General features: G+C 41.1%; 1 protein-coding gene across 13 annotated transcripts; it reads right to left on the reverse strand.

Annotated features, from left to right (window-relative positions):
- Nucleotides 1-22,112: 22,112 nt before the first annotated feature.
- LOC120555746 (transducin-like enhancer protein 3-B) lies at nt 22,113-55,670 on the reverse strand. 13 transcript variants are annotated; one of them, XM_039794776.1, is made up of 22 exons: nt 55,222-55,670; nt 54,441-54,661; nt 53,731-53,831; nt 53,416-53,479; nt 49,784-49,828; nt 43,165-43,227; nt 42,303-42,377; nt 38,577-38,612; nt 36,014-36,218; nt 35,640-35,698; nt 32,342-32,464; nt 31,406-31,456; nt 30,859-31,014; nt 29,845-29,980; nt 28,728-28,903; nt 28,027-28,103; nt 27,675-27,924; nt 26,486-26,733; nt 26,116-26,263; nt 25,837-25,987; nt 23,502-23,578; nt 22,113-22,405 (listed from the first exon to the last, which is right to left on the reverse strand). In XM_039794776.1, exons 2-22 carry the CDS (start codon nt 54,462-54,464, stop codon nt 22,298-22,300), a joined length of 2,373 nt encoding a protein of 790 aa, XP_039650710.1. In that variant the 5' UTR covers nt 54,465-54,661; nt 55,222-55,670; the 3' UTR covers nt 22,113-22,297. The 13 variants fall into 13 exon arrangements, with proteins under 13 accessions (XP_039650710.1, XP_039650711.1, XP_039650709.1 ...); XM_039794777.1 differs by having other exon boundaries at nt 36,014-36,215; nt 38,577-38,615; XM_039794775.1 differs by having other exon boundaries at nt 38,577-38,615.
- Nucleotides 55,671-72,089: the final 16,419 nt, after the last annotated feature.

A 72,089-nucleotide genomic window follows, 5' to 3' on the forward strand; every position in this document is an offset into this window, starting at 1 on the left:
ACACATTTTCACTCTTCCTGAGGACAATAGTTGTGCAGTGAGGTGAGACTGCAAGAGGAAAAGCATTTATCCTAGCAGAGTAGTGCTGATGACCCTCCCTGCTGGCTCTCTCTTGCTCTCTTTCTCCCTCAGGGATAACACAGGAAGCTTTTGTGTCGGCTGGACGGATTCGAGGGTGGGGTGGTGATGGGGGTTTGCAGGGTTAGCGGCAGGCGGACTGCTGTCACACCACACACAGCTTTTTCAGGACACAGGCTGTACTTTTGACATGTGTCTACTGACATTACCCATGATGCCGCCCCTCCTCCCCCTCTCCCCTGGCTAGGGTTGTCTCCTGGCCTCACAAGGGTAATGGTGTGTGAGACAGGTCGAGAGAGGGAATGTGTGTGTGTGTGTGTGTGTGTGTGTGTGTGTGTGTGTGTGTGTGTGTGTGTGTGTGTGTGTGTGTGTGTGTGTGTGTGTGTGTGAGAGACAGAGAGACAAACTGACAGAGAAACAGGGTAGATACAGAGAGAAGAAGAGCTTCTACAGATGTAGATACAGCCTGTTTGCTATAGCAGTTTTTCTCACAAGCAGATCCTACTATAGTGTGTTTTAGTTTTTAACTATAACTATCTTTTCACGTGAAAGGCTTATTTCCCCTCACATCTCTTTGATTTCTTAAAATAAACAAAAAGAAATCACTACTAGCTAGCTTACTTGCTGGGGTTCTTGCTATGAGCCTTTCGGTCCTAACTGGATATAATATTTACATCACATGGAATGGATGGTAGAAATGGGAAAGATTCACGGTATTGGAATACCCAACATGGTTTTATTTTTGCAGAATTAGTGGTGTAAGGGTTAAACCTATTGGTCAATATAACACTACATTCAAATTTCGGTTTAATTACCTTGAACACGGACTGGAGGCATTCACTTTTTGCTTTTTCTGACACTTCCATACTACTTTGCACCAAGAACGATTAATCTGATATTTCCGAAACATCAGAGCCTTCCAGCTTGGGAACTGGTAATTAGAGTAAAGGCTGGGCGATATGACCAAAATCTTCTGTCCTGATATAGGTCATTTCATATCTTAATAACAATATATATCACAATATAGCATGTTTTCTGGTAATTCAATAATAAATTGTCTATAGTCTTTTTGTATTAAAATACTCAACAAGTACGAACGCTGTTCGGTTGCTGGTTTTTGACATTGCAACAGAAACGATATAGAAAAACAAATACGATTGACATTTTTATAGCGTTTTGACGATATACAGTACATCATCATATCGCCAAGCCCTATAGTAACTTTGATACAACATGGATGCAACATCACTCAAGCAGTTTCTTGGTTTGTGTTGGTCTCTGCTTTGGTTGTGCCTTTTCATTGATTCTGTATATCACAGGCAGTAACTTGAGGCATAGCGGAGTAGTGCAGGGTGTCCAGTTTGTGTTCAGGATTGTATCTCTCCTTTTTGACAATATGTCTGCTGCCTAATTGGACTGTAATCGCAGCATGAGCTTTGGTGGTTTACAGCAAATGGGATGAAGGTCAGCAACTCCAGTGGCAGAGTATGGCTCTCTGCTGGAAAACAGCTAATTGGTCAGATTTTGTTGGGTGCGAGTTGCTGCCCCAAGGTATTCAAATATGGACGGAGGCTGATCGACAGGTGCACTGGTGTGGTGAAGCAGTATCTGAGCTTGAAGGCAATAGTCTCGATTTACTAGTTGACCCTCACCTATGGCCAAGAGCTCTGCATGGTCAGTAAAAAAAGGAGATCTCTGGACTTTCATTCAAGCTCAGACATCCGTAAGATAACTGTTTCTTCTATGTGTCAAAAGCATCCAGCTGAGGTTGTTCATGCATCTGATCAGGGTGTCTCCTGGTTGTCTCCCTGTGGAGGTATTGGGGGCACGTCCAACATGTCTGTCTGAGCTTACATGTGTTTTTGTGTGTATGTGTACATGCACACACCTTCCAGTCAAGAGAGCTTTCCAAGAGAATGCTACGTTGAAGCTCAGAGTGAAAACCTCGACAGAAATGAGATCTTGATAGTTTATAGCTTATAATCATAATAAGGTTTATTCATAACAAAGCTCATCGCTCCTGAGTAGCTACAATGTCCGTGTGTCTGAAGATATTTCTAATGATGCATGCCTTGTATTCCTGGAAATCTTATGCATAGACGTTTTTATTACTATAACTAATAGAAAATAAATATTAAAATAGATGCCACCCCATCCATCCTTTACAAAGCATACCAGCGTTAATCATCAGTGACAGAGTTGGCTGATTATTTGATTAACCTTACTGACTAAATCCAGTCTTCAAAGCAGTATTATATTCAGTGTGGTGTTTTGACCGCTGCTTTGAATTCCTGTTGGTCGGAGTCTCCCTCCTCCACTCTCCTGCCACACTGACTGCCACACTGAATGGGCAGTTTCCCCTTTCGCCTCTCACTTTGCATAAAGCCCATAGAAATCCCAGGAACAGGCTCACACTCATTTGCCTGTCACATTAACTTGGCACCTCACTTTCCTCTGGCTCTTTTAACCACTGTGACCCAGACAAACAAATGACCTGTTCATACAGCACAAAGCCCTGTCAGGCTTCCAGCTTCATTTCACTTCTCTCTCTCTCTCTAAAATGGCCTCCTCTAACCTTCCCTTCCTCTTCGTTTTTCCAGTGTTTTCTTTTAGAGGTTACTTTATTTCATTACTTAACTTAAATATAACTATATATGTTGTAAGTTTTATTGAAAGGAACTGGCTTCAAAAATAAGGACTGTGTCTGGTTTTGAAACAGTAAACAAATCTCATTCATATCTAGAACAATTATGTTATATATTTTTTTTTAAAAGAATATCTGAAATAAATCCAACTTTTTCTTAATTATTCTACATTCCCAGAAATATGATGACATGGCTAAATAAATAGAAAACTAATGTGTGCTATTGTAGTTTAAAAAAAAACAGGTCTTTATGTGTATTTGCACAAAGTATAGGTGCAAAGTAAAGACGCATACATTTAGCACGTACATATTATTCTTAGAGATGAGTCTGTCAACTTAATTCAGTTGGTGTTTTTTATGTAACAGATCCTGGATCAGGTTACAGTTGAACTGCAGGATACGTAATGACTACAAGGAAGTACATATTTACCAACATTCAGGTGTGACTGAGATGTTACACACACACATGTTCTCCAAAGTAGATCCACACTTAAACTCACAATCACATCCACCATCTGATGTCATCAAGACAAACGCCAGAAAACTGACAAATGTTCAATACATTTTTATTTATTGGCTTTATTTATTTATTAGCTATCAAAAAATAGAAAACAGAAGTTTAACCTGAGAGTAGCAGAATTTAATAGTGATTTGTATTGTAGACATTAGACTATGATGGATTTAAATAAGTTGACAAATTAACTTGTCTTGTTGCAACTAGTACAATTTATTAAATGTAATAGCTATGCAACACGTGTAAATGTAGCTGACAGTATTAGAGTTTAGATTCTCTGCCCGAGCCCAAACTTGACCGATATTTCCCGACACTGTCCTTGGGCTGGGCCTTTGATCAAGCATTTGTGTTTTTTGAATCATTACTTTATTAGCCTAATTGGGTGGGGAGAAAGCTATGCCATAATCAGAAATATTATATAGCCTATATTTTTAGGCCTAAGTAACAAATGTGTACAAAGTTGCACAAGTTAGGCTACAAAGTTACAAAATGCAACATGTGTCAGGCGCAGCGTCTCCACCACTCGCACGCATCACACCGGGCATGCTGTGCTGTATTGTGTAGCTTAAAGCTGCTCTAAGCGATGTTAGGTGACGGCACTTCTTGTTGACTTTCAAAGTATCTTCAAACAAAACAAGGCTAGCTCGCCCCTCCCTCCTCCTCATCCGGTCCCCTCTCCCTCCCTTCCGTGCTTCTGCGCACTAACCCCCCAACCCCCACCCCCAAATCCTTCTTGTCTGTTATTGGCTGGAACACTGGAACACTGTTTGTTTCTTGGTGCAGGTTGGCGCAGTTTTTTTTTTGTTGCCGTTTGTGGAGCCTTGGCTGTCTACAGAGACCGCGTTTTTTTACAGTGTGTTCAGGGGACGGGGTTGTATGTGACAAAAAATTTTGTAGCCTAAAAAACATATGACATCGCTTAGAGCACCTTTAAGTGCAACATGGAGCTTGAAGATGTAGGCTAAATAAAAAAATAAAAAGGAGAAATAACTTTGAGCAAGTTTGGAGGGAAGTCGGGGGTATGGAACCATTTTAAACAACTTGTGGGTAGTGACAACATATGTGTTGACTTTGTCGAGAGCATTAAGTGCGGCACGCAAAAAAATGGGGACTGCAATGAACAGACACATGAAGCAGGCTTGCCATGGCAGAAAAGATGATAGTCAGCCTTCAATGTCCTCTTTTGTTACTTTTCCAAGAATACCCAGGAGGGTGAGGCAGGCCCTCACAGAGAAATGCGTCGGGTTTTTTTAACGTTTTTTCATTCGGATCCATAGTTGAGAACGTCAGTTATAATGGCCCACGTACGGGTTTAAATCGGGCTCGGGCTCATAATTCCAGTTAATGTGTCGGGCCGGGCTCGGACACAATGTGCACACCAATCTAAGCTTTAGACCATATACAGCACTATTTTAATAATCAATTAATAATCAAAAATGCCGAAAACATTGGCTGCTTCTTTCCCTTAAAATTTCAATATTTGCTTGTTTTCCCAGCCTTCTTTGGGTGTTTGGACTGCTGGTTGGACAAAAGAAGCAACTGAAGATGTAAAGTCTCTAGAAAACTTTGACATATATTTATTCTACTATTTTCTGACATTTAATAACCCAAACGATTAATCACTGCAGATTAAGCATATCTCATCATAATGAAAATAATCTTTAGTTGCAGTCCTAATGTAGACCAACTTCTAAAGATGTATTCCATTTTTCTTCTGAACATGGTTCTTTCTATAATTTTATACATTTTTGATGACGAATTTAGATATTTTTTGAGCAGTCTGCCCAAAAATGTGTGTTAGCAAAGAAGTTAAGTTGCATGGGGATGATATGGAAAGCATCACATGATTATGTGAAAAATAACTGTATTTTTGGTAAACTCTTCATGTTTGACTGTACTGAATATCTGAGTTTCTCTTAAGTGGCACTTTTGATCTGTGATCCTAATTATCTCTGAGGACCTCCTCATTACAGCTCCAATTGATGGAGGAGGAAGGAAGTTTATAATCATGTTCAATTAGTGCTCCTTCACATTTTATCTGAGTCTTTCCACTGTGCTAATGACTTATTTGTACCAATTATTTGCTTTGCTGAGCTTGTTAACCCTCGTGTTCACCTTGGCAGTTTAAGCGATTTCCCGGTTTCTCTTTTTACAGCTCCTTTGAAATGAACAAGTGGTATTTCTGTTGTTACTTTGTGTCTGTTCTGCTATGACCGTTTATCACTTACTGTATATCACAAGATGCATTTTTAACTTTAACTGTGTACTCATTACTCAACATGTCTGTTGAGACACCAGTTTGTAAATTTTCAGATTGACTGATATCTTCATCAAAGATTAACCCATTCGTCTTGATATAAATCTGATATATCTTCCTAATGAGCAGAGCTGTATAGTAACGAAGTATAACTACTTCACTACTCTACTTAAGTACTAAAAGTCTGTATCTGTACTCTACTGGAGTATTATTTTTTTCTCCTACTTCCACTTTTACTTCAGTACATATTTTCGATGAATTAAATACTTTTACTCCGATACATTTTTTTATGTGCTGCATCGTTACTCATTACTGTTCTGAATTCCTCACGCTACAGAGACTGTGTAGGTTAGTGTGTGCACGTTAGTTATGTACGCTAATTACGTAAAAAATCCCCGAGATCGCGTCGTGTTTCTTTTCATTACGGTTTCCCATTCAGAAGTCAGAGACGATGTAAGTTTGTACTTTTTCTATTTAGCTATTGTTGCAGCAGATGAAGCTATTCCTGAGTTGTTTGAGTCTGCAGTGAGTCCTGAATGTTAACCGGTTGACCCTGTGATGTGAAGCTGCTAGTTTTATCTGTATGTTGCTAGCTTGCTAACTTTCCTGTAGCTACATCACACATGTTACTAGCTAGTGTGTGATAGGTTTTTATTGGGGCTTTAATTGTTACTGTGCTGGAGAGGATGTTCATTTTACTTGCACAGTGTGATAATTGTACATTTTATTTCAGTATTTGTTAATATTTGTTATTTTTAATATAATTAATATTTGTTAATTCCTTTGGCTACAGCCTTGGCTAAACATTTGACATAATATAAACAATATGATATTCAAACTTTTGACTGCTTTCTTTAATAAATAAATAACACAATACTTGTACTTTTACTTTCAGTACTTGAGTAGTACATTTTAAAATAAACTACTTGCAATACTTAAGTACAAAACATTTTGAATACTTTAGTACTTCTACTTAAGTGTTGTGCTTAAAGAGCACTTCTACTTCTACTCAAGTCACTTTTTTGATAGAGCACTTGTACTTTTACTCAAGTATGGGTCTCTAGTACTTCTACTACTTTATACACCTCTGCTAATGAGACATCCTGGGGATGTGAGTGCAGATTACAAAAAAAACACCAAGATCATTTTTATTTGTCTTAGTTGTAACAGCCAAACAAACATGTTTGTTTTGTGCATCAATGTTTGAACTCATTTGCGATATTTAGGGAATAGGTCAACATTTTGGAAAAAGGGACTTGTACAGATTAAACAAAAAAGGTTTGACATGTTAACTTGTGAGCTTGGATTTTGTTAACTTTGGAAAGAATCAGGCTAGCTGTTTCCCCTTGTTTACTAGTCTCACATTGCCAGACCTATCTCCACAGTGCACAGAGCAAGGTCTGGCTACACCACACATACCTTCTAGGATAGGAGAAAAAATGCTCTAGGTTGTTAGCATTTTTTTAAACCAATCACAATCGTCTTGGGCGGAGCTAAGCTCCTGATGCAGCGACAGTGGCTCTGTAAATAGCCTCGGGAAGGAACTTGCTTTGGTTCAACACTTGCACCCCGCAAAAGAAAACGCCACATACAATATTAAATTAAGTTAACTGTTCACACAGTACAGTAACATGAGCTATAAAATTAGCTGGATAAATGGTAACTTAAACGTAATTTGCTTTTACCAGTGTATCACCGTGTGCACTTTATCCATAGCAAATCCCCGCCAATTGGTCCCAAAACTTCCCAGTTAGATAGTAAATGCAATAAACATATTCTTTGTAAATCTTTACAATCATTCCCTGAAAGAATCAATGAGGCCTGCTTGTTGAACAATCCAAATTTTCTTCAAAACTTTTCAGCGTGTAGCCTGCTAGCTTGATGTTCGTTGTTGTTTCCCGAAGCAAAGGAATTTTAAGAACATGCCTGATGTCAGGCAGTTATCCTGGAAATGTACTTCCGTTGATCCAGACTACCTGTTTAAAGTCTCTAGGCTAAGCTAGGCTTAGCTAACCTCTATCACCTATCACGCCCTTAGGTTTATATCAATTATGCATTTGCAATTATGCTACGACAGAATCTTTATCTGCAACTGTGCAGAAAAAAACAGGTTTAAACAGAATGAATAGACATGCAAAAAAGCTGCACAGAATTTGAATGTCGAATTAAGAATTCAAATGTCAAGGTTATGAATGAAGCTTTGAACTATTCGGTACAGCCCTAATAGAGTTGCATCAACACTTCCCAAAAAATTAAGGATTGTATTCATCAGAGATCCACTGGATTGCATTATACTGTCTATTCGGTTTTTCTGGCCACCCCTGTATAAATACAGTCATTGACTACATACTTGATATTCAGTATACAGTCAGGGTGCTGTTAGCTTGCTACAGGAAGCCTCCTCCACTGTTTTGTTTTTGTTTTTTTACCTGAATCCTTTCAAATCCCCCTCCATCCTCCCGGACAAATAATGTAGAGTTTAGGCATTGTTCTCACCAGTCTGTGTGATCAAAGACCAAGGGGAAGGCTTTTATGACAGTAAAAGCGTTGCATTATACATAACTATGAAAACACACACAAAGCCCTTCTCTAATTTGAGCCCCTGATCCTGAGTGGGCTCTTGTGTCCGGCAGAGACTGATGAAAGCGTCTCATCTTGAGGACAGGTCAGAAGATGGAGGGAAGCCTGAATGCTATCAAAGGGACCAAAATGACCTCTGGGAGCTGAAGCACCAGTGCTCTCTGCCTCTACGCAAGTTCCCTTTAATCTCACACTGCTCTCCGCAAGCACTTGGTTACCCAGTGAGTGAGGGAAAAAGGAAAAGAGCTTCTCATTTTTTTAAATCTCATTTCAAAAAAGTACTGCACCCTCATACACTCCTCTCCGTTTTTCTTCAGGCTACTTGGTTCAGCCCAATCGATGTGGATACACAGAGAAGACAGATGTGGAGGGGTGTAACTGACGAAAATGGGATGGAAGTGGAAGATGAAAACATAAAAGGCCTGTCTCGGTGAGAAAGGGGAGAGAAAAGGCTCATCATGTTGCCCTCCATTTCTTCTCACAGTGCTATAAAAGAGAGATGAAATTGGAAGGCTGTCAGGTAAAAGGAGCGTAAAACCTTTGCCTCCCTGCTGAAATGGGCCGAGTAGAGAAATGGAGAGGAGAGAGGCAGAGCACCCTGCTTCACTTCTCCTTCACAGTAAAAGCTCTTAACTGTCAAGAGAAAAAAAATATCTTGTATCAGGATTTTACAGGCCAAGTCTTTCAAAATGGTTAGACGCTTTTTACAGTAAAAGTCAGCTTTTAGTAGATGTCAAGAGAAAATGTTTTTTATGAATTGGGTGAAATGTTCTTTTGTAATGGAAAATGAGACATGCTTAGATATGTTTTATTTAAACTAGTTTCATTTGTATTCTTTGGTAAAACGTCTACATTTAGGAAAATATCAAAACACATAAGAAACATATCTTGACGTTCAATGCATGTCATGGTAAAACAATTTTGTTAAGGTGTTATGATACTTACATACCCCATATGTGCACTGAAACATCCTGCTCATACTGGCTGCGAGATTCCCTCCAATGTTATTTCAATGTACGTAATGCTGGACAAATTCCTCTTTTTATGCAAAAAATTGCATCCCAAAGTTTAACCAAAAGTAATTTGAGGCTTCAGCAGTTGCCATTAGTCAGATTAAGTGAGTCTCTTCCAAAGTCTTCACACTTTTTGTTACTGTGTCAACTTGCAGCTTAGAGAGAAGACACTGTCTGGGGAAACAAGCAGACATAAAAAGGAATTTTGCAGTAAAATGACCAATCTCTGGAAGATACCCACTTAATTTGACTAAATCTGACTGTCGAAGCTTGCCATTTTCTTCAGTTGAGCTTAAAAATGATATTTTTACACAAAATGAGGACTGTGAATTTTGTCCCCCATTTCTTACATTATGACTGAACCACATGTAAAGATACCTTTTCGACAGCCAAACAAACGCAATTAGCCTGGGAAAACCCTGACGAATTTCCGGCAAATTTGAGATTTGCTCTGCAAGTCAGTCTGGCCAAGAGCTCATTCAAGCCCATTTCCAATTTTTCCAAATCGAGGCACCAATCACAACTGTTGAGGTGGGCTTTACACAATGACGATAGCGCTGCGACGGCAAGCAGCTTTTTGTTTACATTCAACATAGCAGCCACCGAAGCGCAGCAACCCATTGATGCCGCTGTAGCTGCTACGTCACCCGGATCTTTGGTCTGATTGGTTGAAGGACTATCCAATTGCGCCCAGAGGCATTTGAGCGGCGTCCGTTGGTGACGCCCCTTTGGAAATGGGCTGTGAATGAAGCTTGCCCAGACCCACTCTCAGTTACAACTGAGAAGGGTCTGTTTTGTTTTTTGTTTTTCTGGTATCAACCAGGCTAAAACACAACCTCTTGCTGGTCTAGAACTAAGAACCTCTTACGTTAGGGGCTGTCTAGAGTCTAGACTTGAAATCGAAGCATTAGTGGTCTGTGTATGCCGTTTATTAATCTCAAATCCCATGAACACAAAAACCAGGCGTGTGCACGTGATATGAGTGAACAGCATTAATGAGCAGAAAAGCATCGCGCAAAGGAGCATTTCTGTTCTGCATGAACAAATGTGGTCCTGTTAGCATGGATCTATGACGAGCGTGAGCTCAACTCTCGCTCGCTGTCAAGTTGACTTTTGAGGAAGGAAAGCGGAAACGTATACAGATGTTTACAGTGACGTCATGACGTGGCTCTCTAGTCCGTAGAAAAGCAAAACAGTTCTTAGAAGGTTCGTAACTTGATCCAACGGTAAAGGGCACTAGCATCAGCCCAGAACTAGAACTAGGTTAGCATTGGTGGAAAGGGGGTAACACAGAATCCAAACCTTGATCCACTTGTATGTACAAAATATATACATGTATGCATGCATCGCTTAGCCATATGTACAGAGCACTTCAGCCCACACAGTTAGATGAAATGCATGGCAGAGAAATCTTCCCATATTGCATCCCTCACCACCCTGTCTCCCCTCTCTCTCTCTCACACACAGTCAGAAATCACAGCCTTACAGCCAGCCCCCCCATAGTTGTGAAAATTAATGCACTCACCACCTGTGGTGGGAGCAGAACAAGAGAGTGGGAAAGGACGTAGGAGAGGAAGACGGAAAAGACACAGCAACTGTTCAGGGCGGTGAGTCAGATTCACAGACACTCACATTAATAGTATATACCATGAGTAATCTATGGCTTACTTGACACGCTTGTGCTTGACAAAATACATGACAGAAAAAGCCAAAAGTTGCCATTTCATAATCATGTGCTGGCCGTTATTGCCATGTTTTTATTTTATTCTCAAATCCTGTTTCACAATCATCACTGGTATCAGCACAAAGCCACGAATTCCCAAAGTAGTTTGTCATTTTCTGAGGTGTGTGTGTGGGAGTGTGTGAAATGTGAGTGTGACTGCTGAATGTGTCTCTGCTGGTTCTGTGATTCAAATGAGGCAACAGAGGTGTGTTTGTGTGTGTGTGTGTGTGTGTGTGTGTGTGTGTGTGTGTGTGTGTGTGTGTGTGTGTGTGTGTGTGTGTGTGTGTGTGTGTGTGTGTGTGTGTGTGTGTGTGTGTGTGTGTGTGCGTGCGCACTGTGGCAAGCCACACAGGTCCTGAGCTGTGTGTGTCTCATCCATTCCACCACTACTCCTGTCAGCAGGCCTGAAACCACAAACCATCCCGTCTGGAAACAAAGCCATTAACTCTCAACAACCGTCTCGTTCTCTCTCACACATTTTTACTTCAGTTTAGATCTCCTCTCTCTGTCACACTTCACTTGTTTCATATCAGTGTGTGCGTTACAAGTATATTACAAGCTTTTGTGTCACAACTGTGACATTTGACAGTTCCCATTACCAAAAATTACAGCTACAATAGCTACTTGATTTCCCTGTCAGCAGTGGCATTTGGTCCCTGTTTATGTTTTTCATAACCATCCCATTTTATTGTGCGAGTTTACAGTCTGAACACCAAACTAGACTGGTAATATATGCAGTAAAGTGCCAGGCTGGTGTTTAGACTGGCGTTTGATCAAATATTTACACTGGTGGATAAATTGAGTCTTTTGAGCGGACTCATGACCGACTTTTTGGTAGCACCTATAAGATGGTTATCAAAAAGGAAACGCACAACAATCGCTGAAAAATGTGTTAAAACTCTCTGCAGCAAAGTTGTTAATCAATTCACAGTCAGTGTGGTGTTTTAGCTAACATTGTAACAAAGGCCATTATAGTAAAACACTTGACATTTTACTGCGCATTGAGTACTTCTATTTTGATTCTTCAAGTAAATGTTGCTGATAATACTTATATACAGTACATTTACATTTACTTGAGTTAAGGGTTAAATGCATTATTTTTATTTGGAGTATTTCCACAGTGTGGTATTATTACTGATTGCTTCCACCACTTAGATGCTAGCTGATTAGCCTACTAGCGGTAGTGCTAACTTGTTGCGTTAGGGGCCATTACATGAACTAAATACAACTTTCTTAGCCTGCAACATGTATTTGTTTTGACTCATAAACTCACGTTTCAATTCATCTTCCATCTAAACTTAACAAATTATATCTTTCATGCTGTGTTTTGCTTTTTAAACAGAGATTAAAATGGAATTCCAGAACTTGCCCAACAAGATTTGGCCTCAGACACTGCATTGTGAACTTCACACAGAGACAAGGCAAGAGGACTAAATGAGTCCCTGGTCACACTGAGGTGAGCCTCACTCAGACAACTGCTAAAGTATTTTACAATCCTCAAATATTGGTTTACTGTACGTACACATTGTCGCTGACTTGAGTTTCTAAGGTTAACGGAAGTCATTCATTTTCAATGGAAGCTGGCTTCTCTCAGCTGCAAGGAGCGGCAAATATGTCTGCATCGCATTTGAGCTACCAGAGCGTCAATCAGAAAGTTGAAAGTATGTCAACTTTATGGTAATGAGCTATGACGCGACAAACGCCAGCAACCAATCGGAATATAGACGTCCTTCGCGCTGGCTGATTCCAGAGAAACATACGACACGATGTAAACTTTCGTATACTTCTGAGAAAATGGAGGAAAAGCTCATAATCGCCGTTGCTGGGTTCCCTATCATTTATGATATGAAGTTGTTTGCGTATAGGGACCAGTTAACGTTACCTGCCGGTCACCTTGTCTCTAAACAGTCCGCTCACAGTGAAGTCCTGCACGGGTCAACAGCTGGCGGCTGCTCGCTCTGCCTGCATTCTGCTGCGGTTCAAGCGGCTAACGAGCGAGTTAACTGCTAACAGACACTGCTGCGACCAACAAACAATACAAATTCTGTCGTTATATATGTAATTTATAAAAGGTTTCTAGTGTCAATGTATTGGCCGTGCAGTGGCTGCTTGTGCTTCAATCATGTGTTGAACATGATCGAAGAATGCTGCCACGTCAGAGTGGCCAAAGCATCAAAAAGCTTCCCCGTACTTTTTGACAAGCGTCCTTGACAGGGTGGCCAGAGCTTCTTTGCAGCTCAAGTGTGTACGTACAGTTACTTTTTAACTCCTGAACTTTTATGAGATTGGAGAGCGTTATTATGAAAATCAAGGTTCAAGGTTCTTTATTGATCATGTGCACAACAATCGTTGGCAATAAAAATAACAGACCTCAGGCACCTCCAACAGTGCTCATTAAATAACTAATGAGAAAATCACACAAGAAAAAGCCCAATCTGAATCTAAGATTAAAGAAAAAGTGCAAGTTAAATATAGGGCAAAAATATACACAATTAAATATAAATTAAGTAATATATTTAGTGTTGACAGTATATTACAAGTGAATGTAAAAAGGAATATCAGCCCCTTCTTTAAGTTTGACCAGAGATGGTTTAGAACCGAGATGCCCCAACTCAGAGTAATTTCCTGTATCTGTGTCGTGGGTTTCACCACTGCCATGCCTCTTTAGGAGATCAGTGGCAGGTCCTGAGTGTATTGATTCCAATGGGAGAAGTGAACATGAACACAGATTATGACTGATTATTTCGCCCCATAGTTACCAAAGTAAATATTGAACCCATTTATTCCATTTATAGTATGTCGAAAAAAGCCATTCTATAGTATGTCAGAAAAAGTAATAAAAAAGTCATACTATATGTCGAAAAAAAAGTGAAAAAAGTCATATTGTAAATATAGTATGTTGAAAAAAGTTATAAAAAAGCCATAGTATAGTATGTCGAAAAAAGTGAGAAAAAGCCATAGTATAGTACATCAAAAAAGGGATTAAAATGCCATATTATAATATGTCGAAAAAATTGATAAAAAAGCCATAGTATGTTGATAAAGTTATAAAATAGCCATAGTATAGTATGTCGAAAAACACCATAGTATAGTATGTCGAAAAAAGTGATTAAGTCACGGTGTAGTATGTCAAAAAAGTGATAAAAAAGCCATAGTATGTTGAATAAAGCCACAATATAGTATGTCGGGGGAAAAAAGCCATTCTACAGGATGTCGGAAAAAGTTATAATATAAGCCATAATATGGTATGTTGAAAAAAGTGATAAAAAGCCATACTATAGTATGTTGAATAAAGTGATAAAAAGTCATAATTTCACGATCTGAAACGCAAGTATGAAACGCAAAACGCAAGTAGCTTTGTGGGCGGATCTCGGGCGCGGTTGCTATTATACCGGCGGGATAAATGACTCTTGAGCCCGAAGCAAATCTAAAATGGGTTGGTCTGAAGTAGCTAGGTGTGGTTTGGACGTAACGTGCCAATCAGAGCGTCATCTCACATTCCCTTTAAGAGCAGGCGCGCTTGTTCCATGGCAGAATGCTATTTAGACGGCGGATTTGCCTCCCAGCGGGAGCTGCCGATGCGAGATGCGGCAAAGTAATAAATGCCCGTCTTGGCCGGGTAGCGATGTTGCTGCGGCCCCTCGGGCACATCTCCTCAAGTCTGGAGAGGATTGCTGCAGCCATGGAGCGTGGGTCTCCAAACGCACCACCTGCACCTGTTGTGCCCCTTTCTCCTCCCCTCACTCCATCTCCGTCCACCCGCTCCATCAGGAGCACATCGCGCATTACTCCCGGACCAGATCCCGCCGTAGTTCAACATCACGTCTCCTTAAGTCCTCTAATATTTCCTCATTTATGTCATCAACACATCCATGATTCATGGAAATGTTGTATAAATCACAATAAGCCACAAAGAATGCTGCTGCTTTTTGAGGATTGTACTGTACTGTAGTGCCTCCTGACCTATCCAAACACCTGAAGCGCTTTTTCAGTAATATTTTCCTTTGTAATTATGTACGGTTTGCAAAAATGGGAACTGCTGCATCCGTTTAGATTACATTATGGCCAAGCATGCGCCCCTAAAATAGCATCTGAATAACACGCTACTAGCGCCAATGACTTTAGACCAGGTTTTTCCTGGTCAGTGGCGGAATTGTTTTCTGAAACTGCAAAATAGTACCAGGTAACGTTTGCGCCGGAACACGCCTTCTCTTTTCGCTGAACCGCCCCCGGGAGCGCAAATACATTCCCTAATTTACTGACGTGCGTCTGTGGAGGGAAAAGTCCGCTGTGCTTCGGGTGCAAAATAGGAATGATACATGCGTCGGTGTACTAAGGCAATTGCGCTGAGTGCAAGATAGGGCCCTTAGTATTGTATGTCACAAAAAGTGATGAAAAGCCATAGTATAGTATGTCAAAAACGCCATAGTATAGTAGGTTTAAAAAAAAGCCATAGTATAGTATGTCGAAAAAAGTGATAAAAAAGTCATAGTATAGTATGTCGAAAAAGTCTGAAAAGTTATAGTATAGTATGTTGCAAATAGTCATAATATAGTATGTCGAAAAAAAGTAATAAAAAAGATTGAACTGTCAACCTTGTGGTTAAAGGAAAACTTACTTCCTAAGCTACTCAGCCCAATGTTTAACCACTGTACTAACAACATAACATGTAAAGCTATAATAATATCATTGTATTGTATGTGGAAAATAGTCATCTTATAGTAAGTCACAAATAAGTAATAGTATAGTATGTCGAAAAAAGTGATGAAAAAGCCATAGTATAGAATGTTGAAAAACACCATTGTATAGTATGTCTAAAAAAAGCCATAGTATAGTATGTCGAAGAAAGTGATAAAAAAGCCATAGTATAGTATGTTGAAAACGCCATAGTATAGTATGTTTAAAAAAGCCATAGTATAGTATGTTGAAAAAAGTGATTAAAAAACCATAGTATAGTATGTTGAAAAAAAGTGATAAAAAAGCTATAGTATAGTATGTCGAAGAAATTGATAAAAAAGCCATAGTATAGAATGTCGTAAAAAAGTTATAAAAAAGCCATAGTATAGTATGCCAAAAAGTCATAGTATAGTAAAGGAAAACATGCTCTGCTTCCTGAGCCACATCAGCCCAATACTAATAGCATAACATGTATAGGCGTTATGATTTCATAGTATTATATGTAGAAAATAGTCATACAAGTAATAGTCAGAAACAAGTATAGTATAGTATAGTATGTAGAAAAAAGTAATAAAAAAGTCCGAGTATAGTATGTCAAAAAAGTCTGAAAAGTTATAGTATAGTATGTTGCAAATATTCATAATATAGTATGTCGAAAAAAAGTAATAAAAAAAGTCATAGTATGTCGAAAAAGTCCGAAAATATATAGTTTGTGCAAAAAGGCATATAAAAGCCATAATATGACAAAAAAATTGGATATATATGTTTATAATTGGTGCTTTTACGTTTCTCAGAAGTGTTCAGTGTCTTTATCACTTTATCATGCACACAGGAGCGGACGGAGTGGCTGTGGCTAAGTGGTAGAGAGGTTGCCTGCCAATTGGAAGGTTGGTGGTTCGATCCCTGGCCCTGAAGTTCCATGCCGAAGTGTCCTTGGGCAAGACACTGATGCTGCGCCATCGGAGTGTAAATGTGAGTGAGTGTTTATCTGATGAGCAGCTCGGCCACAGTGTATGAATCTGTGTGAATGGTGAATAGTTCCTGTACTATGTTAAAGCGCTCTGAGTAGTCGTTAAGACTAGAAAAGCGCTATATAAAAACAGTCCATTTACATTTACAGGAGGAGGTGGGGATTGAACTGTCAACCTTGTGGTTAAAGGAAAACTTGCTTCCTAAGCTACTCAGCCCAATGTCTAACCACTGTACTAAAAACATGTAAAGGCATAATAATATCATAGTATTGGATGTAGAAAATAGTCATATTATAGTAAGTCAGAAATAAGTAATAGTATAGTATGTTGAAAAAAATCATAAAAATGTCATTGTATAGTATGTCGAAAAAGTGATTAAAAAAAGCCGTAGTATAGTATGTTGAAAAAAGCCATAGTATAGTATATTGACAAAAGTGATAAAAAAGCCATAGTATAGTATGTTGAAAAGTGATAAAAAGGTCATAGTATAGTATGTTGAAGAAAGTGATAAGAAGCCATAGTATAGTATGTAGAAAAAAGGCAAAGTATGGTATGTCGAAAAAATTTATAAAAAAGCCATAGTATAGTACATCGAAAAAAGGGATTAAAATGCCATATTATAGTATGTCGAAAAAATTTATAAAAAAGCCATAGTATAGTACATCGAAAAAAGGGATTAAAATGCCATATTATAGTATGTCGAAAAAATTTATAAAAAAGCCATAGTATAGTATGTTGAAAAAAGTGATAAAAAAGCCATAGTATGTTGATAAAGTGATAAAATAGCCATAGTATAGTATGTCAAAAAACACCATAGTATAGTATGTCGAAAAAAGTGATAAAAAAAGCCATAGTATAATATGTTTAAAAAAAAGCCATAGTATAATATGTTTAAAAAAAAAGCCATAGTATAGTATGTCGAAAAAAAGTGATAAAAAAGCAATATTATAGTATGTCGAAAAACACCATAGTATAGTATGTTTAAAAAAAGCCATAGTATAGTATGTTGAAAAACACCATAGTATAGTATGTCGAAAAAAGTGATAAAAAAGCCATAGTATAATATGTTTAAAAAAAAAGCCATAGTATGGTATGTTTAAAAAAAAGCCATAGTATAGTATGTCGAAAAAAGTGATGAAAAAGTCATAGGGCCCTATTTTAACGATCTGAAACGCAGTATGAAACGCAAAACGCAAGTAGCTTTGTGGGCGGATCTCGGGCTATGTTGCTATTATATCGGCGGGATAAATGACTCTTGCGCCCGACGCAAATCTAAAATGGGTTGGTCTGAAGTAGCTAGGTGTGGTTTGGGCGTAACGTGCAATAAACCAATCAGAGCGTCATCTCACATTCCCTTTAAGAGCAGGCGCGCTTGTTCCATGGCGGACTGCTATTATGACGGCGGATTTGCCTGGCGCACGCCAGCGGGAGCTGCCGATGCGAGATGCGGCAAAGTAATAAATGCCCGTCTTGGCTGGGTGGCGATGTTGCTGCGGCCTCTCGGGCGCATCTCCTCAAATGGATAGGATTGCTGCAGCCGGAGTGTCCAATCCCTCCATAATTCAACGTCTCCTTAAGTCCTCTAATATTTCCTCCTTTATGTCATCAACACATCCATGATTCATAGAAATGTGTAAAACACAACAAGCCACAAAGAATGCTGCGACTTTTTGAGGACTGTACTGTAGCCTCCTAATCTATCCAAACACCTGAAGCGCATTTTCAGTAATATTTTTCTTTGCAATTATGTATGGTTTGCAAAAATGGGAACTGCTGCGTCCGTTTTGTGCACACGCTACATTATGGCCAAGCATGGCCCCTAAAACAGCATCTGAATAACGCGCCACTGATTTTAGACTAGCGCCACTGACTTTAGACCAGGTTTTTCCTGGTCAGCGGCGGAATTGTTTTCTGAAACTGCAAAATAGCACCAGGGAACGTTTGTGCCGGAACACTCCTCCTCTTTCCACTGAACCGACCCCGAGAGCACAAATACATTCCCTAATTTACCGACGTGCGTCTGTGGAGGGAAAAGTCTGCTGTGCGTTGGGTGCAAAATAGGAATGATACATGCGTCGGTGTACAAAGGCAATTGCGCTGAGTGCAAGATAGGGCCCATAGTATAGTATGTTGCAAATAGTCATAATATAGTATTTTGAAAAAAAGTAATAAAATAAGTCATAGTATAGTATATCGAAAAAGTCAGAAAACTTGCAACCTTGCGTGCAAAAAGGCATATAAAAGCCATAGTATGACGAGAAATGGGATATATAGACTATTGGTGCTTTTACGTTTCTCAGAAGTCACTTTATCATGCACACAGGAGGAGGTGGGGATTGAACTGTCAACCTTGTGGTTAAAGGAAAACTTGCTTCCTAAGCTACTCAGCCCAATGCTTAACCACTGTACTAACAACATAACATGTAAAAGCATAATAATATCATAGTATTGGATGTAGAAAATAGTCATAGTATAGTAAGTCAGGAATAAGTAATAGTATAGTATGTAAAAAAAAAAAATCATAAAAAATTCATAGTATAGTATGTCAAAATAGTGATAAAAAAAAGGCCATAGTATAGTATGTCGAAAAAGTCATAGTGTAGTATGTTAGAAATAGTCATAGTATAATGTCGAAGAAAGTTATAAGAAGCCATAGTATAGTATGTCGAAAACAGGCAAAGTATGGTATGTAAAAAAAAAGTGATAAAAAAGCCACAGTATAGTACATAGTATAGTATGTCGGTAAAAGTGATAAAAAAGCCATATTATAATATGTCGAAAAACTAGTAGTATGTTTATAAAAACGTCATAGTACATTATGTTGGGAGAAGTGATAAAAAAAGCCTTAGTATAGTATGTCGAAGAAAGTGATAAGAAGCCATAGTATAGTATGTCGAAAACAGGCAAAGTATGGTATGTCAAAAAAAAGTGATAAAAAAACCATAGTGTAGTATGTCGAAAAACGCCATAGTATAGTATGTTTATAAAAAAGCCATAGTATATTATGTCGGGGAAAGTGATAAAAAAGCCATAGTATAGTATGTCGAAAAAGCCATAGTATAGTATGTTGAAAAGTGATAAAAAAGCCATAGTATAGTATGTAGAAAAAATTTATAAAAAAGCCATAGTATAATATGTCGGAAAAAGTGATACAAAAGCCATAGTGTGTTGATAAAGTGATAAAATAGCCATAGTATAGTATGTTTAAAAGACTGATAAAAAAGCCACAGTATAGTATGTCGGGAAAAGTGATAAAAACGCCATATTATAGTATGTTAAAAAAAAGCCATAGTATAGTATGTTTAAAACAGTGATAAAAAAGCCACAGTATAGTATGTCGGGAAAAGTGATAAAAACACCATATTTATATGTAAATATAGTTGTATTTTAAAAAATTAAAAAAACAAAGTATAAGTTTATGTCGAGAAGGAGAAAAACGCCACAGTATATTATGTTGAAAAAGTGATAAGAAGCCATAGTATAGTATGTAGAAAACAGGCAAAGTATGGTATGCCGAAAAAAAGTGATAAAAAAAGCCATAGTATAGTATGTCAGGAAAAGTGATGAAAATGTCATAGTATAGTATGTCGAAGAAAGTGATAAGAAGCCATAGTATAGTATGTAGAAATAAAGTAATAAAAAAGTCATAGTATGTCAAAAAGGCATATAAAAGCGATATGACAAAGAAATGGGATATATATGTTTATAATTGGTAATCAGAAGTGTTCAGTGTCTTTATCGTTTTAAAGGAAAACTTACTTCCTAAGCTACTCAGCCCAATGTTTAACCACTGTACTAACATAATATGTAAAGCATAATATCATAGTATTGGATGTAGAAAATAGTCATATTATAGTAAGTCAGAAATAAGTAATAGTATAGTAAGTTGAAAAAGTGATAAAAAAGTGATAAAAAAAACCCCATAGTATATGTCGAAAAAAGCAATGGTATAGTACGTCAAAAAAGTCTTTGTATAAGTCATAGTATAGTATATTACAAATAGTCATGATATACTATGTCGAAAAAAGTGATAGTCATAGTATAGCCAATTTAAAGAAAGTTTGGAAGAACATGCAAACCACACAGTCTAAGTCACGCAAAATATATACCCATTAAACGCAGAAAAAGCCTGAAAGAAGCACTAAAGTTAAACAGTGATACCAATCGAAAACTGTTAAAGATAGCTGAAGGTTTTGTGAATAGTTTAGTTTGAATGAAATCTGTCGGTAGACGTATGTCGGAGAGTAGCATTTTGAAGTTGAAGATTTAAAGACTGCTCCATTGACTTTCAATGTAAAAAGAAAAAAAGCTTAATTTTAAAAAGTATAAATTGTAGAAAAAAAGTTGAATACAATCACACATGTCCTTACAGAGCTGAACATTTTCATATTTTAATTTTTTTTTTTTTGTAGCTCAGTGTAAATAGGACATGATCTCAGTGTCCTAAATGGTAGCTGTTGTAGGAACACCTGATGAAATGTTGTCAGTAGGTCAATCACAAGGAAATAGGCCATTCTACAAAAACTGTTTTATTGATTTATTAACAACTGTACATTTCTTTTCAGCGCTGACAGCATTAGCTACATACTTTGGTGTGATTCAGAGGGACTGGCGCATTTGGCCCCTTATTTTCTTGTAGGAAATGCTGACAGGATCAGGAGCACAGTGTACAAACCAGAATTATTCATTGTTGTCTTAACGTAGGAGACTTGATTCACAAATTTTTGTTTACATTTAAGTGCTGTTCCCTCCGTCCCCATGAGCATTTACATGTCTCTCTGCCAACAATATTCCAGGAATATTGATAAAATACAAAGGGCAGAAGGATTCCAAAAATGTTTGAGTTTTAGTCTGAAGCCAAGAAATCAATGGTGCAATTCAACATCCATATTACGTCAAGTTAACTAAAAGTACATTTTCATCCAGTTTGTGCCTGCTGCAGTGCTTCTGCTGCCAACTGAGGTCCAAGGGTTAGGCTAATCATTAAACGTTCCCCATCGCCCAGAATCTAACAAGGTAAAACAAATAGGGAGAGAGATAGCACAGACAGAGCAGTACACTTTAAAAAAAAGTATATATATATATATATATATATATATAAATTAAATTTACATCCATCTCTTTTTCCTGAATCATAGTGTCCCGCTCCGTCCCACAGTGGTCCAAACCAGCAGAGGCTCTGCCGGAGTCAGAGGACTCCTCGTTTTCATCGTCCGATAAGAGCACTGTGACAAAAGGCCATTTAAAATCTCCACAAAACGTCCTACTTACAAGTTTCGAGTTTCTGAGTTGCTCCTCTTTGATTTCTGAAAAGGTCAGTCTGGAGAATGTGCTTTAACAAAATCAAAATTGTTAAAAAGTTCTAATCTATGTTCTGCTCTTCCACTCAAATATCATGGCATAAGACAGAGTGGGCCAAAAAAAAAAAAAAAATCATCACAAGTACACCCAGGACATGAAAATATATATTTTTATAATATATATAAAATGTCTTTTATTTAATCCGATATATACACTTTTCACAAGCCGTCTGGAGGAACGAGGTTCTCAGAAATGAAGCGCCGCTTCATCGGGTTACACCCAAATATTCAAGGAAAAACAGGAACCGAACAAATTCTGAAGTCACAAAAAATGTGTAACACCCCCCCCAAAAAAAATCATCATCCCTCCGAAACAAAAAGACAGAAAAACTTCTTTCCAGCACAAGCATCCTTGGGCCAACAGCTCTATTGACTGCCATATCTGTAGTTTGTCTCATCGTGTTGTAGTCCACAGACACATGGCCGGTCGGGGAAAGTAAGTCATTTCATCAAAAGTGAGCGCAGAAGCCTCCTTTGTCTCTAGTAGATGACTTCGTAGACGGTGGCCTTCTTGTCACCGGATCCTGTCACGATGTATTTGTCATCTGCTGAGATGTCACAGCTCAGGACGGAGGATGACTCCTTCGACTGTGGAAGTAAGAAGGGGGACAGGTTCTCAGTTATTTGTGATCTTTACATAGTAGTTTATTTTTCTTCATCCTATCATTAGTTTTATGAACAATGCTTAATTAACCTAATAATTAGAACTACTTAAAGGAACACACCGACTTATTGGGTATTTAGCTTATTCACCGTAACCCCCAGAGTTAGACAAGTCGATACATACCTTCTCATCTCCGTGCGTGCTGTAACGCTGTCTGACGGCTCCAGCGGCATCAGCCCATCACAGAACAGGCAGGTGACTGGTTCCAGTAATCCTACTGCCTCGAATAGTGATATTAACGCTAACATGCTCCTATTTACATGTTGTGATTTGTAGACGTACGCGTGTACAAAAAAACAGAAATACAGCCATCTTTTTAACCGCAAACCGGAACTATATTCTCAGGCGGAAGAATATAGTACTTGAGCGGAGTGATATGCTCGCAGCAAGCCTGTCTGAGAATATAGTTCCCGTTTTGTTTACGGTTAGAAGATGGCTGTGTCTCATGTTGCGTTGTTTTTTGTACACGCTGTGACTCTACAAATCACAACATGTAAATAGGAACACGTTGGCGTTATTTTGTCACTTTTGTCACAATTCGGAGCAGTAGGCTAGTTGGAACCAGTTACCTGCAGGATCTGGGCTAGGCTAAGCTAATGCTGGAGCCGTCAGACAGCGTTACAGCACGCACGGAGATGAGAAGGTTATGTATGGACTTGTCTTACTCGGGGGGTTACGGTGTTCCTTTAAGTGAATTAAGCATCTTGTAATACCACCACTTGGTGGACAGGTATGTGTATTTATTCAGAATTCAGTATAATTACTGTTGAATTAGCTTGAACACTGTCTAATTAGGTTTTTTTTCTCAGCACATGCAGAACATACATTCTAAATGTTCAGTGGTACAGTTGTCTACTAACGTAAATAAGAAACCAGAGCACGTTACAGCCTCTGATGTCTTTCTAAAAGCATTATGGTTTATTATGGTCCAGTTAATAACAAAAAAAGATTTGTCTGTCAAAAATCTTAAACTGCACTGCTGGCTCTAATGGACTGATTTAATTGTGTGTCTGTGTTTACCTGGAATATGCTGGCACCATAAGGAGTCCTCCATGCATTCAGCAGATTGTCCTTCCCTGTGCTCACAAACCATTTACCTGCAAACAGAGAACAGACATCTTGAGAATATAATCCGAAAAGTGTGTACGCACCCGCGCACACACTTTTGTCTTCTTTAGTCTTAGAGATTCACATTATATCCTCCAGCCTACAACAACAGCTAATAACCTCATCAATAGACATAAAATGCACATAATAAAGAAGACTTGCACCATTTCCACTCTGGTAATTATTTAAATCACCCTCTGATTAATTACCCACTGACTAGCTGGGTAATGATTTAATTAGTGGCAGCAAGAGCTCTGAAGCAGTGAGCGTCATTTGAATTAACCAGTTCTGCGTTGGCAGTGATACGAAACCGTGCTGTGGGGGGTCTCGTGAGGAGGAATGAATACTGACATTTCGGGGGGGCGAGGCGATAGTGAAACCTCATTTGTCTGAGCCTTAAACTTGACACCAGCTGGTCTGCCCAGCAGGCACAGTGATCTGAACTGAAAAAGCAATGACAAATTTAATGAGCATATTTGTAAAATACAGCTTCGTTGGGAATGCACAAGCCTTTAGTATGTGCAGTTTAGACTGTCCAGCCTATATTGAAATACCCTTTACCTGCCTTTTAGTAGGGCTGGGAATCACCGGAGGCCTCGCGATACGATATCATTCCGATACTTACGTCACGATACGATATTGTGATTTTAAACATATTGCAATATTCTGCGATATATTGCAATTTATTACCTTTTTTATAAGTTTTTCCCAATTTCAAATGATGTCCCCAAAAGGACAATTTTGTCAACATCCGTTTTATCTAAAAAGATACATTTCTGTTTGTTTATCTCAACTTCAATTTTATTGCTGCAAAATCAGATTGTCAAGCAGACAGACTGACCAACACATATATAATAATAGATCAATACTTGGCGTCTGTGTATCGATACAGTATTGCCACGAAAAATATCGCGATACTATGCTGTATCGATTTTCCCCCCCACTCCTACCCTTTAGTAGGAGATATTGTAAATGAGGAAAAAAAATGTGATTTAATGTGACATGAGCAAGCATTCCTCTGACGTTTCAAACTAATTCTTCTCACAAATAACCAGCACTTATCAGGAGCTCAGATAAAAAAATGTTCTGGAGCAAAAATAAATTTTTGATTGCACCCTACAAGTGACTAAGTAAGGACGTTAATAATTTCAGCATCTACAGAAGCTGTCTCCAACACAACCCACCAGTAACCAACTGCAGCAGCTATATGTCCAGTCGAAGACTCATATAATACTATAATAATATAATACTAATACTCATCTAGACTGTAAAAATCTGACCAGACATGACTCAAGGATCTGGTTTCTAACCTTAGACTAGAACTAGAGAAACAGTGCGAGGACATGCCTCGGCAAAGGTCTGCACTCAGAGTGCCCTTCTAGATTATTCGTACATATGTGATATATATGGGTGTAGTTAAACCAAGGACATGACCTCCATGTCATCCGAATAGGTCTACCTAAAATCAAGTTTAAAAGACTGGTGCCATATTTTTTTTTTGCCTGATGTGGCCATGACTCGAGATCCCCCGGTCAAGAGGTCATCAAAATATTTAAAGGTCCCATGACATGGTGCTCTTTGGATGTTTTTATATAGACCTTAGTGGTCCCCTAATACTGTATCTGAAGTCTCTTTCCCGAAATTCAGCCTTGGTGCAGAATTACAGCTACTAGAGCCAGTCCCGCAATGAGCTTTCCTTAGGATGTGCCATTTCTGTGTCTGTAGCTATTGAGGAGGAGAGAGGGGGGGCGCGCAAGGTGGAGAGTGTGATCTCTCTCTCTCTCTTTTTTTTTCTCTCTTTTTTTTTTTTTTTTTTTTTTTTTTTTTTTTTTTTTTTTTTTTTTTTCTCTCTCTCTCTCTTTTTTTTTCTCTTTCTCTCTCTCTCTCTCTCTCTCTCTCTCTCTCTCTCTCTCATAAGGAGCAAGATTCTAGATCGGCCCATCTGAGCTTTCATTTTCTCAAAGGCAGAGCAGGATACCCAGGGCTCGGTTTACACCTCTCACCATTTCTAGCCACTGGGGGACCATAGGCAGGCTGGGGGAACGCATATTAATGTTAAAAAAGTGACACTTTCATGCCATGGACCTTTTAAAAACAAATCACAAATTTCAACACCAAATTTAATGGCAGTCAGCCAGAGTTGCTCTTGACCACACTATCCCTAACCAATCAATTCAATCTAGCTATTGAATGCCTAAATATTATTTGTTAATCCCTATAGGTCTGTGTTAAGGAGCCTGCTACTTACCACAGTAGGCGAACTTGAGTGAGAGGACACAGCTTTCGTGCAGGTGCAGCTGGTACTTGTCCGGCTTGGTGTGGTGAAGCACCTCCACGTTGCTGCTCTCCATGCCCACAGCCAGCCATTCTCCAGTGGGACAGTAGCCCAGCGAAAAGATCTGCAACAGGGAGACAGCACATTTGGATCAAACGTCATCAGCAGAAAGTAAAAGACACACTGAATGCATTCATTGGTTCGTCTTCTAGACACTCTAGAAGCATTTGTTTTAGACCGGCTTCTCTCTACCTGTGAGGTAAAGTCGTGTTGCTGGAGCTGTCGTCCCTCTCTCAGATCCCAGGAGCGAACAGTGTTGTCAAGCCCTCCGGTCCACAGTTTGGTCCCGTCGTGGGAGATGTCGATACAGCTGGCTCCATCTGTGTGGCCCTGGAACTGCCTGGAACACACCACAAGACACCAAACAAAGTCAGGAACAGAGGACAAAGCCTTCCCAACTCTAACAATAAGGCTGCCTTGTGTTGGTGGCCAACTATTTTATTCTTCAAACACAATGAGCTGTGTATTAAAGAAGGCCTGTAGCACACATCCAAAGGAGTCCATTGAGTCTTTCAGTATGTGCTCAAAGCGAACCATATTGGTAAACATACAAAGTACTGACCTAACGAGGGTCTGATTATGGAGATCCCACACGGCGATGTTTCCATCCGAGCAGCAGGAGAAGCAGACCTTGGCGTCAGGGCTTATGGCCAGCGCGTAGCAGGCCGGAGCAGAGGAAGTGAGCTCGGCCTTGATGCGCGGCGTCTGTGAGGCCAGGTCCCAGATGGTCAACGTGCTGGCCTCGCCACCCACTATCAGGGTGCGGCCGTCAGGCAACAGCTTGCAGGAGCGGATGTAATTGTCCCTGTTCTGGAACAGAAACGCGTATCGTCACGGTATTGATGTAATTGATCTGTAAACGTGAAATATAATAATAACAATACATTTTATTTGATGCCACCTTTCCAGACACCCACGGTCACCTTACAGTAGATAAAAACACGCTCATATAAACAATGCTCTGAAATATCTATGTGAACAGGGAAATTTGAGGTTAAGAACAAACTCAATTACAATTCTAAATGAGTAAAAAGGGATTAGCGGCATACATCGCTGGGTCCACGTCAAGACCATTTCTACTTAAACTCAAGAGGAGCTTTTCTTTGACAGGTGAAGTTTTCAGGCTGCTGCCGTCTCTTTGTGTTCTAGTGAAGATGTGGATGTCAGCTTTAACAAGAGATGTCAGGGGAGAGAGTGGGGCTGCAGCTTTTGGCCAGGCTCCAAGAGAGCAGGAAGACAGATCAATAGGACTGTGAAAGCTCTTGCTCGAATTAAAACAGCACCCCGATGGCTTTATAAGACCCAATAGCACTCTGGACGCACCTTGACGGTGTTGGAGGCCATATGAGTTGAACGGCATGAAGCCGCAGTATCAAAATGAGAAATGGGAGGCAGTTGGGAGAAAGTAATAAGCTGGGTAATGGCAGACAGGGTTGGCCAATCAGAACATCATTACTCAGCAGGCTTCTTTTTTTTTTCCTCACCAAGGATTATTTCAGCACAGCAGTGAGACACTTGGCTGAATTATTCACATCTCTGTCTGTTGGGATCTGGGGGAAAGCTACGATGGGATGTGGAGTCAGGCTACATTTGATGCTCAAGAAAATCTTAATGAAGGAGGGCTGATAGCAGAGACCTCATGAAACAGGAGTACATTATGTTCCTGTTCTGGTTGGACGCCTTTTCAAACATCCACAGTAATATCACAGATCTGAAACTCTTGCACAAACACAAAACCAACAACTAGTTACCAGGCAGTCGAGTTGGGACACTGGGCTCTTGCTGCCTGGTTGGCTGATGTCCCAGATCTTGACACAACCTTTGCCACCGGTGTAGACGTGACGTGTGGGGTTGCTGATGGTGACAGCGCACACCACTTCCCCGTGGCTCAGTGTGTTGATCTGGCGAGCGTGGCGCGGGATGCCCGGGCCTATCAGTGCGTCTGGAGGGAAGGGCACGGGCTGCATCTGACCATCTGCACTCACATGAAAAGAATAAGCTCTGCGGGGGACAGAGGAAGGGAAAGATGGCCAGTGTGAGCCTAGAGGTATATGCTATCTGTTGATAAATAAAATAGCCAAATCCAAAGCTGCTGGTACTCACGGTTTTCCTCCAGAAATGGACGTGAGGCTGGCTGGCAGGCCCGGAGCTCTCATGTGAGGATGAGGGTCAAACCCCGCCTGCATGAGCAAGAAGAGCCAAGAGTTAACAAACAACCAATAACCTGCAAAGAGAAATTAGACTAAGCTAATATTCAAATTAAAAACTATGCCTCACTTTATCTGCTAACGCCCTGAGGAACTCTCGTACCATCGTTTCCAGGCAAATCCCTTGAAAAGGCGCAGATTCAGCTTCATTGCATACAGAGAAGCTTTACACAAGGCTACAACATCCCACTTGCTAATGCTAATGAAAGCCTGGGAGATTTTCAAACATGGAGACGCATTTCGGGGGCAAGCCTTTTTTTTTTTTTTAAAGCCTTTAGAATGCTAACTAACTAACATCAAAGTAAAGGAGCTAGGCCGTCTTTGTACTTTCTCATTATGTACACACAACAAGTTGCAGCCAGCCAAGCAGAAATATTCACAATGAGTTATGGAAATACAGGATGAATGCTTAAGTTTCTCAAAGTCATTTTGCTAACGGATTCTACAACCTACAGCCGTGGAGGATACTTCATACAGAGGTGAAGTGAGGGCTTGTTGTGTCAAACTGATGGAATATATGAATTCATTTATGTGAAGAAGAGGAGCTTTGTTCATTCATTGGATTCATAAATTCTATATAGAAGCTGGAATAGTTACAATTGGTGAGCGTCCATAAGCGGCAGCAGCTGCAGCAGCACTCATCTGTGGTGAAATAAGACCCGGATAGACGCCCGGGCTGGTCAGGGACCCGTTCATCTCATGATGACCCATCATGGCAAACGGGGAGGCATAGGTACCCGCAATGGACAGAGGTGTCCGCAGGGCTGGGGCGGCTAGAGAAAAGAAAAGGGAATTTTAATTGATTTATAGAAACTCTGCAGACGGGAGAGACAAAACAAAACCATGACGCATTACAGATCGAAAGCTCCAGAACAACTACTAATGAATCTAATCATTAACTTTCAAATTTATCTTATCGTCAATTAAGCTGCAGTAGGGATGTTCACAAATAACTGTTTACCCACAATAAGAATTTTGACCAATTATTACTAAAAACGGTTAAAAACAATATTTAAATTTTTTTTTTTAAAGTTATATAAAAAGACCACTTGAATACCACTATGCTGAAAGATTATCATGGAATTTCTGCCCAACGATGCCAAAAACAAATTGCCTACCAAAGCTTTAAAACGCACCGAGTATGCCAGGCAGACACACAGCTGACAACGTCGCAGGTGGATGCGGTGGAGAGAGGCGGCGGCGTACGCTCCACGGGCAGCTACGGACTTGTGTCGGTCGGGCGGACGTGAAAGAGGCTGCATGTGTTCACGACAATGAACGCAACATCGTGGGTGCGCAACAGGTACAAGTCCGCAGCTGTCAACAGCAGCGGATATTTCTTAACCTACCCAACGGATGAACTGGGACTCAGTTGCCTGCTGTCGGTCACCGGTTAATGATCGGTTAAAGAGGGTCGGCTATCGGTCAGAAATTAGCATCCCTAATCCGCAGATTACGTTCTTGATTAATTGTCTGGCCTGTAAAATGCTAATTTTGTCCAACAGGCACTCCATAACCTAAAAATATTTAGTTTATTATCACATAAGAAGAAGAAAAGCACATCGTATGCATCTTTGGAGAAGCATAATTCTTTTTTAAGTAACTTTCCAAGCAAGAATATTACATTTTAAAATAGCTTATTGTTTGTTTGTAAGTGAATGGCTTCACATCTAAATAAGTGTGACAGTGAAGGTGTGCACAAGTGTTTCCATACCTAATGCCTCCATGCCGGGTGGTTTGCCCATGGTAAGAGGCCGTAGCCCTGGCGTGGTGCTGGTTCCTGGGGTTGGGGCCTCATTCCTCGGTGTAGGTGTGTTGGACTTCAGGCTTGGTGTGGACGACTTGTCGTTCTAAAACACAAACACTCTTTAACCTCTTGGGGAAACCTGGTTTTGTATCCTATTACTGAAAGTTGAGTTCACTTATTCTCACTCTCAGCCACACACACGAAAAGGAAACATGCCAGAGTTTAAAATAAAAAAAAAATTCCCCAAGTAAATCTAAAATACCCCCACTAGCAGAGAATCCAGAGTGACAATCTGAGTGGATGGCTCAAGGTAATCCAATCTAACAGTGACACTTCATTACAGCCACGGTGTGCGGGGGTGGGGGTGGGGGTGGGGGAAAATCACCCTTTGCTTAGAAGTCAAGCTTGTTAAGAGTGGCTAGACAAGCAACTTGGTGGCCCAAACACTTCTATCACAATTAATCCATCTTCTTCTTCATTTGCAGATGGAGTTAGAGCAGTGGGGTTTAGTCTGGTGACACACTCTAATGAGATACGGAGAGAGGCTGGGTGTTGTGGGAGGTGGAGGGTAGTGATGTGGACTATAAATCTATCCTAATCCTCAGTGAAATGGTTTATGTAAAACCGATGCATGAGGATTGTTGTAGCCCAGTTAGTGAGAGACGAAGCAAAAAAGAGGGAGACAGCAGTTCCCCTGCTGCTGTGTCTCCGATTATTTAAAGCCTCAGGCCGAGGAAGAAATGACCATTTATTGGGTAAGCCATAAAGGAGATTGAGAGGAGTGAGCCACAGGATTTGATTTCCTGAGAGTGCATCTCTGCCCCTTCAAGCCCCTCATAGCAGCCAACTGCTAAGCCTCCTGCCTATTAGTCCTTCACACAGACACCCACTTCACTTGACAAATGCCCTTTAGTCTGTCAGTTCACCCTCCACTGCAACCACCTTATTTCATCTTCTCTCTAGTCTTTCAGTGTCACTCACGTGGGCGTGGTCTTTTGCTTTGGAGGACGGCGTGCTGCCTGAGGAGGCGACGGAGGCGGGGCTGTTAGGGGCAGCATCCTTCTTCAGGACTCGTGATTTATCCAGGCCGTTTTCTGGAGGAGAGTGAGCGGGGCTGACTCGTGGAGTGGCTGGATCCTACAGAGTTAAACGAGACAGACAGAGAGCGAGACTGAGCAAACAGACCGGAGGAAAGCCACTGGCATGTACATGTAGGTCAAACAAACTGGGGCCTCATGTGCAAACACCGATAAATATACTTGTGCGTGCTCGTTCTCTCCGACACACACACACACACACGCACACACCCCTCCCTTTTCTCTTTGTATTCTTTGTATTACTTTCTGCATGAATGGCAAAAGAAATACAGCAAGTAGGCACACAACAAATATTATGACAGACTTTTTGGCAACGCTGTGAAAGGTGTTGAGGCTTCTACAGACACATGACAAAAGAGCACTGTGTTTATTTTCTGTGCAGTGTTCACATAGGAATGTGGCAGAGCAGCTGAGTTCAAACGCAGTCTTACCTCATTGGAAACATCCACTACCAAGTCATCACTTTTGTCTCCGTCACTGTCCTGAAATGAAGGAGTGACAGGCTATACATTACTGGGAGACCACTAACAGTACAGTGCACAAAAACCAATGCAGTCCAATTTTTGACTACTAGATCAACATCAAAGACCAGATGTATGGACTTTACCCTCTTTTTAGCATTTTTCTTGCTTTTGATTCTGTATTATCGTAACAAATGAGTTACGTTATTTCCAATTTCTTGAAGGTTTTCTGGAAAGAACTGTGTAAATTGGTAGTAATTACAGGGACAATAAAGACAGTTCTGTAATTATTTAAGTCAGTAGTTGATATCCAGAGGAATTTCTCCAAAAGAACTGGTCCATTTTAATCCAAGTAAATTATATTATACACATATTATTGGAAACTTTACTCTTCATATATGTTGAATTGTATACTCACCTGTAGACAATGTTCAGCTGACATGCTGTGCACTTACTTGCTCACTAGCTTAGCATTTGATTGGAATTTATTAATTCATTGGAAGTGTACCAATTGAACACTGTCTCTATTTGACCTTTAATTAGAGCCAAATTACTGTATGTATTCCTTTCCAGGACACTTTCTAGGAAATTATTAGGAATTTACTGACACATAAAAATAAAGCATTTCCAAAACTTGGTTGGGTATATAATGAAATAACTGTATAATAAATGAACTGGTAATAAACTGTTTAATTAGTTTTTTGTGCTGTATTTTGTTTTGCTTGTATTTAACTTCTGTCCTGAAGTGCAACATTTTTCATGGTGTCATCATAGTGGCCTAATCTAGTTAATCAAAGTTAAAATATAAACAGAAACAAAGCTCAGGGCCCCACCAATAGCTAGAGTAAGACAGCTACAAACTCATTAATGCAAACACTACAAACAATAAAACTAATAAACACTCACATATCGGCTCATGCTGTCTTTGTCGTCCACTTTGCGTTTCTTGGAGTCAAGGCTGTAATCTGATGAGCCGCGGTGCTTCTCACTCGCAGCCCGCAGGCTGTCTGATGGCGACACGGAGTTATTCTGCCAACAACAACATGCAGCCAGACCACATCAGTTCATTCTGAGTGTGCTACACCTTTGACTCTTAGCATCCTCAAAATACTGTCAATAATCCCTTAATATACTGCACCATATAGGGACACGCTTTCTATGAACATTACTGTGTTGTATCTTGCAGAATTGCAGCTTCAGCAATATCACGTGAGGAAGTGAGGTCTAGCACTATTGCAAACGTGATCTTACCCCATCTGAACCTATCTTGACATGATGTAAAGATGTTTTGCAAGGTGCGACTTAATAACATTTACGTAGTGCAAGAAAGTAAGCACTGAGTAAGCTGTACTGCCCTACCACCATATGCCCTCAGTCAAGTGAATGTTTTGGGGCTTAAATGCAGCAAGTGACAAACCCTCAGAAACCAGAAATGACCAAATGGTGTGTTTAAGTCCAGGCATAGCTTGTAGCCCTTTGCTTTGTCAGAGCAGTGACAATATTGACTGTAAAGCTAAAATACACAATGCTCATGATTGAGCTGGACTGATTTGGGATAGAAGGTACAGATTCAGGGACAGTACAGCACTGCTGCCAATGCAATGTGGAGACAAAAGCATGAATTTGCAAGCAAGGTGATGCGCAGGACAGATTGAGGAGAGGTAGAGATAAAATGTGAGGTGGGAGCGGAGTGCAGCATGGGAGATAGATAGATAGATAGATAGATAGATAGATAGAAAACCTGACTCTTGTAAACCCTCAGAGTGACCTGGTCAGAGACACACTTAAAGCAACATTAGCAATTCAAACCAAACACAGCTTGCATTCCTGACTTTCTGTCAGTGACATGCAAGTACATGCAAATACACAAAAAATGCGTTGACACAAATAATTTGCGTCGACGCGTCACTAAATAAAATAAATTGATAACACTTGCATGGAAATTAATTAATGTAATTCGGAACTAATGTAATGCGGAAAGGACGAGTATGGCGACCCACAAGAGTTCCCCGCCGGCCTCTTTAAGATCGCAAGTTTGGCAAAAAAACTGTCCAACTTCTCCTCCCTACAGTGCTTAACCAGCCTTTAGAGACAAATAATTCAAGTTAAATTAAAGGGAGACGAGCTTATTCATTATTTTACCTACTGTTAAAAAAGCAAATACAGGTTAATCTCTCATACACTACTCTTTTTGCACTTGCTCTGTTTACTTTAAGTTTTTATTTTTGTATTCCTCCTGAAAGCGACTTTATGTTGTGGTTGGATCGATAGCCTACATCTGGCTTCAGGTTGCACTAAAAAATAATTTTACTTGAACAGTGCAGTGTTAAACAATTTTAATAAATAGAGATTTGTTTTGTGTAAATTATATGAAATTTTGTGAAAATAATCGCTATTCGAAAAATTTATAGTTCGATTAGTCGACTAAATCGTTCGGGACAGCCCTAGTGTGCGTGCATGTGTGTGTATAAACAGCATGAAATGACAGTAAAAGTTCATAAAAAAAATCAACAAAAAAAGGAAGGGAAGAAAGAGGCCATTGAGGGAACCTGGATAAGAGTGCAATGTGAAGACACAAAGAGGGTGTTGCCAGCAGAGAAAAGAGCCATGAAAGGCAGAGTGAGAAAATAAGAAGAAGAAAAAAAGAAGAAAGACAAGAGAGCAAAACAGGAAAGGAACTTGGCAAGTAATGAGAGCGTAGCAGTGTGGCAATGAGTTCTCCCCACTAGTGGGAATGCCTGGACAAGCTGGCACTCTCTCAGAAGCTGCAAACAGGGTTTTTGTAGTCTGGTCACTGGTGTGGTGGGGTGTCACTGCCAAACAGGCTGACAGGCAATGAGGGAGGGAGGAGGAGGGGAGAAGGCGAGCAATCCCTGAGGCCAGCTGACACCGTCAGGCAGCTCAACAAATCCCTGCCTTCATCAGAAACGGACAGATATGGTGAAAGAGGGAGAAGAAAGATGTCTGACTCCTTGGCTGCAAATGAGGGAAGAGAAAGAAGAGCAGCAGAGAAAGGTAACCGCTTGAGTGAAAGGATGACTTTATATAAAAAAAAAAAAAAAAGACATCCTGAGCCGAGGAGAGTGGGGGAGGGCCGGGAAAAAGCGCCCACTGTGGTTGGGCAGTTAATGGCACACACACACACACACAAACACACACACACACAAACACACACACACACACACACACACACACACACACACACACACACACACACACACACACACACACACACACACACACACACACACACACACACACACACACACACACACACACACACCGGTTCCACATCCCTCCTTCTCAGGTCAGAATAAGGAAATTCTTTAAGCTACTGTTGTGGAAAAGAAAGGAGAGTTTTAGTCTGGCTTGGTGTGAAGATGCTGTCTGACGGACAAAGATCTCCTACAGCATTACAGCCTGTCTGTGTGTCTGAGCCTGTGACCTTTAAAGGATTGCTTAGACTCAATAACCCTGCAGTCGCCTCCGACTCTGGTATCAGATGACCTGAGACAACAGGACAGGAAGACTCTGCGTGTGTGCAGTGGAAAGGGTGGGGAGGGGGGTTGTGGGGAATGAGGAGATCAGGTAAGGCAGTATTGGCAGCCACTCGTCACCATACGAGATGGGGGAAGAGTTTGGGTTCCCTTCAGACATGAGTGGTCCCATTCAGGATGGCCAGTCAATTGGAACTCAATCTGGCCGAGCAGATCCAACAGAGCGTTACGCACCAGCTAACAGAGCTTTAAGCCAGTCCAATAAACAAGGACTTTAACATGAGAGGGAGAGAGATAGGAAGAGACAGAGGGGGAGAGAAGAAGAAGTGGAAAGTAGTAAATGAATGAGAGAAGAAGAAGCAGAAAAGTGTATGCAAAGGAAAGAGGATGGTAGATAAAAGGAGTGGAGTATTGGACACATGCAACAGTGAATCCTCTGAAGTTGAGAGGAAAGAAGAGAAGGAGAGTCAAAGTCGCTTTTAATTGTCCTGAAATTAAAGGAGGCAGCTGACTACTAATCCTTGCCCAGTGATTGGAGTCATTTTCCACCTGGATAAGATGGCACAGGCGTATTTGGCCAGACCTCATCGGCACGGATTTCTATTGAACGGCGGGCCTAAGACTACATAAAGCACACCTAATCACCAAACACAGTGGGCTAGACAGGCAAAGTTAAAAGACACACAGAAGATGGAGAGTCAACGTACCGTGCTCGACTCACGTTCTTTCAGAGGATTGGCCAGAGGCGAGTGAAAAGATGAGGGGCCAGGAGAGAGACAAGCAAAACACAAATTAGTATGGGTGTCACCACGACTCAGCACTCCAATCAGATTATACAATTATTATTCAGCTAAAAAGATCCTTCTAAGGTCTGCAACTCTTTGGTAACACTTCTTAATTAGGTGCTTTTTATAAAAGGGGTTATAACTAATGCTTCAAATATATAATTAGGCAAAAATAATAAAACCTGTATAAACATTTCCTCACACAGTAATTCTGTACATAAACACGTTTGTATGATGAATCTATCAAAAGTGTGTGTGTGTGTGTGTGTGTGTGTGTGTTAGGCTATGCTCCTCACCTCTGTGCTCCAGGTCGTGGTGGTTCTTCTCATCCTTTACAGGCAGGTGAGCCTGGCTGCCAAGAGCACCTAGAGCCAGCAGGCCGGAGCCAGCGCCCGTCACAGGGGGGAGGCCGGGCGGCTGCAGGCCTGAGGGGTGTGGGGGCAGCTGGACCGGGGGGCCGTGGGCCGCGTGAGAGAGGTGCTGAGCCTGAAGCTGCTGCTGCTGTAAACAAACGAAGACAAACAAGACAGAGGACAAGTGGGTCGGCTGGGAAGGGAATCCATGAATGACCGCACTCTACTCATGCATTAGAGCTGGCTTTGACATCATTTAGTTCAAGGCCAAACCGTTTATGCATAATAGCAGACTGGCAGTGACTGCCAACATGCTGATCCAGCACACTCGATGTCAGAGGAAAAACGGATTCTGTTCGTAACTGTAGATGTTATCATCTGGCTGAAAGTGTTAGGTAACTTAAACAGAATACATTAAGTATTACTTTATCTTTAGCTGTGCAGTATTAGCCCACTACTGTTTTACATCACGAGGCAGCAATATGTATATACTTAAACCACATTATAGCTGATTTATCACATTGATTACACTAATAATAAAATAATCAGTGTGCTAAGAGAGCCATGCAGATTAGGGCTGTAACATCTGTCATGTATTTCTACTACTCTTCAGAACCCAAACTGATGTCTTCACACTGTTGGTTTTGTTTGACCAACAGTTTAAAACACAAATGAGTATTACATTTACAAAAGATACAAAAACAAGAAAGGCAGCAAATCACCACATCTGAGAAGCTGGAACCAGAGAATATTTGCTTGACAAATCAAATCCAAATTGCTGTTGATTAATCTTCTGGTTGAATCAGCTCTGTGGAAAGGTTTGCACACGGACGAGCTGTGCCTGAGAGCTTCCATGTGTATACTACAGACATGATACTCTTTTGACAGCATGCTCTTCACTTATTACGACACTGCTACACTGTTTTACAAATTGTTTATCGTTTCTTATTTATGGTACGAGACCTTTATGTGACAACTATGTACTACTCAACAACATGTCCCCTCTGGTTGTCAGAAATGATACCAAGTGTTTTTGCTCTCTCCTAAACCACCGTGCTTCAATCATAGTTGGGACGGTTAAAAATCAATAGTTCTACACTTGAAAACCTCAAACCCTTTCAACACTCTGGAAAACCAAGCAAGCATGCCCACCCCTCCAGCAAAATGCTGTTAAGCACAGACACAGTGGAGAACGCACACACACACACTTCCCAAGAGGCCATGGATGCCTGTGTGAGAGAGGCAGCCAAAGAGGAGTGAGTAGATAGACAGGAGTTAAATAGCCACTCAGGCAAGAGGGAAGCAAGTGCTTTAAAACAAGGTTAAATAACACTTAGCACATCCATCAACTGCCTCTCAAAAGAAGAAGAAGAAAAAAAACCATGATTGCTGTTCTGCTTGCTGGATAGAACTTCAATAGCCTCATCCATACATTTATTACATAAAATGGAGAAACTAGATGAGGGTTTATCTAGTGGTTTACCACATTTAAAAAGGTCTATTTAGCAGCTGGCCATTATTCAGTCAGCTCATTATGTCGAGCTGGACCTGAAATCGTACGATGGATAGAAGCAACTGAGGGGCGGCATTGTTAATCGATAGTGTACTGGTGTGCCGAGCAGCCTATTTGTTGTGAAAAAGGAAAAGCGAGTCAAAAAGAAGATGGGGCAGCCAGAACAAGAAAAGGAGGGAGAGGCAGGATAAGAAAATAACAAGAGAATGAAAGAGAGAGTGAGCGAGGGATTGAGGCAGGGACGTCCCTATTGAGTGTGCCTAATGAGGAAAAGCGTGCAGGGATCATTATCAAGAAGCCTCATTAACGAGCTATGGCAGAGGAGAGGAGCGAGGGGAGACGAGGGAGGGGAGTGATGAGAGAGAGAGAGAGAGAGAGAGAGAGAGAGAGAGAGAGAGAAAATTCAGAAAATAAATTGCTTCCAATTCAATATTCATGGATAAAGAGCTGGCTTCCTTTCACACTTATCTTTTTTCATTATGTGTAAATGCCGCCGCAGCTCAGGCAACTTCCACAGGAAACAGGCAATTAAAGTTAACTAGGCGAAGCTGGCTCCCTACAGAACAGACTGTCAGGTGGAACAAGCGTCAACAGCACCAGCACAAACCAGCTGGCAGACTGGCTTAATAAGTCTGGCAGTGATAGCCACATTACCTACTAATTCTGTGCTTTACAACTGCTTCCGTGGCTCATCATATTTTCTTCAGTTGTCGTGACAAAGATTAGACTACATCCTAATAAGGATTAAGACACAGGAAACATTTTGTTTAAGGTTAGGAGAAAAAAAAAGTGCCGTCAAATCTGTGACACCTGAGCGAGGCAGATGAAAGTACAGGATGCCAAAAATATCCCAACACACAAAAGTCATGCTTTGGCTCCAAAAAGGCATCAGCTCCCCTTCACAAAGACACATGTTAGATTGCCAGCAAGCACTTCAAAAACACTTGATAAAACCAAAATTGTTTCTCTGCGTTTGGTAACCTGAACACTGACCATGAAGGCTGGGTAGACACTATGAGGCGGCTGCTGCTGCTGAGTCACAGGAGAGAGGAAGAGGAGAGATTGAGCCAGAAATGATACAAGCAAGAAAACTGAAGAGGTCAACAGAAACTTTGGTCTATAAAGTAAAGATTTTCCGGAGTGCAAGTTGATGGCTTCAAGCTAGTTTTGTCCAATCAGCAGTCCAAAACCCCAAAATATTCAGTTTACTAAACAAAGAAAGCAAAAACAAAACAAAAAAAACATCACATATTCACATTTTAAAGGCTGGAACTAGGGATTTTTGGCCAGTTTTTTAACTAGTGTCTCTAATAATGAAGCTGGTGATTTCAGGCTAAATCTTGACATGAAATAAAAATATAATGTAAGCCACCTAAAACATGACAAAACCTCAGACATTAAGAAATGTGTAGATGCTGATGAGTCAAGCCATGTGTTGGACTTTATTACAAAATTTCATATTTACATCTGGTTTGAGTGTGTAGGCTTTTCATACGGTAAATATGCACACGCAAATAAAACATGCAAACTTTTCACAGAGATCACGGTTGGCAAAAACAAAACCAGGCAGTATAATTTACATTGTGTGTTGTGCGTTTGAATAAGGGTTGCTGATAAACAGCACACCAACTGTAACTGACTTGTTAACCATTATTGAAGTACAATCTCACCCTGTGTTGAAATCATGGAAATGAGTGTAGGAGCATGGAAATGAGACAGCACCTCTGGCACTTGTCAAATCAAACTCAATCATGCAAAACTACTAGGGACGAGACTAGTTTGCATTTTTGACTTAGTTTTTCAGTCCTCTTAACACAGTTCAGCCTGCTCCAGTTGTAGGTAACTTATGTTTTTGTTTAGTATGAGAGAAACAATGTTTTAACTAGGGCTGTCAAAATTAATGCCATCAAACGCACGTTCTGGGCTTCGGGCCGCTCCATAGTTTGGGCAATCAGGCGTCCTGCATCACCCTGTCGGGGTTCAAATTCGCTAGCTCTACTTTATCCCGCTTATTACGCAGCTTTTTACACGGCTACGCATACAGAGGTACCCCACCCCGCTGATGACGGCTGCGTCCCGGTCGAGACGGTTAACTTTATCGCTGAGAAGCATGGCTCTCCAAAGAATCTTCTAGACAGTATTTGTCATTGTTTTGGATTGTTGCAATAATAAACATTTGCATAAAGCAAGCACATTTGTCGGCTCCCATGTTGATAAGAGCATTAAAAACTTGAAAAAAATATACGTAGAACAGATACAAAAAAAAAAATTGTGATTAGTTTGTGATTAATGCCCATCTCGTTCCCACAGTCCAAGGGGACATCTTCATATTGCTTGCTTTATTCAACCATGAGCTAAAACTCAGAGATTTCATTTGACAACGAGAAAAGCACAGCGTCTACCCTTCCAGCAACTGGATCTGGAAATTCTTTTAGCCTTTTTGCTTTATAAATGATTTTGAAGATTATATCAGTAATCCAAATAGTAGGCGATTAGTTTTCTGTTTATCGACTAATCATTTCAGCCTTATGTAAAATAGCAATATTTTTTCCTAGAAAACCTCTATTTGCATATCAAGAGACCACACATTGGGCCTCTCAGTCACCTCCAGCTGGAAGGAGAGTTGGGTTGGAAGACTGTTGGGTGTTTCGGGGACTTTAAACTAAGGTATATATGTTGAATCACATAGGCAAACCTCTACCGTGTGGGTTTCTGGACTCAACCTATTTTCTGATCTAGCTGCTGTCGAAAGCTGCCAGACTCTGATGCTCTCCGAATATCCCAGAGACTTTAATGACAAGAACACCACAGCAGCACGGCCCCATTCACACTGTGGGGAGATTGATCACCTGCCATGTATTCGCCCCTATAATTAAAGTCTTTTTTCCTGTGCGCGTGTGTGTGTGTGTGTGTGTGTGTGTGTGTCTCCCTGCCCACCCTTTAAGAAGGCAGGGTCACTCCTGTTGTTTCACTCAGCTGGTTGAGAGAAAAAAAAAAAGAAAGAAAAGGAAACAGGAAGTAATTACCTTAAAAACAGGGGGTTGTGCTCCTGGCTCATTCCCCTTAATTGAATTTCGATATCTGCCTCTCATTAGACTTGACCTCCCACTAGTGGGACTAGCTAACCGCTGACTAGCCTCTAACTACAGAGGGCTAATCAAAAAGGGTCAGTTATCCATCTGCGCCCAAGCTGGCTATTAAAAAGCAGCTCGGCCGAAGGTTTTTAAATAAAAGCAGATGGAAGACCAAATCACTAAAAAAGTACATTTGGCCAGAGTGGATTTTGTTTGTGTTTAGGGTTGTGGCTACAATTAAAAGGTCATTGACTGTTTTTTTTTTTTTTAAGTGTGCTCTGTTGTTCTATTAAAGACTAGATCACTGCAGATGCTCTCAATTGAATAAAACATAAGAAAATATACTGTTAATATAATTGGGGTAAACTAAAAACGGCAAGTTGAAAGCCAACCGTCCTAGCAAAACCATCATCATTGGATGTTACACATTAATAAAATTCTTACCGAATCAATATGGCTACTTAAAAAGGAGCTATATACTATTTTCTAGTATCTGGTTTCACTTAGACGGAAATTTAAGTGATTAAATGTGATAAATTAGTCTTATTTGATAGTAAATTGAACTAATGGACTGTTGGTCAGTCAAAATAAGCAATGTGAAGACAGCACCCAGAGTTTTAGGAAACAGTGATGGGCATTTTATTTACTGAAATTTTATAGACTAAATGATTCATTAATTAAATCGAGAAAAAAATACCATTAATCAATGAAAATTATCGTTAGTTGCAGCCCTAGCAACAACAACAGTAGCTCATTTAGGTCATTTATATGGTGTGACTACAATGCTAGCAGTGTGTGAATGCTCCTAAGTTAGAATAACAGCAGTTTTTCCTATTCTGCCAACGTTGTTTGAATGCAGCCTAAATCTTTCGTCCACTACATCTTACAAATGTTAATGCCCTGTTACATCCACACTGTTGTAATCTTGGTTACAATCACAATGCTTGTCCCAACCTGATCACTCTAATTCCTCCTGCTGCTGGGTCAGAGGGAAGGGTAAGCCTGTTGGCTGGAACCTTTTATCAAAAATTTAAAGTGCAGCCAAAGTGAAATCTGAGAAACACCATGATCTAAAAACACAGCATGGACTGTATATCGGATGTTCTTTGACTCAGCCTGAGGACAGCTGCCGTTAGGAACTGCACCCAGCGTGCTGACAGGTCACAGTTAACCAACAATCAGGAAATGTACAGTAGTGAAGACAATATTGACAGTACCATTGTAAACATTGCAAATTCAAATAAAAAACACAATGAACCATTGGAGACAGAGGCAAGTCTGCACACGTGAAGAGGACATGGACATGCTAGATAGTATTCAGTCAGAATGTTCAAATGCCACAGACAGGAGGAAGAAAATGGTTACAGATTAATACAATAAGCTACTCTTATTCCCTTTTCACCCCTATTTTCCTTCTGAATCTATTACCCTTTCCCAGGTAATCCATGACACACAAAACTTCAGCTAAGGCGCATAAAGGTGAAATAAACCTGTAAGCGTAATGTAGCACGCTTAAATAGTCCATATGTCTCTACTGGAGTGCCGGTCTCCTCTATGTGTGCAGTTTTGCCCCTGGCCTCAGGTCAAATGAAGGAAGAAAAGGGGATATACACACAGTCAGAGGCAGATTGGGAAGTCCACGTACCCCGATGATCGCATTCAGCTCAGTCATCGTCACCTGCTTTGCCCGTTCAACAGCCTGAGCCACTTGCTGTTGATGCTGCAGGACACAAACACCAAGATTAGATTCCTTATGGAGAATAATTCATTCCAAACACACATATCCAGACCTGATGGTTTACCTAGACAAGTCTAGGAACAGGCTCTTTGGCTGAGGGGGGAAATGTAGTCCCATAAAAAGAAAAAAAAAAAAAAAAAAAAAAAAATTAAAGACTCATAGTTGGTACAATAGGATATATAAGAATTTAATCAAGAATATATCAACCAATAGTGTTTGTGTTTCCCTGAGGCATAATTTCCATCCATGTGGGTGTTTGGGAGTGACAGTTAGGATAACTGTGCCATGCCTTATCGTGAGAAATTAATAAAACCAGTTCAACTGAAATCTTTTGTCAGGAGATTGGGACAGCCAATTTCAGTTTCCTAATTGATAAAGGCATTTTCAGGCTTGTTTTAAAGTTCCTTGCACGTTTAGACTCACAGTGTAGAGCAGCAGTTAGTGATGGCAAGTGATTAAATAATGCATTTCAATCATAAATTAAATACAAACAAGTAAATTATTTGAGTGGGTTTGTGCTGCTAAAATGCTCAATTCAATGACCGTTTCATGGTTAACATAATTGCTTAAAAATCACTATTCATATTATGCAATGAATGCATGTCTTGTACGATATAAGATGCACTGTCATGCCTATTCATCCTATTGACAGAGGCTCTGCACAGTAGCCAGCCTCACTATTTCCTGTACAGCTACTGTGTGTCTCTCTTGTGCATGTTGAACAAAATTATTCTCACTCATAAATGCTGCAAGCCGGAGTGACACTCACCTCTTGTGACAAGAACGGCATGATCTGAGCGAGAATTGCATTGAGACGTTTGGCGATCTCAGTCTGTAGGAGAAGAGAAAGAAAATGTTAGAATGATAAGTATACTGAATGCTACAGGCAACACTATAATCAAGCAGTTAAATTACCTATAAAACAAAAGGGTGTGCATTTACACACACACACACACACACACACACACACACACACACACACACACACACACACACACACACACACACACACACACACACACACACACACACACACACACACACACACACACACACTCCATCTGGAGAGAACCTGTATTTCTTAACTAAATTGGGACCGCCTTAGAACAAATTTACTCTCCTGCCTCCATTACACTAAGGCCTTATTTCATTACGAGGCTGAAATATGCTAATACCATCTGGCTGGGGAGACCATAATGAGGTCCATACTTCATAATTACAGCCCATAGAGAGGGGGGTGGGGCGGGCTGAAGCAGACAGGTTAACTCTCTGGTACATCTATCAGAGGCATCTTTGGTATCGACCACAGAATATTATCTGGGAGCGTAAGATGATACTGCAGGGCTCGACGAACATAGAGCACTTTACAGAGCTGCATTTGGACAAATGGATACACTGCGCTGCCCACCTACCGCACTTGAATGTCCCAAGACATTTTGCCAAACCCATTTCCTCTTTTTTAAATCTGTACTTTGCACAGAGAGAGGAGAAAGAGGAGGAGAGGAACACAAAAGTAGAAATCAGAATAAAGGAGAAGGGGTGGAGAGTGTGTGGGGGTGACAAATGGTGAAGTGAAACGCTCTGATTTGACACTAAGGTAATGTAGTTTGACTGAACGGGGGGAGGTGAACTAATTGATTCTGGGAGATTAGGGGTGGGGGCCCAGCAGGTGTGTGGGGGTGAAGAGGTCCTTCCCGGCGGTTTATACACTGCTGCATTCCACTCATTTTCTCCTTTAACCTTGTTTGACTGTGGAAGGGGGAGGGAGGAGAAGGGAGAAGAAAGAAAGTGGAAAAGGGGGACAGGAGGTGCCGGTGGCCTTTTGCACAGCTCTCTGGGTCACTCTTTTCATTTTGGAGGGGAGGGGGGAGACAGGAAAAGAAGGAGAGAAGAGCAGGGGGACAGACCTTTGCTGGCCTGTCAGGAATTATCTCACAACCCTCTGTCTGACCTTAGACGCACTGAGCTTTCTCTCTCTCCATCCAGCCTGCCCCCTCCATCCTTCTCCCAACACTACTTCACACCCATCCCTGCTAATCTCCACTACTCTCCTCTGTGCCCTCCCTCCTTTTTCTCCCATCTTTCCCCTCTTCTGTTGCTGGGGCAACGCTATCTGGCACGGCTGATCGTTATGTAAATTGGGCTGGGGCCCTGACCAGAACAGCCTGTAAAATCATATTAGGCGCAGCAAAGAGGCAGGTCATTAAATTGAATTTTCGGCCTGTCGATCTGATCGGCACGGGAAATTAATGAGGGATAACTGGGAGTGGGGAGGTGGCTCCACTGGGGGTGGTGGTGGTGGGAGGGGGGCTGACATAGAAAGAGAGAAAGAGAGGAAGGGAGCTCTATGGAGACTCATAAACCATCATCATTAGCGGGGGTTGGATACAATGACACACAGTAGGATTAGAGTGTTTCAGTATCACACCACTTCTCTGGAAATGGCTGCAAGGGGAGCAACATGGGGCTTGTAGGAAACAGCGGTATGCTGATACACTCGACTATTAGAGCAAAAACATTACAAACCCTCACCACAAACCATTCACAAAGAAAGGCATCCATTTGTTCACAGCAAATCACCACTCCAGAGCAAACAATCGTGGAATTCAGGTGCACTCTGGCTTTTGTGTTGAAGGGTTTAGTTCGCTGTGCTAAAAACACAAAGGTTTCTCTCAGCAGCTTATTCTGAAAGGCGAGCAGGAGCACCAGGTGCTTTGAGAGCTGAGATCACGTTGAGCTGTGTTCACGGTTTTCTAAGGTTAAATGTTCCCGAAACCCATAGCTTCCTCTGAAATTTACCCCAGAGTCAAAATATTACTCTGGAGCCAGGAAATAAAACAATGGAACAGACTTCCTTTGCATCCATTTTTCTTTTGCTTTTTGTGGCCGAATTATAGACGCCGTACATTGTACCTGTCATATCTCAGCTACAATTTAAAAGAATGGAGGACAAGCATGACTCCCGCATTGACTATAAAAGCCGTCAACCGAAACGCTGCCAGCGCTGCCTTTATCAGCTACATCTTGTCCTTCCTTTAAAAATTCAGTCAATCCCCTCTGTTCTGACTAAGTTCACACATGTTAGGGAGGGCAAATGGCTTAGTAACATGACTTTTCACAGCCATTTGGCAGGGAAAAATACTTATAACACATCACATCCAATGACACGCAGCACTCTTAAATTACTCCCGCTTTACTTTGGAGGCACTATTTTCCACAGTGCTTTTAGTGGCAGAGACAGGCACTGGAAATAGTTTATTGTCACTTAATGCCATTGAAAACAGAAGCCTTTGAGCTGGCAGAAGCTTTTTACTGCAGCTCCACAATTGCAGGTACTCAGGGTTGTCTAGTAGCACCAGAGCATAGAGAGGCGCTCTCTCCATTGCATCCCTCTGTCAATGGTGCATTGAAAGCCATTTGGCGGTTTGTCGCTCCAGGCATTAGCCCCCAAGTGGAGAGCAAAGTCTCTGACGAGGATTCAATTGGCGAGGAAACCAAGTGGCATATGATGGTGATGGTGGAGGTGGTGGTGGTGGTGGTGGGGGGAGGCTCTGTTTGGGAATTATCTTCTCAGCCAGAGAAGAGGAAGAAAGAGGCACTTAGAGGTATCTTGTTCATTACAAATGCATGAAGAATATTTTGCATGTCATTCTATTTTAAGCTCATACACACAAAACTGAAGTGACATCCTTTCCTGCAGGGGTGCATATGGAAATAAGCTGTTTTCCAACAGATTACATCGGATTTCAAATCATCATGTAAACAATATTTTTTTATAGATTTTATTTTGAATTATGCAGTTTGTGTGTACAGACACACATCTTTTCTTACATTTAACCACATCAACGCTAACACACAAAGCCATCATCGGCTGGTTGAGTGCACACACGCATACACGCACACACTTGTGTAACACTGTTCTACCAGCCCTTCTAGCCTGGCTATGAAAATAAAGCAAGTCTCGCGGCCTCCAATAACCTCGTCATGCTCCCTTGAGAGTGTGTGTGTGTTCTCGTAGTCAGTTTGTTTTGGCTTCGAGATAGGTCAGCCATCATCACCTTGGCAAACAATTCCAGGAATCCTATATAAATTATTCATTTGCACAAGCTCTCTTTCTCCCTCCCTCTACTCCTCCTTTCACCCTCTTCCTCCATCTAGGAAGCGGACACAACTCTCCTTGATAAATCACTTTCTGTTTCCCTTATTCACTCAACAAGTGAGGAAATGGATACATACAACAGATACACAAAATGGCTGCCTAAGGTGCAAGCAGCCAAATATAATGGTGTGGTATAGGATTAATTGATGGTTAATTCTTCTATTTATGTTCCTTTTGTTTTCAATTTACCAAAAGAGAGAACTGAAATCAACATGTAGGCAAGCGTACAAGAGAGATAAACATGGACCACAACAGAGAACAGAGGTAGTAAAAAACAAAGAAGCCCCCACCACACCCACATCAAAAAGTCAGCAGGGCATGTTGCCGAGGCAGCCTAATGAGCTGCGCTAATTAAAATCACTTATTGACAGCAAGCGAGGGTGATTACCTCCACCCTGCACTCTTTGCCATCATAAGAGACACAGTCAAAACAAATTACCCCCCGGCAACCGCACAGATCCCTTCGCTAGCAACCATTCAGCTCAGCAGCAGCGTAGGAGAAGCTGTGTGTCTGTTGGAACTTCAATTACAGTGTGTTTGTGTGTGTGTGTGTGTGTGTGTGTGTGTGTGTGTGTGTGTGTGTGTAAAGACACAACTACTGTTACTATGTAAGGGATATGAGTATTTATTTCTACGTGCATATGTGTGTGTGGTTTGTGCCCATTCCCCTGCTTTTCAATCTAGCTTAGTAGCGATAAAAACACAAAGTGAGTTTATCACATCTTTTTTTATTTTTTTTCACACTGCAATAAATCTTCGAAACAAGCGAAGGAATATGACTACGTGCATCCAAGCCAGCCTCCCTCCCTTCCTACCAATAACAGGGACAGCTAAGGGCTGTCTGTTTACCTCTCGCTGATGTCATCACAAACACTCGTTCACCAGGGACGGGAGAATGGGGAGAGAGGAAGGGAGGTGGCAGGAATCATGCATTATTCAGAATGCTCCGTCGACTCCATCGGGCTTATTGATAAACAAAGGAGATGTACAGGAGAGGACCAGTCGATTAACCCATTTGCCTTAAAGCCTCCATCCCCCTTCGTTTTGTCCCACTGCCACCAGCATCCACCCACAACAACCAGCTCCATCCCCACACTGCAACCTCCTTGTTGGCGATAAGTGCCTGACAGAAGACGCTCAAGAACAACGCTCAAGAACAACACACACACACACACACACACACACACACACACACACACACACACACACACACACACACACACACACACACACACACACACACACACACACACACACACACACACACACACACACACACACACACCTGGGCTACCCTCCCACTGATGCCATTTACCTTCTGGATCTGAGGGCCACGAAGCCTCCGCCCCACCTCTCTGTCTCTCTTTCTCCCCCTCTGACAGACTCCCACCCTCATACATCATATCACACAGCTAATGACACAAGGACCATCATTCAGATCACATCGTTGGGGTGGGGGTACAGACAGAGGAGGGGGAAGCAATGAAAACAGATAAGGGCATGAAAAGGGAGGTGGAAAAGGAGAATTGAGGAGTCAAAGGTGACTGACGGAAACAGAAGGCAAGACAGAATCAGAGAAAATGTAAATGCAAGTGTAGAAAGATAAAAGAGGGGCATCTTGAGATCACAGTAATCTTTTTTTTTCCCTCTTCTCAAGTCAAATGAATAAAAGATTATGCTAATGTCTGTTAATAGAAAAGAAAATGTGGGTTTCACACGGCTGACTAAAAGGCCTCAGGTCAGATCTTTATATAAACAGTTGTTTTGCAGTGTTGTTTACAGGTGTAATCTGACTTTTATAAAGCACTTAGGACTATGGTGACTGCAGTAGCAGATGTCTTATCCTAACTGCACCAAAAGTTGACCAGTCGGACAGAATGCACACTCCTTATCCTGTGGACACGCCTAATCACTTGATATGAAATGCTAAAATCATCTTAGACATCTTACAGGTACGAAGGACACTATACATGCCGTTATACTGCATTTCTGATTTAATGCAAACCGTGGGCTGCAACTAACAACTATTTGCATTAATTTCTCGATTTTTAAGCTAAGTCCATAAAATGTCATAAAAATAGTGCATGCTCATCACAATTTCCCTATTCCAATTTGTGTATCTGCCCCGTGATTCTGATCCAGCCCAAAACTTACCAGGTTCTTTCTTGGCCCATGCTACACCCTTCTACCAAGTTTCAGAAAAATGGGACCAGTAGTTTTTTTTCTGTAATCCTTCGACAGACAAACCAACCAACCAACCAACCAACGGAGACAACAGAAAACAAAACCTATTTGGCGGAGGTAATTATATAAAATAAATCAAATCTTTGAGTGAATGATTGACTTTTTCAAAACTATTTTCTGTCTAATTGACTCAATTAATCAATTGTTTTAAAAATAATAGAATACAGAAGAGGCATATGAGAGCACAGCTGACAGAAAAGCTACTAAGCCTTTTGTGTCTTGCTCTGGGACACCATTCTTGGTGGTGCACGGGATACAAGTTAACTAAGTATTTGGGTTAAGGAATGGTTTCCACAAACCCTAAACCAACATGACTTCAAAACTCTGGGCATGACAAGCCAAAAATCTACTGGAAGCAAACCAACAGAGAAGCCTGATGTGAACCGTGGTCACTATTTCTAATGCTAAGATGATTTTAACATATCTGTTGCCCCTTTCCTTAATGCCTCCAGACTACTGAAATGGCTCCTTGGGTGGTGTCGTGGAAACTACAGATATGCCCTATTCATCTGTAGAAGTCTTTCCACTGCAGCATGATGCCCAGTGTTGGGTGGCAGCCGAACTAATGCGCTTTTAGCCCGGCTGGCACTGGGGAGGCAGACCGTAACACACACACACACACACACACACACACACACACACACACACACACACACACACACACACACACACACACACACCACACACACACAACACACACACACACACACACACACACACACACACACACACACACACACACACACACACACACACACTTAATCTTATCAAACCATCCCCATCAGGCAGCGTGCCCTTCATGTTGTTTAGCCTGTCAGCATTTTCACTACAGGAAGCCAGTTAGTGTATGCTTCCAACAGCCATTTAAGGATGAGGGTAGAAAGTAAGGTCAGGTATGCGTGTTTATAGTCCTCAATCACTCGGGGGGAAAAAACAACAACCGTGTTTTGGCTGTACACAGACCATCCCTGATATGGCTTCATACCTGTTTGTGCATCTCAATGTTGAGCCCATAGGACATCTCATAGTACTGTAAAACAGAAGAAAGAATAGAAAACATTAATACATAATGAGGTTACCCTGAAAACTTTGTTTCAAAGACTTTTCAATGATGCATTTCTTATTTTTACATAAAATCAAATAAGTAATTTGAGGCAAGACATGAGCCCAGATATTTATCCTTTGTGATATAAAATAGGAAAAAAGGTACTTGTGACTTTTCTCTGAGGAACAGTGAATTGGGGGGGGCTGATATGACATTTGTATTAGTCCTCTAAAGCACCCAAACAATAAAAGAGAAAAGTTAGATACATGTTGCAGCACAGGGGGGGCGGGCTATTAAAAACCACACTGACATTAACCAAAGAGGTTGACAACTTCATGTTCTTTGCGCAACCACAGCTGACAGAGGAATGGCTACTGTTCTCATTTACTTCTACTGGGCACTGCCTGTCTTTGAGCTGAAAACACTGTATGTGGATTCAAAAACACAGGAGAACGCCAATACTCGCATTTAAAACAAGATTATCTGCTGATGATTGCCAAAAGCTTGTGAGCCACCCAACAGACCCAAACTAAAGCCTAGTAGTTGGTCTTGTTTATCAAACAGCTTCCATTTATTATAGCTATTCCCCACCACCTTCTGGTTCCTCACAGGGAAAATAATATTTAACAAATGCTGCGTTTGGTTAAAGTCATCCCTTTCATGTATAAACAAGATAATGCAAATACACAAACTAAGAGTGAGGTCTAAGTTGCAACTATCATCAGATAGACAAAATGCTGATTTTACTGTATTAGAAAGAAGTTTTGAGTTGGGTTGTCTTCGCAGAGGAATTTATTTCATTTGACTCCATTTGATCATCAGCGAGCTCTGATCCGAATGTAATAGGTTTAATTTGCATTCATGGAACAGTTTTACATTTAACCCCTTCACAGCTCTTTGACAGAAATCAAGCACCTATCTTAGCTCCCAAGTGAGGTTTCCAGAACACAGGAAAAGTGCTGGGTGCTGGCAGACAAAGTACGCACATCAACAAACCAAAGTGCAACACAATATGTACTAAGGCTTTGCAGTGGTTTAATATTATTGATTATGGAATTTGAATTGTAATGATATGAGGGCAGCAACTATCAGGTTAATCACTGATTCACCCGCTGACCTTTTTCTCGTTGAAACGATTACTTATTCGGTCGATCACATGTCAAAAATAGAGAAAAGATGTCCATCTCAATTTCCCAAAACCCAAGACGACGCTTCAAATGTCCCGTTTTGTTCAACCAACAGTCCAAACCTCCAAAATATTCAGTTTACTGTCATAAAAGGACTAAGAAAAGCCGCAACTTCCCACATTTGAGAAACTGGAACCAGCAAATGTTTGACATTTCTAAATATGATGACGATATGACAGCACATTGTCATCTTACAAAAAAGTTTGTTGTCCGAATTAGTGATTCAAAGTAGGGATGCTAGTATAGATTATTTTTCTGACCGATAGCTGACCCTCATTAACCGTTAACCAACAAGCATGCAACTGAGTCCCAGTTCACTCCTCCAGGAGGCTCGATTCTCGCGTCCGCGGAGAGCTGCAGACTTTTACCGACCATGCAGCCACGAGGTGCATGTGCATTGTCGTGGTAACATTCAGCCGCTTTCCTCGAAACCGCTTGCTCATTTCTGTGGGACTGACAAATCCGCAGCTGTCCGTGGCGCGTATGACTAAGCCTGTCTCACCACATGCACCTGCGAGGTTGTCAGCTGTGTGTACAGGACGGCCGATTTAACCCGCCAGTCCTCATCGATATAGCAGCTGAGAGCCATGAACTTAGCAGGAAAAAGAAGAGCTTTAAGTGCAATTTGCTGGTGCAAAGTTAGCACTAGCAGTTAAGAAATAGATTGTGTGGGCTATTTTTTTCTTTTACCATGCAACCAACGGTTTATAATTACTTTATTATTTTAACTGTCTAACTGATAGCATTAATTCTTATGGTCAGTAAACGGTTCATTGTTAAAGCCATAGTGTAGTTTCTGCCGCCCCCATGAGGAATTCTAAGTAACGACAGCAAAACTGTCTGCGTTTCCACATGATACAAGTCTTCCGTGAACGCCCCACGTTGATATGCAGTTGTTAGTAGCCAAGGAGGACACGGAGGATTAAAAAAAAACAACTGATGAATTGTGAATGATGCACTCTTCAGAAGAGGTCATAACCTTCACTTGAGTTTCGGCGCGGGAAAGTAACCGGTCGCCACAATCTTTTGAACATAGCCATACTGAGAAATACAGAGAGAGTTGTGTGGAGCAGATAGTCTTAACTAGCTTTGTAGCAACTCATTTGGCAATTGCTAGAATGTAACGGACGTTCACTAATATCAAAAAGTTACACTAAAGCTTTAACATTCCTAATTCAAAGCACGTTTGTGTTACACATGCAGAGTTTTGTCTAATGAAATACACACAAGTGTAGTTCATTGAACATCTTTTTTTTTGTTTAAAAAAGGTCCCATGGCATGAAAATTTCACTTTATGAGGTTTTTTAACATTAATATGCATTCCCCCAGCCTGCCTATGGTCCCCAATTGGTTTGAAATGGTGATAGGTGTAAACCGAGCCCTGGGTATCCTGCTCTGCCTTTGAGAAAATGAAAGCTCAGATGGGCCGATCTGGAATCTTGCTCCTTATGAGGTCATAAGGAGCAAGATTACCTCCCCTTTCTCTGCTTTGCCCGCCCAGAGAATTTGGCCCACCCATAAGAGAGAGACATGATGGCTTTCAAATGAGCAAAGTGGCAGTTGGTCAAGGCCACACCCCCACCCTGCCCCTCCCTCTCTCCTCCTCAATAGCTACAGGCACAGAAATAGCACATCCTAAGGAAAGCTCATTGTGGGACTGGCTCTAGTAGCTGTAATTCTGCACCAAGGCTGAATTTCGGGAAAGAGACTTCAGATACAGTATTAGGGGAACACTAAGGTCTATAGAAAAGCATCCAAAGAGCACCATGTCATGGGACCTTTAATCTTATGTAAAAGTTTGCATGCATTTCCCATATTGTGATATCAATAGTGGAAAAATATAATATTCATTTTGACAACAACGCCTCGCCACAACAAGTAGTCTATTATCTTTATGGTTGTTCTTCCCATATCTGAGAAACCCCTGGGTGTGTCAAGTGTCTGAATGACCCCATGGTTTACCTTGGGTGAGTTAAGAAGTTAAAAAATAATAATACAGGAAACTCTCCGATTCATGCACAAAAGCCAGCAGACCAGTCATTAACCCCCAGTGGGTCATGTTGGGTGTGTTAGGGAAGGGTTAGGGAGGGTCATATAGAGGACCCCAGAGCCATAGAGGGGGGTCGTCACACCCCACAATCAATAGTTGGACATTTGACCCCTGCTAGAGTTTCAACCGCCCCCTCCACACACCCCCACTCTGCACCTTCTTATCCAATGAAAACAGAAAACACAGGCCTGAGTCAACAACACCAAAGCAGGGACAAATGCTAGCATGGCCTTTGCAGAACACCAGGGCTGCACCACCTGTGACTTTTCACCTGAGGCTAAAGGGAGGATACAGCATTAAATCAGATTAACAGCTTTAACAATGACTGCTCTTACCATGACGTAGTGACGCTGCATCTCTGTCTTTTCATTGGCCAGTTTATCGTACTCCACTTTAAGACTGTGGGAAGAGAAGAGAAAAATAAAATTGTGCTTTTACGGCGAGTTTGAAATCTGTTACATACCTGCATTAAAGCAGGTTATCAATTTAGGTATATTACGCCCCGTTAAAAATTCAGAACAGATAGATATTTATCAGTGTAACATCAGTGTGAACTTGCACGAGGCTTCAAAAATGGAACAAGACGAAGCAGCTTCCTCTTCCTATTCTTTCCAGGAAGTCAATGCTGTTTACAGTAGGCTAGTCATTACCTGTGGTACTGGGCCTGCAGGAACTGAAATTCGTCTTTGATCCTGTCGCAGGACTCTGCCACTGTGAACTTGAAGCCAGGCTGCCCTGGCTGGTGAGGTGCCTGGAAAGTGCAAGGTTGGAGATACCACAGGTGTAAATACCACCATCACAGTCCAGATAATAGTCTCATCTCTCTCTAACCACCACCCCCTCCTCTTTCTTGGTGAACCAGGTTTTTTTTTCCCTTCTTTTTTCTCTTGATGGTTTGTCCTCACATTTCCCTTGAGCCCTGAGTGGCGGAGGAAAGAGTCGCTTCATCCGTCCTCAAAGTAATTTTACATGGTAGGCAAAGGATAATGAAAAAAAGAAAAATCACATTTAAAGTTGTGGGTTTTTAGTATCTGCTGCTGCAAAAAAAAAGCTAAATTCATCTTTTATCAGTGTATAATTGAGACTAGAACAAACTACACTGAGAAATGAAGTCAGATTACAGCAGGAGATGATGGTCTACTTTCCTGAGTTCAACAAAAAGCTCTGATCTTGTCGCCAATAAATAAGCTATCCCAGTTTCTCTCCTGCCAGAATGAAGCGCCTCAGCAGCACCGATGCAACCAGACCATAAATAGTAAGGTGTGGATCAGCAGCTCCACTTTGACGAGCTAATTAGGCTACTTTAAAGGGCGGTGCATTTGCATCAATTTACAAACAGTGACAAAAGACAGCTACTTACCGGATGCCGGCCTTGTGGATACATGTCGCGTTCTTTACACAAGGGAATTCGGTGCGTTTTCTGTCTCCTTCCGTAATCGCGGTGAAGGTGCGGTAAATCACCGCCACCCCCTCCCCTGTATACGCAGGATTGCTGCGGACAAAGCCCTGTTCCTCGGCTGCAAGGCGCCCACTCAGACCCCGACCACTGGACGTATCACCTCGTCGGCCTCTCCTTTGTACCTACACAAACAGAAAACGAGGCACTGCTGAGCACCTGAATCACTTTCGCAGCAAGCGACCCTAGTGTAAATCGACAGGAATTAAAGCTTTATAAACTTAACGGGGCTGGTTTATGATCTACTCCCTGAAAAAAATGAAAATAAAAGTTGTTTTTTTAATCGTCAAGGTTGCATTAACATGTTTTTCTCTTCTTCTTCTTCATATATTTCACATTTTCGGTCAAAAAAACCTTAATTTGTCGCATCGATTTGCATTACACGGCGAGGAGAAGACAAGAGTACCAGCAAAATGTGTCTGATCCGATGTAGCCTATCAAATAAATCCCAAAGTTGATACTTTGATCACAACCTCAACGACATGATGCTTTGTTTGTTTCTCTCGGAAATCTAGCGAGTTGTTCTCCACAAAGGGAACAAGAACACACACACACAAGGGTTGTTTTGGTGTACGGGGAAAAATCTGAAAACAAGGACCCGCTGCTGCTTTCAAAGTCGGCTGCCATAAAGCCACACCACCACCACCCGTCTTGTTAGCGGCTCTCTTCGTGTCGCCCTTTTTACCTTTGTCTGGGCTGATTCTTCCCCTCGCTCTTCTGCACAGGTAAAACAAATAATAGTATCCAGGCACAAAAAGCTTAATATCCTTCACTTGTTACCGTCACCACAGAGTGATAAGGGCGGAAAATGTCAGTCGCAGTTTCTATTTTTCATCCACTTCTTCCTCTTTGCCTCTTGATAGTCCTTTAAAACCTGGTGATACCGAGGCGGAGTGCGTCTCTCCGTCCGGTCGGACGTTGGAAAGCCCTCGATCGGGACGAGTTGTTGAGCGCATACAACTTCAAAGAATATTAGATCCAGTAGTAGTACACGAATCTTCCAGTAAGTCCAAATATTATTAATTGGCAAATAAACGCGTTATTCTTTTGAAAATGACGGCCGTTGTGAAATATACCAGTTCCTCCGCCGCGCGCTGTACCACACACAGACTGTGCACTGACACGAGGATCCGACTGTCGAGAGAGGGCCCTGCTCTGACCAATGGGGTTCTCCGAAGGAGTTTAGCAACGGCGACCAATCACAGCGCGGTAACCCCCACGTGGGGTGTTCAGTGCACCGGTGTTCTGATTGGGTTGCGATACGTGACCTCACATGTTCGCCATTTTGGATATGAAGTGACATTCGGTGCGTTCAACAACTTGTTCGAAACAAATGGCAATAATGTATATATCTGTGCATTTCGAACGGTGTTTGTTACATTATGAGTGCTTACCTGCGACTTTTACCATTAAAAATTATGCCGATTCAAACACTATATGCTGGTCTAAACAGGAAAGTAGCCCTACTAACCAAAGACAGAATTGATCATTTTAATAAAAGCACTATGCTGCAAATGTGATGTGATCATAATATGTGAACAATTACAAGTGAAGCTAGTGTGACCCTGAACAATGTGAAACAGGAAGATCACACTTTCTGCCCTTAATTCAAGTAGAAGCAGAGAAGCCAAGAAAAATAAATGTCCTGTTAGTTACTATGCCAAGAAAAATAGGAGCTCATAGAAATTCATTCAAGACCTGAAGTGCGCAGAGGATGTGAATACTGCTTAATCTACAGCAGAGTGTCCTTTGAGTGACTTGAATTGATCGACCTATTTCTAACGAGACCTCAAGCATCTACAAGCTTCCCTATCAGCGGCACTAGGTAGGCTACAACACGTCTGCGCGTGAGGATATCAGCCTATCAAGTGTTGCTCAGTGTGCCCGGCCCCACGTGGGTCCTCTTCCTTCCTCTTCACTGCTTTCTATCCAATGGTGTCGCAGCTGTCTTCCTGGCCGACTTACGATTGGCTCAGGCGCGGAAAATCTGTCAGTCAGGAGCCAGTGTTGTCAATCAAAGCCACGTTGGGTACGGCGCTGACAAATGCCTGTGCTACTCTCCCTCCTGCCTGCGAATAGTGCCTGGAATGGCTGCTTAATTAGCTTCGAATGGCTTTTCCTTTCAGCTCAAACAATCTGTCACTACCATGTGGTAAAAAGAGCCTTGCATAAAACAAAAGCAGGAGAGAAAAAAGCCAGTAGGGGCTAAATATCAGTTTGATTCCCCCCCCACCCCCCCTCTTCAACCCCTCCTCCATGAAAACATTTGCTGCAAAACAAAGCTTTTACCTCACTCAAACATTGGCTTGTTTCACTCATCTGTTTTTGCCCTCATTTTCTTCTAAAATTGTGTTTGTTTGTTTATCTGGGTGTCCGTTCAGTCCACTCACATTTGATTATTTTTTTTTAATTCCCTGAAACAAGTAGACCACATTTGGCTAGCCAACCTAGTTATAGGTTTATTAGGACAAGGTTAGCCTAAATGTTGTGGGCAGCAGTTTGTCTAAAGATAAGGTACTAATCATTTTACTTAGTTTAAAATAAATGTAAAAAGTTAAATATTTTAATAGCCTATGTGTATATGGCGCATTTACAGATGTCAACAGAGAATTTTTTTTTTGGGGGGGGGGGCATTTTAAGCATTTATCTACATAGGACAGCTGAAGACATGAAAGGGGAGATAGGTGAATGAAATGTAGCAAAGGGTCGCAGGGCGGAGTCATACCTGTGGCCGCTGCGTCGAGAAATAAACCGCTACGTATGTAAGGGCGCCTGCTCTACCAGGTGAGCTTTATTTTTTTTCTTTATTTTTTTAAAGCAAAGCAAAGTATTTCTAAAATGCAGATAGAACTACGCAGGCACTTGAGACCTAAACTCAATCTTTCTTACATTTGAAATAATTTGTAGCAGAAAACAACAACAAAGTGTCCAAAATCCGAGAAGTATACAAAATTTTCAACATAACTGTAGCTAGCATGCTGTGAGCTTTAGCTGTTGCTTAGCAACAAATGTATCCCTCCTGCAGATGTTCTGACACGAGTTGGGATAACGACTCACAAACCGAGGGCATGTCCGTATGCTGCAAACTCACTGGGAGACTTTAAAGATGATTTTTCACACAAAGCTTCCCCGATGATAAATGATCTTAGTAGTCCAGGTTGTAATCATAGTCATTCGAGTAGGAACAGACTAAACTATGAGCAACACACTTTTTGCACTTCTTAAAACCCAAGCTTCTGAAATGGAACTTCATTAGTTCTCGCGGCTGCTCGTAACAAGCACTGATTTACAATGAACAAAAACACCATGTTGTTAGTTCCAACCAAGTGATTCACATATATTTAGTTAGAAATTAAATACCTACCATTATCAAATGAAAAGGTCACTTATCTTTGTAGTCACGACGAACAGACATTTTAGGAGAATCAGTGTTTCCTTCAGGATTTTTTTTTTAGCAGTGGGAGCAAGTCTGTCCGAACAACAACCGTGACGTTTTTGGTGGAGTTGTTCGTTTAATAATCGACTCGGAAGAAAGCGAACTTTTTGACATTAGACTACATCAACACAACAGTATGTGGAGTTAAACTGGACGGGCCCAATAACCTCTGTGTAGTTCTTCTTGTTGTTAAATTGCAATATGAGCGGCAGCCAACGGGGTGGGGTGGGGGCAATTTAAAAGGCAACTACATTTTTTTGTACAGCCCTATTTCTGATACCGTGGTGGCAGAAATTTTGCCATGGTGGGCCGCCACTACAAAATCAACATAGAGGAAACACTGAGAATTGTTCATCCTTACCAGTGATGCACCTGAATGTCTAGAATATCGGTGGGACATAACACAGGTAAAGTGTAGGCAGGTGCAGAAAGGCCCAGATATACAGACGTTACATATCAGGCTTTGGTAGGATGCAGGCTTGCCAAATAAAGGTTGCACAAAAGTTCATTATGTAATCCGAGCTATAATATGATGATATATTCCAATCTATTAATATGCTTGCTGTAGTGTTTTTATATTAAAAAGTATGAAAAGTTCCTTATTGAGTTATGGTGGAACAATCTGACTATCAACACATTTTTTTTCTGAATAAGAAAAAAAAATCCACTGAACTAATTTCCTCTCTGCCTCTCCGCTGTTTTACCTTTGACTTTGAACACACAGACTTGCGGACTGCAGGAGTCCTGGCTGCACGTGGGAGAAAAATGGACCAAGACAAGAACAGATACACAAACTCAGATTCCAGGAGCAATTTAGCCTCTAACTTTGTGAAGCCTTCGTTGTAAAGACTCAGGCCTCGTTGCCCAAAAACATCTTAAGACTAAGATGATCATAAAATCTATTCTTACAAACCTTCTTAAGCTTAAGAGGAGTTTCCCAAAAGCATTGTAACCGAAGAGGCTCTTAGAAACGGTCGTAGATTAACGATCCTACCCACTCGTAGGAAGCTTAAGGCATTTTAAGAACCTCCTAAACTTGCATGAGGAATTCCAGCGAATTCATTTGCACCATTGTTTATGCCGTCACTGTCTCCCTCTTCCTCTTCTAACCTAATCTATTCTGACTGAAATGTCACTTTCCTGATGGTCTATTTTCAAGTTCTGTATATTTTGTATTTATACAAGCATGTGTTTGTCACACACATGCACACAGCTAGTCCGATGCAGAAATGATGACAGAATGACATTCACAAATCACAATAGATGACGTGCTTATTCGTGAAACGTATAGAGACCGTCACTGTCTTATTCTAGGCTTCATAGGAGTCGAAACGTCGACGTCTTCCTCGAGCAGCAGCTTAATCAAAGTTTACTTTCTTGAACTGACATCCGCCCTGTGACATGAATCATAAAGCGCAGCAAGCTGAAGGCTGTTGACTGCACATCAGGCTTTGTTTTCATTCTGAACCATCCCAAGTCAAAGACATTTCTTTGTGCCGTTTACAGCACACGGATGTATTTTTATCAAATAACATGACTTACAGACAAGTTAAATGTGCAAAGTTATATTAAAGTGCATTCAGTATCACCTTCAGAACCACGGGCAGCCAACATTAAAGGCCGGTTTATAATTCTGCGTTGAATTTACCCCGTATGACGTGGCTGGCGTGCACCTCCCCAAAAATGTAACGCCGACCGCAACTGCGATCGGTCTGCTTGGTAGCGTTGCCATTTTCCTCCTACGCATTTCTGGCTGATCCTTTTTTCGCTGTGAAAGCCCATGTCTCTCAGTGGCCCGAACAAGCGCAGACAATTCACCCTCCTTCTGCCTCAATCAGTTCAACGGTCGTACACACCATCTTCTCTGATGTCTTCTCTCTTTTCTGCAATTTCAGTAAAAGTAACATTTATTATCTCCATCTCCAGCGTGAGCCGCTCAATTTCAGTCACCATTGTTTGCTCTGTGTAGAGCCTATACGTACAACTAGAAATCAGTCGTAAGAAGCTTCTTTTTTAACAGCAATGCACATGCACTCGCTCTTAAGTGCTGCTTTGGGAAATGCGGGTAGGAATTTAAGAGCACACGCAGAAACAGTCGTAGAAAATGCTCCTAACTTCTAAGATCGATCGCTATAGGGAAATGTAGCCCAGGCTTTGTTTCAGGGCGTGGCGGCACAGTAGATCAGTGGTTCACTTCCCCACACAGGGTTTTTTTTTGTGTTGTTTGTTTGTGTGAATTTCCACTGCGTGCTCCAGTTTCCTACCACATGCCAGAGACATGCTAGTCATGTGTATTAGTAAAAAAAAATAAAAAATAAAACTAAATCACCCATGAATGTTAAGGTGTCTCTATAAGAATATGGCAACCTGCTCTCTACACACGTTATTCTGGTATAAATTAGTGACGCTTGAAAGGATTAAATGTGTATATATGTGTAATGAGTATGTTATTTTTTTGTATGGTTTGCCAGACTGAGGAGCCCAAGAAAAGTGGCAATGCTAAAAACCTCTTCTTCCACCTCAAATACAAGATGTTTTCACGTTTAAAGAGAGAGCAAATTACTAAGTATTTTACGATCACTTGTAAGTCACTTGCCAATGCGCTACTTTAACCTACTCATTTTCATGTCACTATACACGGAAATGACATTGAGATGGTTTTTTTTTTGGGAAGTTTGTTTTATGTTTAAAAACAATGTACAGTAACTGTTACGGTTAAAAAGCCTACGTTTCACTCAGGTATTTCAGACACACCTTTTATCTAGACTCCTAAAAGCATGAGTGATTTATTACATTTAGCATAGAAATACTGAAAACATAAATGTCTATCTTGTCATTTCAATTTTTGTAAAGGAATAAAAAAAAAAAAAAGTCTATTAGGATATTCTCTACTGTCATCAAACGAGCCACCATGCTAGAGCTGTAAAATCATCCAATCATCCACATAATGCCCAGACAGTAGAGGTCTTAAAATGGACTTACCCTACCCGAACCTGGAGTGCATAAATTAATTTTCAAAAAAAGGAGACCAGATCTGAAAGGGACCAAAGGACAGCCAGACCCAGTCTGAGGAAAACTGGGGATAATCATATCAGAACGATCCTAATAGAGAACAACACAGACAGTATGATGGGCCACACTGCCACAGGCTAAAACAGTAGCAATCACAGTTCCCACTCTCAATCTTGTACCCAAAACCACATTTTTCCTCCCTGTGATGATTATGACAGAACATACGATCAGATAGATTCACTTTGGTATTTGCGATTTACGCAATTTGCGGCAATACAATAGAATACTACCAGACCCAGTTAGACTAAATATAATTTAGACCCTTCCCAATTCAGGTCCCGGGTCAGGTCTCTGTGGGTAGGACCTGTGATGACCTCTACTTTGCAGTGTATGTTGTATGAATATACCGTGTGGTGGAATTTCCGGAAACGCCATGTTATGGTATCATGACACATAAGGGAAAGCTTAGACAACATCAGGTCATTCATAGGTTGCCGGTCAACGGGACGAGAATATTCAGCCAGTCTTTAATAACCAAACTTGTTCGTGTGTATAATTGTGTTTGTCTCTACAGATTCAGGGAATCTAGGCAGCTGTATGATAAGGGACTGTTTTGTCACAGGACTGTCTCCTTCTGGAGGTCGGAGGGCCAGCCACACTTTAGCATACTTCCCAGAGAGAGATACGCTGAACTAGGCTTTAGCATCTGTGTTTAGGCGACTGCAATTTCTTTGTTTACCTTAAAGGTTCAGCTCAACGTAACGCCTCCAGCATGAGTTTAAATACACCTACAGGAAGACGGGATCTTCAGAGAGTTGGGACGGCACTGCACAACAACACATCGTGGTAAAACTGCACTGCCTGCTTAATTGTCTCAATTGATTAATGAATTAAATGCTTCCGTGTAAGTCATAAGTCTCCCGAACCTTCTTCACGTATGTGAAATGAGTTGTGCTGCTACTGAGTTTTTCCTCAACATACAGTACAACTTTTTTTATGCTGTCCAAAATCAACTGCGCGCATATCCGCATCATCTTCTATTCATCATATCTCAAGCGGGCAGGTACTGTTGATTTATGCAGAATTGCTGGTCAATTGTGCCAATATTTGTCAGTTTGCTCTGCACTGAGGATCCTGGGATTGGTATGTGTAGGGGCAGTGTAAGGATGTGGGTTATCTGGGAACTGGCAAACACAGCGGCGGTCTCCACAGGCCAGAGACTCAGATTCAAGAACCACATACAAACAGACATTATCATCAGCTTCATCTCACACATTGAGGACCGTGGATATGTCTCACACAAGCACACACAAGCACACACACACACACACACACACACACACACACACACACACACACACACACACACACACACAGAGATCCACTTTTCATCCCACTCAATAGAGAGTGGCCTAGATTAGGCAGCAACAAAGGAGTGGGCTTCACCTCTGGGACAAGGAGGCCAGTCCACCCTTGTAGACCTCTGCACTGTTTATTTGCACTGGAAACCCAGACGCTGTGAAACTCCCACTCTGAGGCACTACACAAATATTGGGGCTATTTGCAGAGGTGGTTTTAATTCTTTACAGAGCAATGATTGGCTCTTTTCACTCCCATTTCTGCAAGAGCTTGGCCAATGGATTCCTTCACCCTCCTTCAGCCCCCTCCCCACACACCAACCAGCCCCAAAATAAATATAACTGATGTATATTTTTCAATGGATTTAGTGGCCACTGAAGATTCAAATCCCATTTATTCTGCTTATGGTATCACATTCTCTGCTCAAACAACTCCTCAGTACCAAGACCCCAACTTCTATAGCGAACTGATGCTTGTTCCTGCTTCTGCTGTACACAAGGATCTTGACACTTCCTGAGAAGAGAAACCTTGTTCAGTCGCCTTTTGGAGGCCTACAGTGTGAAAAACAAGGAGGGGGCTGTGCAAAGCAATAAAGCTGTTCTTGTAATATTTGGTGTGGTGTGTGTGGTTATAAATAAAGAGGGATTGCATACTACTTCAAAGACTTAACATTGATTCACACTTTTCTTTTTGTGTAAGTAGTCTCACCTTTGTCAAGTTTGTTTGATTATCAGCATCCATTACATTAATTACTTCATCTTTTCAACTGTCAGCTCTTTCAACCATCCCAATCAATTTTTCTATGGAGGAGTGCAAAAGTGGGGCCTATTTCCACAGGGATCTGGTTGGTGGGATAGTCGTAGCAGTATTGTGAAGCACCCACTGACTGGGGATTATTGACATGCTTTCACAGGCAGGTTCAGGCCATGAAAGGACATTCCTTGCCACAATGGACCCAGTGTGTGTCGCGGGGGGGGTGCAGACATGAACAGGGCCCCTAAGTGTATCACTGTGACTCGTCAGCCTGTAATCAATGCAAACAAGATGAAAGGGCCTTATCAAAAGAGACAAACACAGACATGAGCAGTGTCTGAACGAAAAAGGTGAAGACCTTGTTTGGCTAAAGTCCATGCATTTGTCTGTCCTATTGACTGGTGTATATACTGTATGTGTTTGTCCACATGTAGGCCTGCACACATTTGTAGAAGAAATAGTATGGCTGAACACATGCAGATGTTATTATGCATTCGTGCCTAGTACAGAAGGTAGCATTGTCAATGCCAGTGGGCTGCCTAACAGGTATGATATACCAGCAGAAAAGAGGAGTAAAATAATTCGCCACATTTTATTTTATTATTTAACACAGAACTGAATTTCTGCTGCCTTATTCCAGCTTGTACATTATTGGTAAAACATGTTAGGAGGTTATGCTGCATTAACCATTTATAACTAGTATTGTTAAGACAAATATAGGACAATTCAGTCATTGATAACAGTTTAAAACTTAAAAAGTGGTTTGTTTTTATATATATATATATATATATATATATATAAATAATCACATTTGAATTAAATTTGAGTCATTTGTTTTGTAGTTTTTTAAACCAGCTTACATGTAACTGCAGGTTAATTGTAGTTGCCCTGGAACATAATATTAAGCACTCATGCATAGTATTTGTTGTCCTCGAAGCGTCAATTTGGAGTTCACAGTTGTTGATACCGAAAACATGATTTTGTCTTTTTTTCTGACCACTCTGCTGAGCATTAATGATGATAAAGAATGGCTCTGCTGCCTCTTGTGCGGTCTGTGATTAACGATCTCATTTAGTCAGCACTCGTTGTGATCGGGTCTGTAGGCCAGCCCTCTGTAAGGCTCTTTAGTGGGTCGGTGTTATTTTTTGTGATTACCGTCCAAGTGGCTGCTGTAAGAAACAGGTCAACAAAGCGACCTCATCCTGTCCTTCAGCTGGAGAGTGAAAGAGAACCTGGTGATGACGGTGAGGCCCACTCTGCCTTTACCAAGTGAATGATAATGCAGCCAGGGAGGTGCCAAGTACCCCTTCTACTATTACTGCTACTGCCACCAGAGAAAAACAGGTGCCTGGTCTAGCAACCCTTTCTCCTAGAAATTCTGTTTATATATCACTGAATTGCTTTACCAATTACGTTGTGCTGGCAATCACATGCCTGGATTATGTTAACAGGCACATTTTTGGGAGTGAATGAAGTGCTACATTTATGTACCACATAGGGCTGTCGGGGTTACCGCATTACAATATATTATAACTGCATCACAGCTGTTTGTTTGTTTCATGATGAAATGGCAAGTTTAGAAGAGAATTTGGATTGTCCAACAAGGCAGGCCTACTTGGTTCTTTCGGGGAATGATTGTAAAGATTTTCAAAGAATATGTTTACGGCTTTTACTATCTAACTGGGATGTTTTGGGACCGATTGGAGAGGATTGTTATCGACAAAGTAGACACGGTGATACGCTGGTAAAAGCAAATGACGTTTAACCATGTATCCAGCTAATTTAAATAGCTCATGTTACTGTATTGTGTGAACAGTTAACTTCATGTAATATTGTATGTGGCGTGTTCTTTTGTCGGGTGCAAATGTTTCACAAGTTCCTTCCTGAGACAGAGCCACCGTCACTACATCCAGAACTCAGCGCCGCCCAGGACGATTGTGATTAGTTTTTAGAAAAATGCAAACAACCCAGAGCAGAAAAGAGATACAACAAAAATATTTATTAATTTAGTGATTAAATAAGGTAGTGTCTCCAAACTTACCTCAATTATAACTTGTCTCCTGCTAGTTGTACTACATCACTTTTAAAAAATAAGTTAAATTAAGAAATATTTTTCGGTGTTGTAACTTATAGACGTCCCTAAGCGCTTGTCTTACTGCCGTTAGCAGTAGCAGCAGAGAGCAGAAGCCAACAGGCAAGTGTTATTTAAATAAACTAGTACATAGTAGTACTAACCCATTTGTACTAGTGTAGAAGTTTGGTATCATTTCGGGCATTATTAGTGGGGTAACGTACAAGATACACTCTTGGATCCATTAGCGCCTGCACTAAGCTATTCAGCTGATAACGCTAACTCGCCCAATATTCGACCCAGGTGAAAAAAGGTTCTGGGGGGGGTGGTTTGGCTCGAGGTCGTGGTGCAACGGACCCTAGGGTGAAATTACTCCGAATCAACACTTTAAGGTGAGGAAAAAAATAGGCAAAACATGATAAATATCATCACATCATGATTATCTGAATGTTAATTTTGTCCTCATCGCTTACCCCTTGTGGATATAAAACAGTACTTTAGATCATTGCTTACAGTCATACAAAAAGGGGATATGAAACCAGTAGGGCATTTTCTCATTATTCAAGTTTTCATGTCATTATCTCTGTAATCTTTTTTCTAGTTTCATCTCCAATTCATCCCCGTCTGGCTGTCTGTTCATGTGTTATATCTCATAGAGTGTCAGATTTGGTGGTGATGTTTCAACATGTCCATGTGTTATATCTCAGAGTGTCAGTTTGAGTGTGATGTCTCAACATTTTTATTTTGTTATTCTTGGGTCCACATGGTGGTTGTGGAGTCTAACGATCTTCTTAGACAATGGAACCATAATAATGATAAACATGACAGTTGCAGAGGCAGCAGCTCTGTAAATTGGTCTTTATTGGCGGGTTTGCGCTTAACCCTGTGTTCCAACATACAATTTCTATTAGAAACAAGGGGGGGAGGGAAAGGATCTACAAGTATGTGAGAGCAGACTGACATCTTGGTGACATTTCAAATGTCTTTTCTATGTAATGATCTTTTTTCATCTATCACTCAGCGGGCAACCAGAATCCATTATGGACCAGAGCAAAAATATGGTTTCCAAGGGAACAAGCCCCTACATGCAGTGCCTCAGGACTGTAGGCAAGATGAGGTGTTTGCACTCATGTATACTTCAGAGGGAATTGTGTAGCATTTATGCATGCTTGTTGAGAGTATGCAATAGTGTGCATTGGCCCCTGTGTGCTGTTTTCGTGCATGTGGGCGCACTCAGCCTTGTGAGATAAATGGAACGAGGGAAATCACCTGGGAGATTGCAGCCAGGCCATCGATTTCATGGGTCATCAGATAACACCGGGGCTTGCTGAGCACATGCCCTTCAGCACAAGGCGAAGGCTATCATTTAGCCAGATCAATAGCTCTAATTACCCTGCTCCACCCACTGCAATGAATTCGGAACCTATCATATTGTCTTCAAGGAACTGGAATGGGGAAGTACAGTATCGCTTGTGTAATCGCAGGAAAAGATTAGATTTTGCTTTCACATCCAGCCTGCTGTTCTGATATTATTAGTTGTCAACATTGCACCAGCTAGCGTAATATTAGCACAAAGTAACATTTATCTAACAGCCCCGCTTCACCCAGAAAACGTTTCTCGTTAGGCCGCGCCCTCTCGTAGCTGTAGTAATCAACGCGAGAGAAACGAGGAAGTGAGGTTACAAGGTATAAGTAAATCAACCTATACTGTCATTTAGATATGAGGATGTGTGTAGACATCTTAACACAGGAAAATAATAGATACAGCAGGATAGAAGGTGACCAGAAAGCAAAGTTAGAGTTCCCTGTCATGAATCAGGCAGCCAACTTTAATCCTGCTCACTTGGTTGCTTCCTCATTATTACATCATTAAGGGAATACCAGACCTTTGAATCACCCAACAAAATGTGAAATATGCGAGATTATTCAGAGGTCTGGAATAGGGCCGAGATTCTGCCACTGATGTGCATGTTTGTCAACGTGAGAATGGGAGCTAGCAGCTAAACACACCTATTAAGGAAGCAGCACAGGGGGTTTCAAAACTCTTGTCAATCAAAGCAACGTGTGGTTGTATAGAAGCTGCGTGGGTTATGACTTAGAACAGAAAGTAACTGTGTGATAAACACACCGCTCACAAAAATGCCAACTGTCAGTTGCAAACATGGTTTACTTTCTCAGAGACTTCACCGGATTTGAAACAAATAAGCTCACACGGTGCAAAACGGAAGTATGTGACAGTGTTTAATCTTCACTCACAGGTCTAGTTAGAGTTCCTCTCAGCACCACTTCTGCCTGACGTGACACTAACTCACACACAGCCAAACAGCAGCTCGTGTTAATATCTTCAAGCCGTCCACTTAAAAGCAATGCTGTTGTTAGTGTTATGCCCTCCCTCCCTCCGTCTGTCCCTCACCTCTAACATGCTGAGTGCTGCCATCCTGATATCAGGTTTCTCCACAATCATAGCTCTGCAGCCGTCCACTTATCACTGAGGCTGGCCCGCTGCCCACTCCCCATCACTGTATGTCTATCGTTCTCTCGTTCAGATGGAGGAAACAGCTCTCTCTCAGATATTGATGTATCGCAATATAAATGACATTACTATTTTGTTGTGCTTTCCTTTAAGCTTAAAAGTTTCTACAACTCCTACAACTTAAGTTCCTTTAAGCCTTAAATTCCCAATAAGTAGATACACAGTCTGAAAAATGATCAAGCGTTTTATAAGCTGCATTAAATAAATTATATAGAAATGAACAAAAAACATGTCAGACTTGAATCCTTATAAATCACATAATGTTAAATGTTGACAGCATTGGAGCTCACATCTCGGATCAGCTACAATGAATTAGTTATCGGCACCACGTCTATTAACACGGGGGAAAGCACATAGTGATGGTATTTTCGTTGTTGGGTGTTTCTCTGTTAGCCTTGCTATTTGTTCCAGGGGATGGGTCTAATTCCTGGTGTGTGCTTGCACTTTGCACGCTTTTATTAGATGTTGATGCTTCAGGCGATTCACTTTGTGATACTTCTCATAGAGATGGTCCGATAACATTTTTTGCTTCCCGATACCGATTCCGATACCTGAACTTGCGTATCGGCCGATACCGAGTACCGATCCGATACCAGTGTGTCATATATTTTATTATGTTTTAACAACCGTATACTACTATCCCTGTATGGATGTGATACGATTTCTATCTTTGTTGTCGGTCTGGCTCAGGTTCAACTCTTTGTGAAACATAAACAAACACAAACAATGAATGCCACAAAACTTTCTTTTATTATCCAGTTTGACAGTCAGTTATAACGGAAAAAGAACAAAAATGAACTACTTTAACGTAGATTTTCTTTAAGGCTTTATTACGTGGTATCGAATCGATGCATAAACTCTAGTACTTTCCGATACCGATACCAGTATCGGTATCGGAACATCTCTAACTTCCCATCTTTGTCAATGCAGATTTGGGATTTAGTTAACAGTTTTACATCACCAAATCGTCCAGTGTCAGACTTCAAAAAGCGTAGCCTGTTTGAGACTGGCTCACTTACTTGGCCAAACAGGGCCAAAGTATTGCTAAACCACGGAAAACTCTAAACACCACAAGTTAACAGCTCTCAATGTTGGGTTTTTGGGACTGTTGAGAAAAAGTTACTACAGAGTGAGCACTCATCTCTCCCATCTATCCAACTTAGAGTTAGCTAACTCAAGCTAATCCCCCTGTGCCTATTTTGGGAAAGAGGCTGTCTATTCCTAAAGCACTGCTATGTGATTGGGTGTTACTAAGTTGTCAAGCAATGTAATTTATAAGTATAGTACATCAAAGTTTATATCAATAATAATGCCTGGCCCTACCAACTGCCCAGAATTATCATAAGAAAGAAGTGTGTATTTGAAGGTGCACGCGTGCATTCTTTTGTGTGTGTTTGGGGGACCTTATTAAAGCCAGCCGCTCCTATGTGTCATCACTCGTCATGCCCTGAAAGCCAACGTAATATTAATACATTTTTATTTCGGGCTGCCTCTTGTTACAAATAAGCGTGTCATTGTTTTTAATCACGTCTGTGTTTGTGTGTGTGTGTGTGTGTGTGTGTGTGTGTTCATCACAGGTCTATCAAACTGTGCTGCCCCCCGTGCTGGCAGGCCATTGCAATGCAGGCACATATCCAAACACATCTAAATACTTCCAGCAGCTGGCCTCGGGGCCAGTGTAGCTGTTTAGCCCATAATAGTGACTGATTAGAATACCAGTGGCGAGAACTGAACTAAAGCAGTTGTTGACAAGTGATATTAAGCAAAGTGGGGAGTCCAGCCGAGTGGACTTGATAATGCCACCAGGGAAACATGTGCTGGCCCACACAGGGGCACTCTTTAACACCGTAGAATCCAAACAGCTGATAACTCTATCCAAGAGACTAGAGGAGGGGTACATTGCTTCACCCCACCGCCCTGCAAGAGGAAACTAAATGATGAAGCTCTGTGACAATACTGTAGAGACTGGACTTGCACTAGGGCTGCACGATATGAGGAAAATATGCGATAACGTTGTTGAATATCACGATATTGCTTGCGATAAATCAACTGATATTAAAGTGTACCCAGTTCTGCCTTTCTGCTGCTTTCAGTATTCTGCTAAAATACAGCAATTGCTTGTTGAATTTAAAACAACTGAAAGGAAATCATTTCCATTCTTTTATTGAACAAATTGAACATTCATTTGAATATAAAAGGCAGCACTAAAAAAAGAATACAAGTTACACGTTAAAATGCAGTTTTCTACTGATATTTTTTTACAACTAACAGAAAAAAAAATCTCTGAGTGTCTTTCGCGATATGTGTATTGCACCAGTTAATATTGCGATGACAATAAAATATATATATTGTATATATTGTGCAGCCCTAGACAGCACTCCTCCATGATATTGTCTTTTTATTGTTTTCTTTGCTAGTTTTCATCTTTATCTTTCCTCTGTTACTCCCACCACAGCAAAGGGAAGTGCTTTGGCTCTAAGTGCCATACCAAAACTGCAAATTTTACATTGCTACTGTAACTGCTGCTTAATTATACTTCATCATATCTTACTAATCAAGTTCCTCAGTGTTAGGGGTAAGAAACTTAAACCACATTTATTGATTTGTTTTCATTTTTTCTGTCACTGCATGTCCAATTACTCCATACTTCCCCTGAGCCTTTTAGACCCTTTTATACTTCTTGTTTAACTCCTCCTGGCAAGAAAGCAAATAAGAGCAATTCCCAAAATGTCAAACTATACTACTACAACTATTTTGGCTTGTCCGTTATTCAATCAATACATTTTAACGCAAAGGAATGCACAAAACTACTAAAATCCCTTTAATTTAATCCTAATTTGCAATTGCAAATGTTTTAAAAGAAACATAACTAAAGGCACTTGATTGAGGTTAGATCTTAGTCTTGGTTAGATATTGAAAAAGTCCATGGTTACACAAGACAGGATGCGTTTACATTTTAAATATAAAAGTACAACCACGATCTGTCCATAACCTAAACCAAAGTGTTTTAGTAGCCCAAACCACATGTGGGATGCAGAAAGCGAACCATGGTCTCCGGTGGAAAAGGTTTGTGTTTTCTAAAGGTCCAACGTGTAGGAATTTCTCCCATCTAGCACTGAGATCGTATATCGCAATCAACTCTCTCGCGCCACGCAGTTCAAAGTACGTATTACAGCTATGGTAGCCTTCACGCTTCAAAGCAAAGGAAGGCAGCTCCAATGTTCTCTCTTTTTTTCTGATGACGCCGGTCTCTTGCTCTTTTCAATATCCTTTTTCTTTCTCTGGGCAAAGATGAACCCTGCTGTTCCAGAAATTTGGATTTTGAATACATGTGGTCCTCCATGTTTCTTGCCGGGGCCGGGAAGCTACGATACCCTTTAGCAGCATTAGCAGCACCTGTGAGTTTATCATGTGACAGCGAAAACGCGAAAGGCGGAGCAGGATGTCCTGTATGTCCCTTATTGGCTAACGTATTTCAAGATGGTGCATGAATATGGAGCGTCTACCCCAGTTCATGCAAATGCAAATGTAAAATTTCAAGCCAAAAGGAATACTTGGAATTGATGGTGGTGCAAATAAGTCAAATAAGAACAATAAAAAGGTAAGAGGACGAGACGTCCTGTTCAGTTTGTTCACACTTCACAAACAAAGTTTGTGAACGGGCAACACAGATTTTGATAATGAACAACTAAACACGATACACACTGGACCTTTAAGGACCAGAAATTACGTACAAGAACAGGTGAAAAACATTAAGTAGTATATACCATTACAGACAAGTTAGTAAAAAAAATTCATAAATCGCAACTCACAAGCGTGCACACACACACACACACACACACACACACACACCTTCTGATTCCCTGATCACTTTCTGTATTTTTTTTATATTTTTTTAATGTTTGTAAAGTTGTGAAGTACTGTATCTAACAGAGCAGAAACACCAGAAAAAAAATTATCCTAAAAGATGAAATGCACTAAAGTATTAATGAGATTTTGGTCTTTGGGGAAATTTAATGTAATTCATTTTGTCACTGACAGAGAGCTATTAGCACCTTCCAACATTCCCCCAGAGATCCATCCTCAATGTTTGATTGTGTTTCGCTGCTCTACAAAGTGCCACCTCAGTGTAATGAGTTGTTCATAATTTGTCACCACTCTGCCTCTTTCAACAAAATAACCTTTTGTTCTGCTTTGCTGTCCACCTCACTGCACTCTCCCAGGAAAGGCTTTTAGGGACATCTACTTCAGAAAAGGAAGAGCTGCACAATGCATGGAAAAGAGACGTGGAAGACGACATGTCTCTTACTTGCATTATTCATGCAGAAAAATGCATTTAGCTCCAGTCTTTTCAAAGCTAATATTATGTTAATAAGGAAAAAGGAATTG

Source organism: Perca fluviatilis, chromosome 3 (genome assembly GCF_010015445.1).
Source record: "Perca fluviatilis chromosome 3, GENO_Pfluv_1.0, whole genome shotgun sequence".
Taxonomy (NCBI): Eukaryota; Metazoa; Chordata; class Actinopteri; order Perciformes; family Percidae; genus Perca; species Perca fluviatilis.

Coding starts and splice junctions, on each gene's coding strand:
- LOC120555746 (XM_039794772.1), bottom strand. CDS start 54,464: ATGTATCCACAAGGCCGGCATCCG. Junction 32,465..35,639: donor AAGAACGTGAGTCGAGCACG/GTACGTTGACTC, acceptor TGTTGTTGGCAG/AATAACTCCGTGTCGCCATC. Junction 22,406..23,501: donor ATGGTGCCAGCATATTCCAG/GTAAACACAGAC, acceptor TTACTTCCACAG/TCGAAGGAGTCATCCTCCGT.